The sequence below is a fragment of the Zingiber officinale genome, chromosome 8B (genome assembly GCF_018446385.1).
Source record: "Zingiber officinale cultivar Zhangliang chromosome 8B, Zo_v1.1, whole genome shotgun sequence".
NCBI classification, from domain to species: domain Eukaryota; kingdom Viridiplantae; phylum Streptophyta; class Magnoliopsida; order Zingiberales; family Zingiberaceae; genus Zingiber; species Zingiber officinale.
The window spans coordinates 20,019,633-20,091,721 of NC_056001.1; the positions used below are offsets into that span (position 1 = coordinate 20,019,633).

Sequence of the window (72,089 nt, forward strand, 5' to 3'; positions counted from 1 at the left end):
TCCTGCATAATAAAATAACGAATACATTTCTCAAACTATCGGGCTTTCAAACAATTGCACACTTAAAGAAATAATAATAGAATTAAGAGAAGTACGAGATAAACAATTTACTTGGTTGGCAATTAGAGGATTGCTACTCCAAAGAAAATAAAGTCACTATAAAGATCTCCTTTTCGAACAAAACGTCGGAGGAGAGGAAGCCTCATATATGGAAATAAAGCTTGGAAGTGAAAAATAGAAAGAGATTCAAAGTACAAAGCGTGTTGATCGAAATGGAGAAGACTAAGACTATATTTATAGTCCACTAGTCGAAAATGGCTGTTTGCTGATGTGGCATGGTCCAAGCGCTCGGATCCTCTCCGGGCGCCCACAGCGTGGTAAATCATATCTTCTCACAAATGGTTACACAACGAGCATGGGATAAAATTTTATCCCGCTTCGGGCACCCCGACCAACTCCAAGCGCCCAGACCGTTCTGACATTGATCCGCAGTGTCGAGGAGTCGAGGTGCCCCGGTTGGCACCAAAGTGGTTTGGGTGGTCGGAGCAGCTCCGGCCGCTCGAAATAGCTTCGAGTACCCTGACAAGAGTCAACTCAAAGTTGACTTTTTGTACGGGCTTCCACTCCGGCTCCGCTCGCTTGGATGAATTCGGCCATTTGGAATTGGGCTCACCCGAACCCATCTTTCGGCCTTCTCGAGCAATCTTCCGCTCCGGCTTCTTGTCCCTTGAAAACGTCGCACACTTCTTTCTTGTCAGTAAACGTACTCTTTCGCAGCATCTCGTCCCTCGAACGCACCGAGCTCGTCAACTCCTTCCCATGCCATCCTTCTCATTAGCTGCTTCTTTCACTCGACTTCTTGTACTCCTAAGTTTCTGTACACTTAGACATAAGGGTCAAAATACAACAAGATCTAATTTGACTTAATTGATCATATCAAAACTACCACGGAGTACTTACAGTATCTACCTCTTAAAGTAAGTAAGATTTCAGTTCTTTGTTTAACATGTGTTTCTGGTGTAATTATTGTGCTATTATAGTTGAGCTTAATATCACTTCATATTATTGAATAAAGGTAGCAGTGCATGTGGTATGATTGAGAATTTGAGATGGAAAGATATTAAATGTCGTAGAAATTTGGTGTTTTGAGTAGTTTAGGTGGTTTGAATTTGGAATATCATGTTTTTAGATTTGGTTAATTTTGTTGTGATGAAGTTTGATATTTTGGCAACAAGAATAGTATTTTATGAGATAATTATGTTTTTTATTTATGATTTTTTTTTATTATTTGAGATGGAGATATTTGTATTATGAATTTGTAATGTTCAGTTGGTTTTCTTTTATCTTAGATAGAGATAATTGGTGTTTTGATGTTTAATTTTATGGATAAATTTGGTCAATTTTTTATTTAAAGTTATTATTATTTGATTTACAATATTAAAAAATTATAGCAAAATTGGCTTAGGTTATGACTCTGGCTCGAGCTCGAAAGCTTTATTTTGATTTGAGCCTTCTAAATCGAGCTCGAGCCCTGGATTAAATTATTGAGCCAAGCTTGAGCTCAAATTTACAAGATTGATCAAGCTCAAGCTTGAGCCGAGTTAGCCTAAATCGAGTCGAGCTAAGGGTGGCTCGAGCTCGACTCGACTCGTTTACAGGATGATACAGGTAAACCTGAAACTCTTGAGTGTCATTTGTCCATCAACTTATGATAGTTCTAATCCACTCAATGACTTTTGCTTACCATTCTATATAAGAGCATTGGTCGGGAGATTGTTCGAAACTTTCAAGATGGAGAAAGAGTGGCAAAAGGTGAAATCGCTCGCCTCCAGTGTCCCTATCGCACCCGACCCCGGTCCATCGCGAGGGAGGTAAATCACGACAGTCGAGAGAGCAAGTGGTGGTGGGATGAGGTGCACAAGGTTCAGAGATTTACACTCCGACAGCCTTGCGGTTCGACCCCGCGTCCTCAAGTGGCAAATGATCCACCACTTACTATCTCGGATGACCCGTGAGATTTAAGGTTTGAGGGGAAGGGAGTCAGGCAGAGTTGACATGCAGAGGGGCATTGACCATCAAAATAAATTGATAAGCACAGCGGACGACTCATCAACATAACGATGTTAGATTAATTGTTTATTAAAAAATTATTTATTAATTCATTAAGATTGAACTCATCCGTAAAATCATTTTGACGTTGCACCGTATATTTCTCGGGAGAACTTTGATTAATTGTGATGCGGTGATAAAGAGGGGCCCCATTAAAGATAGGTCAAAGCAAGGAAAACCAATTGATGTAGCAGTCAAAGTCTAGTAGTCAAAGTCGGAGTGGGTCAGTTATGGCCAGCGGCGTAACCAGAATTTACAATCCGGGGGGGGGGGGGGGCGAATTCAAGCTAACCATGGCACGCTGTTGAGATCATGCCTGATCTCGCCACCTCGCTGCAAGGCCGTAGCCCAGGCAAAACCTTACAGCGAGGTCGCGGCCAAAGCGAGATCTCTCCCTGTGACGCCGCTGCCAAGCTATCGCTAAGAGAGGAGAGGGAAGGGGAGAAGATCGAGCATACCGATGGGACGATGCATACTGGTGCTAGAGATCGAAGAGGAGAGGAGAGGAACGTGCTAGAGATTGGAGAGGTGGTCGATCAGAGAGGAAGATTTTAGGGCGCTGGGAAGAAAAATTGAGAATACAAATCTTAATTAGAAAATTAATTAATGATGGAAACTTAATTCAATCACTAAAATAGCAACGGAAACTTAGTTTATTGCTAAATTAGTGACCATAATTTATTTCGATTTCTAATTAGCGACGGAAATTAAATTTCATCGCTAATTGTGAGTTTTCTTATAGTGATTATATGATGAGTTGCAATAAATGATATGATTTAATTGATCAAATTTTTGAAGGCTCGCCAATGAAATTAATCACCTTCATATAACAAATCAAACAATGCTTGACTAGCAAACAAAAATATAAATATATGAAAAATTAACATTATATGTTTTTCCAACACTTAAATTCGTAATCCAAAGAAATAAAGCAAGAAAACTTTACCTTAATCAAAAAGCGTTTGCTGTGGAGTATCGGTGAAGCGACGATGACAACGCTGGCAGCAAACAATATCAGTGCTAGTGATAGCGGCATTTGGCGATAACAACATGGACGACAACGATATCAATGTGCGGCGGAGGATTTTGAGTGTAAAATTAGGATTAGGGAAAGGGAAAGAATAATAAGGGGATTATAAGAGGAAGACGACCACGGGAGTGAAAAAAGGAAAGGGGATTAGAAGGAAGAAGAAAATACGGGAAGGGAGAGGGGAAAAAGTACAGGCAATGGGAGGGAAAAAAATATCGAGAGAAAGAAAAAAAAAGTTTAGGTTCTCTTATTTGTTTTAATTGAACAATTTGTAAAAAAAATCTTGATATTTTTAGAATTTATAATTAAATTATTTTTAAATAATTTATTTTTTCTCTAAATTTCGGGGGGTCGGGGGGGGGGGGGGCACCCCCAGCCCTATGTAGCTACGCCCCTGCTTATGTCCGAGTGGGTTAGCTACGACCGAGCGGGTCAGTTACGACCGGCCATGTCCAAGTGGACGAACAAGGCCAAACAGGTATTTCGAGGTTAAGAGACAAACAGACAGGGCATCCCCTGGTCGTCATCTTCGCCGAGCGGGAGGCTTGTCCGTCCGAATGAGAGGTAGCCCTCTGACAACGAGAAAGCTAAGTAAACGGAGATTGCTCGGTGCAGCATAGCTGAGCGGGCGTGTCCTGGCCGAGCGGCCACTGCTCGGCCTAAAGCGGGACCCATCCGTATATCTCATCTTATTCTTTTGTAGGTTTGTGCCACAGACAACAAAGCATTTTCCGCTAGCAAATTGTACGATAGAAGCTTCCAGATTGTTACATCAGAGATATGCATGCTCGTTTAAGGAAATGTGTCAGCGGTATTTTTTGACTTATCTTTTCATAAGACACTTGTGAAAATGTGCATATACTTTGAGATACGTGCACAAGACTACAATGATAATATAAAAGAGGTTCTCATTTATAGAAAGAGGTATGCGTAACTTCATCATTCTACAAGTTCTTTTGCTACAATACTGCCCTTCTCTATCTCATGGAGATTGACTTGAGCGTTGGAAGATCAACGCCGAGAACCCCTTCTAGCTCGGCATTGATATTTTTGTGTTACAAGAGTACGTGAAGTCTTTGTCGCATCAAACTTCTAGCCATCTCCCAGATTTCCGTCTTCTTCGCTTTTGGACAGGAATATTAGCGAGGTGTGCGTTGGGAAAATCAGTTATTGCTGCCTTAGATTCAACAATTCAATTAATATATTCCCTAATCCGATGTTAGAGTTGGAGTTCACCTACCCATTGAGAGATGATCAGTATTCGCCAATTGCGTCTTTGAAATTTAGCTAATCAAAGCAAAAAAGGAAAACAAAGTTATAATAATGTAGTCCAAAAAAGTCATGGGATATATTTGTGATTATAAGTTTATCAAAAGTCCAAAAAAGATTACACATTTTCTTGAGGCCCTCTCAGAGGGCTGTGATACAGTTTCCTTCAAATACTCGCATTAATATAGTCTTGAATGAGCAATGAATTCAAATAATCAAATCTTCCTTAGTGTCAATCTATTTATCAAATCCTCCAATTAGATAAATGTTGTACCAATTCCACTGCTCATTTGTTTTTCCCACATGATAACTTTCCCTCCACCATTCACGCTTCAACATACAATAAAGTATAGACACATGCAAACATCTTTTGTATAATTAAAAAATATATAAACCACTTGCTACTCACTGAAATATATATTAGGCAATGGGCACAAATACCTTACAATATTTTCCATTACCAAGCAAGAAGGAAAAATACACAAGGAAAGTATAATTTTATTGATTTTATAACTATAACTGCTTTCTCTAAATAATTCCTCAAAATAATATTATAAAAAGTAAAATAATTTTTTGTTTTATCCTTTGTGTAATAACGGGGGATGAATATGAGATTATTCACGACTCCCATCGTGGTATTAAATTTTCAATTTAATTGATTAAAAATAATTTCTATTACTATAGCAAAATCTCCACGAATAGTGTTTACTTAGGCTGCGTATTTAAACAGAACACCCAAACACAACACGTCGGGATCTCCTTTGGCCCTTTCGGACGAGGAAAACGCAAGACCAACCGAAGACGGCACATTATTGATTAAACAGTCACTAATGACGCCATTATTGAATCCATCTTTAAAACCAACCAACAGGCCAGCCGTCATAATAAAATAATAACTTGGAAGGAGGGAGGGAACTGGGAAGGGACGGATTCCCTTCCTCTATTTTATTTATTGTTTTCTTTTCCATCCAAGGAATCAAACCTCAGAGCTCCATCCGTCGCCGTAGAATACAATTCCCAATCCACAGCTATTTTTTATTTTTTTTTTTAATTTTTATTTACCGTCTCTCTTCTTTTGGCTTATTTGTATTTATTCACAAATATTTCTCTCTCTTTCTCTCCAAATAAACGAATTGCGTGTTTTTCTCTGGTCTCTTTCCGCTCTTCCTCGGTTTTGATAAATTTTCTCCGCTGCTGTATTATAGTTCTCGACCACTGGTTGAGGCGGCGGCGGCGGCGCCGGAGGGGGAGATATGGTGGTGAATAGTCCCACATCGTTGCTTGTGGCGGTGGTGGGCGGAGTATTCTTTGTGCGGCTCGTGCTCTCCTTCAAGTCGCTGGTGTTCTGGCTGGGCCGGTGGTGGCGCTGGGCGGAGGAGCGCACGCAAGCCTACCAGAGCTTCGAGATCCCGCAGCGCACCGAAGTCGGCGAAGACAACCCGCTCTACCGCTGCGCCGTTACCTACGTCGCCGCCCTCCCCTCTCTTGAACACGCCGACTCCGCCATGCTGTTCTCCTCCGGCCGTAAGCCGAACGACTTCTTCCTCCTCCTCGGCCCCGGCCACTCCGCCGTTGACTTCTTCCTCGGCGCCCGCGTCACCTGGAGTAACGTCTCTGGCCGCTTGGTCCTGCGGCTTCGCCGCCAGGACCGCACCCGCTTCCTTCGCCCCTACCTCCAGCACGTCGAATCGGTCGCCGACGACCTCGAGCTCCGGCGGAGGGACGTCAGGTTGTACACCTTGTCCGGCGGAGGCCCGCGGTGGCGGTCGGTTTCTTTCACCCATCCGGCGAGCATGGAGACGGTTGCCATGGACGCGGACCTCAAGTCGCGGGTCCGCGCCGACCTGGAGTTCTTCCTCAAGGGCCGCGCGTACTACCATCGCCTCGGTAGGGTTTGGCGGCGGAGCTACCTTCTCTACGGCCCACCCGGGACCGGCAAGTCCACCTTCGTCGCCGCTATGGCCAAGCTCCTCTGCTACGACATCTACGACGTCGACCTCTCCCGCGTCTCCGCCGACGGCACCGATCTGAAGGCGCTCCTCCTCGGCACGACCCCCCGGTCGGTGATCCTGGTGGAGGACCTCGACCGGCACCTCAAGGGGAAGGGCGTTGGCGAGGTGGGGATTCTAAACTTCATGGATGGCGTCTTCTCCTGCTGCGGCGAGGAGCGGGTGATGGTGTTCACCATGAACTCAGACGGCGGAGGGATGGAGGCGGTCGAGCCGGCGGTGCTGCGGCCTGGGCGCCTCGACGTTCACATCCACTTCCCCCTTTGCGATTTCACCGCCTTCAAGACGCTGGCGAACAACTACCTGGGCCTCAAGGACCACAAGCTGTACCCGCAGGTGGAGGAGGTGTTCCAGAGCGGCGCCAGGATCAGCCCGGCCGAGGTCGGCGAGATCATGATCGCGAACCGCGGCTCGCCCAGCCGGGCTCTCAAGTCGGTCATCAGCGCGCTCCAGCAGCACGCGCCGTCCGCCTCACGTATCAACAGCGCCGCCTGTCGGAGGTTGAGCGACGGAGGCGCCTGGAGCAGGTTGGAGAACTCGGTCGGCGACTCCAGCAACGGCGCCATGGGGTTCGGGAAGGAGTTCAAGAAGCTGTACGGGCTGATTAGGATGAGGAGCGGCAGCAAGAAGGAAGGCGCGGTGCCCGTGGAGTTGGATAAGGACCGTTCCACGTTGAAGAACTAACTTTACTCGATTTTTTCATGCAAAATTCGATCTTTTTACTCCCTCTTTTCTATTTTTTATTATCTTAGATTTGTTTTCTTAGCATGGGATGATCAAAGAATTGGTACGGAAGCCTTCATTTTTTTTGTTTTGGAGACGGAAGAAGCAGCCATTGTAGCTGTAGAAAGATAGGCAAACTCAATCGATCGTCGTTTGTGAATACTGTAAATGACACAGTTTGCTCAGATTACATTTCAGTTATCAACTCTTCATCTTTTCTTCTGTTTTTCATCGAATGAACAACTATTTCCTCTGCCAGAAAAAAAAATTGTTCTTCATTCGAGCTTCTGCGATCAAAACTGATGGCCTGAAACTGTGGACGATAATGTTCCATCGCTGGAAAAGTTTGTGCTTGAAAGACGAATTAGAATCGTGCCACATTACCATTAAGCAAATGGTACGACACGGCATCAGATTTGTTCAACACGAACAGGCCCTGAGTCAACGCTGACACTCAGCTTTGACAAGTATCTAACGTGAGAACTCCCCTTCTAGTCTACAAGTTTGTCTTTTGCTGATTTTAATTCAGGTCAGACGTCTAGTCGTTTCATCAACATTTTGTCAAATCCTCACGGCTAAAATTTCAGAATATTCAAATTGCACGCTATGACCAAGTGAGATGCTCAAACTGACCGAGTTAGAGTCGGTTTTATATTTGAAGTCAATATTGCTTGATTCCAAACACCAAACCTCTCGGCCAAAACAGCTTGATAGGCAAAAACACTCCAAATTAACCATATGGAGGGGCTGCTTAAGGTATTCTAGTCTCATTGTAGTCTCAAATAACCACTTTGAAAAGTTTTAGACCAACAAGCTATTTTGTCTAAAGCAGTTTGATAGGCAAAACCCTCCAAATTAGTAAATGAGACTATGGATGAATTGTAAATTGTGTTTTTAACTCTCTAGAGGTCTTAGATGATTAATCAAAAAAGAGTCGGACCACATTAGATTGCAATTCGAGAACTCATGACCTCAATTTCATATAATAATAATTTTACCATTACACCAAGACTCCCTTTTAATATTTTTAGTTTATTATATGTCCAAAATAGCTTGAGATCATAGTGGGATTGCTCAAGGTATTATGGACTTCTAGTAGACTAGATGATAGTTTTAAAAAGTTTTAGATCAATAAGTGTTCTAGATTAAAGACGCGAGGGGAAAAAGAGATTAGGGTTTTATAAATAGGGGAAAAAAATGATGCACCCAATTTAGATATTATAAAACTTTAGAAGCACAGTTTGGTAACGTACTGTTTTAATTATTTATTTGTAAGGTAGAGAGTAGAGTATTTGGAAGGCGAATAAGTTTCACTCAGTGGAGGATGTGGCGAGCATTGAAAAACAAAGAAATATCAACACGGGGCACAGTGCTGTGGTAAGATACAAAGATTATTCCATTCAAGGGTTCAAATCTCACATTGAGCATTTGCTGTGGAATTTGAATTACTAGTGATATTATGTCAGAATTCATCTACGTCAAATCTCATGTTGGACATTTAATGAGAAGTTTGAACCATTTGTGAGGCATGGGTGCCATGTCTGAACCACTTGGGCTTTCCCGATTTATACAATAGTCGGTACGTGAAGTGGAATCGTGCACCTCTAGGATTAGTTGGACGAGAGTTATATAGCTGGATTAAAAAAATAATAATAAAGAAATAAGAACCGTAGGAATCTGTTCAGATAAACCAAGTCTTCTCAAGTTGCTGGTGCTCACGGCACTCTGTTGCACCTCTGATTTCTTCTCTTATCTCATTATCTGTATCTGCACTTCGTGCCCCTGTTCACTTCTTGATAAGACTCAACAAATTCAGCATTTGGAACTCATTGCAATAACTGTATTATCGAGCTTTATTGATTCTGACACGCATCAGAGAACACCTTTCACTCCCAAGGAGCTGTGGCGAAGAGATTCTGTCATCTTGCTCCGGGCAGTGGTTTGCATCGTTTTAGGAAAGAAGAAAAGGCATTAAAGAGCATCATCAATGGCTAAGGGCGAGTGCTCCAGGGACATTAACTTCACAACAACCAAAAGTTAAGAGAAAGGAGTCGACATGGAACAGAGCAGAGCTAGATTGATGTCTGCTCAGCCACTCGAGTGTTCAAATCCACTTTGGTTGCAATCAATTTGGAGAAATTATGATGATGTTTATTTTGGATTTTTCTTGATTGATTCAAAATGGAAGAAGAAGAAGAAGAAAAAAAAAATTGAAATCTTTTAGTAGGAGAAATAGAGAAGATACTCTTCTGTAGGTGATGTAATGCAGCAGTCGAAAGGTTCAGGCTTTAGACTGCAATAAAGGTTCACATGAAGAAAGCTGAGAACAAAAAAAGATTCTTCTCTCTGTATAATAAACTGAATGCTCAACTATTTAAAAGCAACTAACCCTTATGCACTCGTAATCTCTATATAAAATTGTCATGAATAATCTTAATCCACCATTATATACGTCAAGGATTTTGGTATGATACTGACACCTCTGGATAAATAACATGTAACAAATCTCTATCTGATGGCATGAATACATCCAAGTTTAGTCACATTCACAAGTGACGACCACAATTAAATAATCAGTTATGATGTTGTTTGGACATCCAAAAAAAAGTGGACAGCATCTAAACTAAGGTGTTTGGACATTCAAAAGAAGTTGACAGCATCTAGATTTTTAGGTACCCAGCAACAAGACTGATAAGGCTGAATTATGTAACGCCCACATATTGCATGTAGGGATGTAAACGAGTCGAACCGAGTCGAACAGTATTAGGCTCGAGCTCGGCTCGTTTAAGTTATATTCGGGCTCGAGCTCGAATCGAGCTTTTTCACAAGGCTCGAGCTCGGCTCGTTTTAGAATTATCAAGTTCGCGAACAGTTCAAGCTCGGCTCGTTATTAGCTCGATTATCAAAGTTAACGAGTCTAACTCGTTAAGCGAGCTCGGGCTCATTTTCGAGCTCGTTTAGAGCTCATTTTTGGCTCGTTTTAGAACTCGTTTTTTGGCTCATTTTAAAGCTCATTTTAGATCTCGTTTTTTTGGCTTGTTTTAGAGCTCGTTTTTTGGCTTGATTTAAGGCTCGTTTTTTTGGCTCGCGAGCCTATAAACGAACATGTTTGCGAGCTCACAAGCCGATATCATTAAGCTCGAGCTCGACTCGATAAAACTGTCGAGTTCGAAATCGAGCTCGAGCTCGAGCTCGGCTCGATAAGATAAACGAACGAACTCGAACGAGCTTTTTACCGAATCGAGCTCCAAATAGCTCGCGAACTGTTTGGTTCATTTACATTCCTAATTGCATGAAGTCGACAATTGTGCTAACTTGTTAGTCAAAGTCAAACTGGCTCTCAAAGCATCAAACTGGACCTAGGTGAGATCTGAGTCTCATCAAATCGGCTCATTCCCCATAGACTCACGTTTGATACAGGGGTAGGTCTCAACAACCCTTTTTTTTCTGGTGCCCCCCCTTGCCATTCCAGGACATGTGTCCTCTAGGCATCTTGGGTCTCAGCGACTTCTCGACATCTTAGTATCAACCGGAGGGGCAAAGAAGACGTGGCAGAGTAGTGCTTATAGCACAAGAGAACGTTAACGAAATGGTGTCCAAGGTCTTATAGGGTTTCCTACAATAATACCAATTTCTACTCGGCTGTAAACAAATCGAGCCGAGCCGAGCCGAGCTTTGGAGTGTTCAAGCTTGTTTGATAAGGTAACCAAGCCGAGTCGAGCCGAGCTTAAAATGAACCAAGTTTTTGAAATGAGTGTTCAATCTTGGCTTGGTTTATTTTTTATGAGTTTGAGCTTGTTTGAAGCTTGACTTGAGCTTGGTTCATTTAGATGTTATCAAACTCTCAATTCAAGCTTGGCTTGAGCTTGGTTTGAGTTTGACTTGAGCTTGGTTCGAGCTTGATTCATTTAGATGTTATCAAGCTCTCAATTCAAGCTTGTTTGATTGTTTGAAACTTTTAGTTGTTTAATTAATTATTGAGCTTGATAATTTAAATTAATTTAATTATTTATTTAACATATTGAAAGAAGTTTTATTAATGAATACGGTTCGTGAACATTGTTCATGAACGTTGTTCACGAACGTTATTCACGAAAGTTAACGAGCTGAACACATATGTGTTCAAGCTTGTTTGTTTAGCTTAACGAGCTGTTCAAGCTTGTTTATTTAAGATTATGTATATCGAACGAACATAAACAAGCTCTTACCAAGCTGAACACCAAGTTTATTCACGAATACTTGGTTCATTTACAACCCTAATTCCCGCAACCCCCATTGGTCGGAGAACTCCCCCCTTTAGCAAGTGTGTCCCCTCCTGCTGGTAAGGTGCCTTCACCCTTAATAGGGTCCCACTTGCAATGGTCTCAATCAATCATGGTGTTGCACTCTCTGTTAAGGATTCACATAAATCACAAGTAAGGGAAACACTATCCTATGATCGCAACTGTCTCCAATGAGGGGAATGATCCAAAAACGCCTTTCTCTAAAACAATGCTTGAACAAGAACTGCCTCGAAGATTTCAACAACCAGAGTTGGGTGAATACACGAAGTCATCAAATCAAGAAGATTATCTGTGCCATTTTGAAAATACTTCTTTGCTACATCATTACACGAACGATGTTAAATGCCGAGTTTTCCTGACTATTCTATTAGGATTAGCTCAACGATGGTTTAGTATATTGCCTAACTATTCTATCCATTCTTTTGTTGAATTTAAAGTTGCATTCTTGAATCAATTCGACAACAATAAGAGGTATCAAAAGACGTCTCTCAACTTGTTCACCATAAAGCAAGGACCCTAAGAGTATCTCCAACGATTCAACCGAGTCATTTAAGACGTTCCATCAACTCATTTAGAGATTTTGACGAGTGCCTTCTCTCAAGGTCGATAGACAGATTTTTTTTTATATCCTTGGTGAAAAAGCCTCCTGTGAACTATAAAAAACTATTAGAAAAGGCTGAAAATACATATATTTGAAGAAAGCTCAATTGATGAACAAAGGGGATGTTGTCGCCTCCCCTCATTCAGACAAAAAGCCCCACCAGCCACCCATCAAGAACCAACTTCCTCACCAACCTCTCAACTACATCCCAACTCATGGAGAGAGAAGTGCAAACTGTAAATCTAGTTCCTACACTTGCCACAGGGTTGAGCCAAATGCCTTCAGAAGGAACATGCCATTTTTGCACTTGTCGTCAATCACATTCACACGACACATAAGAATACCAACATCTCGCCCAAGAAGTCAGTCAAAGTAAAATTGCAACTTCTTGCTCGTCTATTTCCTCTTGCAAGGCAACTTTACTTCCTTTTAATCTCAATGCTAGATTCTTTGCAGTCTTGGTCATAGACTCCTATTTAGTCTCAACGCCAACGCCAGACTTTCTTGCAGTCTCGGCCACAGACTTCCTTTTAGTCTTAGCACCAAACTTTCTCGTAGTTGCGACCATAGACTCTCTCTTAAGTCTCAATAGCATACTCTCTCACAGTCTCGACCACAGATTCCCTCTTAAGTCTCAACGCCAGACTCTCTTACAGTCTCAACCACAAACTTCCTTTTAGTCTCAACACTAGACTCTCTCTCAGTCTCGGCCACAAAGTTCCTTTTAGTCTCAACGTCAGACTCTCTCACAGTCTAGGCCACAGACTCCCTCGTAGTCTGGAAGTCAGACTCTCTCGCAGTCTCAGCAACAGACTCTTATTTAGTCTCAATGTCAAACTTCCTTCAGTCTCGACTATAGACTCCCTCTCAGTCGTCTCAGCTACCGTCTCAACTGCCCATACTCTCAATACCTTGATCTCAAACTCAGTTTCTTATCTCAATCTTAGGGCATTCATAGTATTTAGAGCTCACTAAGAGCTCCTTCGTTGTCATATTCGTGCCACGTCAAAAGTAAAAAAAAAACATCACACTCTACTATCAAAAAAAGTTCTCAACAACTCCTTCATGGGTCCCACACTTTTTATTATATATAATTCTCTTCTCTCCTTCATATTTTACATTATATATCATTAAATTTTTATAAAATTTAAATTCATAAATTGCTAACATGAAATAATATTAATAATTAAAAAATATATAAATATTACAGTACATCAAATAAAAAATATAAATTATAATAATATATAAAATAAATTTAAACACATCTACACCAGGTCATGTCTCTGTTTAATTTTTTCAACCATTTTTTCATGTAAATAAAATTGTCCTGGCGTCTTCTCACTAGTATCCTTCATAAGAATTTCATAATCCTTATGAAAGATATCGGCTTTCTACAAAGTCATTTTTTTATTTGATATTCTTTAATATCTTGTCATTCTTTGTCGATGCTATGTTCCATTATGTCTCCCTTTCTAGCTTTGGATTTACGCTTTCTCTTCGCTGCCTTTTGCCCTATCGGACAAATGCGAACTTCAGAGTCATCCAAATTAACACTAGTATCTAGATTTAATGTTGAAGTGTTTCCTCCTTATTCGGATGTCCTTACCTTCTTGTTAAACTAATAAGCAACTGACTGTGGAGTATACTTCTCATATTCTTTGATAACCCTCCACACATGCATATACTTAAAAGCCTTGTTATTATTGTTGACTTTCCACATATTCAGTGCATTCTCATACATATTCTCGTCACTCCAACTGCTTTGATGATGAGTATAAAAAATATTATAGGTTGCAGAAAAATCATTTACCATATGTGCAAACCTATAATAATGTGATTTCAGCCATTGATAGCTTCTCATCATAGATCTAGTGGGGTGATGTTTGTTGCAGTAATCAGCTATATATTTTCAATAAGCTTGATCCTTCTGGTCATTACCAATGATTGCATCGGTGTTGATAGTTGCCCATGACTTCACAAGGACCACCTTCATCGAGAGATCAAAATCTTCGTTTCGATTCATTTTTTTCCGATTCAACTTCACACTCTTCTTGTGATGAGTGTGGTAGTTACTGAGTTGTTGGAACAGATGATGGTGTTAGATATTCTTTGTCATTGATAGATGGATCAATAGTAGTCCTTCTTGATTCATTCAAAAGTATGACTTGTGGTTGAGTAGAAGAAAATATGTAAGGATAAGGCATCCCCGAGTTGTCTATGTTAGTACCCCAAGGTAGTTTTGATTTGATCAACCAAGTCAAGTTAGATCCTATTGGTATTTAATTCATATGTCTAAATGTGCAGGAACTTACGAGCACAGGAAGTCGAGCGAAAGACGCAGCTAGCGAGAAGGACGGTACGGGAGAGAGCCGATGGGCTCGATGCGTCCGAGGTACGAGGTACTGCTGAAGAGTACGCGGGCGAATGAGAAGGAGGCGCACGGTATTTTCGAGGAATGAAAAGCCAGAGCGAAAGTTTACTCGAGAAGGCCGGAAGTTTAGTTCGGGTGAGCCCTATTCTGGATGGCCGAAATCACCCAAGTGAGTGGAACCGGAGCGAAAGATCCAGACCAATGCGAGCAGAACTGGAGCAGAAGACAGGGACCGAATAGTCAACACCAAGTTGACTTTTTGGTCTAGGCGTCCAGACCTAAGTTCGAGCACCCGGACCTGGTCCAGGCGCCCGGACCCCCCGGGATAGCTCAGGGGCGCCTTGTTTCAACGGCTTCGTAGAGCAGGTTTAACCCGGTCCGGGCGCCCGAAACTAGTCCAGGCGCCTGCACCGAAAAAGTTATTGACCCGTCAAGTGTCGCAAGCCATTACGACGTGGATAAAAGTTTATCCCCCTCTAGGCACCTGGAACCCTTCCAGGCAGCCCAACCAGGGTTATAAATACATCCCTGGTCTCAAAAGGTTAGAACAACACTTGCAATTGATTATTCTTTAGTCTTGTTCTATAATTGAGTGCTTCAACTATTATAAGTGGCTTCTCCGCCTGAAAGAAATTGTTTAGTGAGTTTTTCATCTTCCTTGGATTAACAACCTCCCCGGTTGTAACCAAAATAAAATCTCTGAGCCTCTTCTTTCTTTGATTAGTTTTCTTTTAGACAAGTGTTTATGTTAATATAGCTATGAAGTCGAGAAGGGTTTTTTTTATTGTGCAAGTTATTCACCCCCTCTAGTCGGTCGTCAAGGGATCAACAAGTGGTATCAGAGCGAGGTCGTTTCAGAAGGACTAACCGCCGACTAAAGCATAAGAAATGGCCGGTGCAAGCATCTACCCACAGTGTTCAAGGGGGAGTTCACATTTTGGAGACATCGAATGGAGGTATATTTTAAAACTGATTTCAATAGTTTACTAACGATAAAGTATGACTTTGATATGCCCAAAAGCAAAGAAAGAATAGACCTTGAGGAGCATCGATGGATTGAAAAGCAGCGCAACGATTGCATGGCAAATGGTAAGGCTGAGTTCCACCTTCTGAGTATTCTGCCTACCAAGGATCTTGACAAAATTGGTAAATACAAGAGTGCAAAAGAACTTTGGGAAATGTTTTTGAAGCTCTACGAAGAACCAGAAGAAGCCGAATCCAACTCCTCAATAGACACCGAGTCGTCATCAGAAGAATTTGAGACCGAGAAAATTATCGGAACAACTCTCATAGCCGAATATATACCTGAAGACAAAGAAAGCTCATCCGAGATAAGCATCGATAAAGGGGAGAGACTTCGGAAGAAAGCAGCAACGAAGGGGGAGCATCGGACAACGAAATAACAGTAAGTAAGGCACCTTCATCGGACAACGAAATAACAGTAAGTAAGGCACCTTCCCAATCCCTTAAAGAACTATTTAAGTTTATCAAAATGCATTCTAAAAGGATGGCTAATTTAGAAAAAGAAAACACAAAGCTAAAATTGACTTTAGTAAATGTATGCAGACTAGAAGATTTTGATAAGTTGAAAATTGAAAATAAAAAATTAATAGCACAAATAGTCAAATTGAAAAATGACTATGCATGTTCGAATATTTCACAAAATTTTAAAGATCATCGAAGACTTAACTGATATTTTAGATATCATAAGGGTCAAATTGTAAAAGTAGATAGATAATTAATTCTTAAGAAATATTTAATAAACTCAATTGGAAGCAACAATTAGGTTCCAAAATCATGTTTAAATTAATTCTTTTTGCATATTGAACTTTAAATTGATTTATTTTTGTTACTTGCTTAGAATTATCAAATATATTGTTTTACATAATATCTATAGAAATTAATTGGAATTTGATTTTTTACGAGAAAGAGAATTTCATCACTTATCTGTAAGAAAAATTTTAAATTTTTCTGACAGTTAAATTATTTTTTATAAATTTTTTTTTACAAAAATTATAGTTAACAATTTAAAATAATTTTCAAAGTAATTTTTTTTGCAAACTTTCTTTTTTTTGTGAACACTTATTATGTTATCAACCAAATGGAAGAGTTTTGAATTTTTTTTCAATGTATTATTTTTTATGATTTTTACAAAATCATATTTTAAAAATAAAAAAATTTATTTTTGTTTTATTTTTGAAAAAAATCTGTAAAAATACTTGCTCTATTACATCTTCAGAAAAATTCCCACAGTTTTTTTTAGACTGGAAAGTATTTTTAAATATATTTTTTGAAATTTTTTTTAGAAAATAACTTATTACTGATTAGATCAACTTCATAATTTCGTAAAAAACTTTTTACAGCATTGGATATTTCTGCTCACTGTTGAAAAAAACTTTTCAAAATTTTTTTTGAACAATTAATATAATTCTAAAATTATTTTTTCTAAAAATTAGTGTATATATTGCACAAATCCAGATTTTTCAAAAATAGCAGAATTTTCTGAATAATAGTCATAATAATGTTTTCCCTTAAACTTTTTATTTTAGACTTTCCAAATAGTATTTTTAAGTACCCTATTTTTAATGTGATCAAAGGGAGAGTAGTGAAGATTAAGTCTAGGGGGAGGGTAGTACAATTTTTTATAATTTTTGTACTTGCGAATATTTACAAACTGTTATTTGTTTGTAATTTACCCTAACTTAACTTGGAATTGCTCACATAAAAAAAAAAAGATTGTAAGTACCGCAAGGTAGTTTTGATGTGATCAGCCAAGTCAAGTTAAATCCTATTGGTATTTAACTCATGTGTCTAAGTGTGTAGGAACTTAGGAGCAGGAAGTCGAGCGAAAGACATAACTAGCGAGAAGAACGACACAGGAGAGAGTCGACGGGCTCGGTACATCCAAGGTACGAGGTGCTATGGAAGAGTACACGGGCAGACGAGAAGGAGGTGCGCGGCTGATCCTGTCCGAATATTGAATCAACGGACGCTGGGCACGGGGCGCTTTCCGACTGCTGACGTGGATCTTCGACTGGTGGCACGAAGCTCCGGCGAACCTGCACAGAAGTCGGGCCGGGAAGGAGTTCCCGGCGGCGACCCTCCGACGCTCAAGTCAGGCGAAGCTCAAGAGAGAAAAAGTGGCTCCAAAACTCATCGAAAGCGTACCTCCGGCGAAGAATGAGGGCCTTTATATAGGGCAGTGAAGAAGTGAGTGTACACCTACCGAGGTGTACACGTGTCCATGGCCCATACCCCAGTAAGGGCTTGTCAGTGAGCTTCCCTAACCCATACTGCTACAGTCTCAGCATGTCCTCGATGGGACAGCGGAATCCCCTGTCACAAGATTTGGAGCATGACCTACACGTGAAACATACCTGCTGTCAGAAAAAGACGTCCCTTGTACTTTTCCCCTTTGCTCCAGATCTGGCGTCCGGGCGGACAGCTCCCCCAACATCCAGCCGGACATATGCGGTGGTTTACTTGGGGAGATTCTCCTTCACGTGCTTTGTGGAGACTATTAGCAGTATGTTACCTTATGGCTTTGGCCGAGCGTGCAGTCCGCTCGGCCCTGCGACCTTTTCCACTGAGCGTCGGAACCCTGATTTCGACAAGGCGCCTTTAACCATCAGCCGAACATCGTCCGGTCGGCCAGCTGATCGGACCCATCCCTCTCCGGACGTTCGATTCCACCGGCTGGCCGTCCGGTCGTCCGGTCGGACCCGGCCCTTTCCGGATGGATAACTGCCACTTTGACTTCCACATGGCGTTGACTCCACAAGGCGGGGTCCCCTGTTCTCACTACCGGATCAGCGGCGTTTCCGAAGGATGAGAAGTTGGAGCGGAAGTTTGCTCAACAAGGCCAGAAGTTGGGTTCGAGTGAGTCATATTCCGGATGGTCGAAATCACCCAAAGGAGTGGAACCAAAGTGGAAGATCTAGACCAATATGAGCGGAACCAGAACAGAAGCCTGAGATTGAAAAGTCAACATCAGCTTGACTTTTTGGTCCATGCACCTGGACCGCCTCGGGACAGCCCGGGCCGCCTTGTTTCAGCGGCTTCGTAGAGTATGTTTAACCCAGTCCGGTGCCCGGAACTGGTCTAGGCGCTCAGATCAAAAAAGTTATTGACACACCAGGTGTCACAAGCCTTTACTGTTGGTTTCTACTCGAAATACCGTCCTAGTTCTCCTATACAAAAATTTGTACAAGCATAGAACTATCCTAGCTACCAATGTGTTCTACTAAAGTTAAATTTAGATTGCAAACGATGCTTAACATTATTAATCCAAATTTTCCCTTTAGAAGTTAAACTTGAATTGGGAACAAAACTTAACATTCTTACTTCAAGTTCAACCGATGTGATCTTCCTAAATTAAATCATATTACAGAAGTTGATCAAATATCTATTTCAAGGATCAGCTTCCAGGTCAAACGTGGCGAGGCACTAGGCCTTCTTGGGTATGGGATCATCCACCACTACCTAGATAAAGCCTTTCAAAGAAATCGGATATTTAAACTTCTCACAGTAAACAAGGTTTAACGATAGAGACCTCAATAGAAACACATTATCGAAACGAAAATCGATAACAAAAATGATAATTAAAATCGATAACCTCTTGTGTTTGGTTTTTCAAGATCTATACAAAAGATGGACTAGTTATGATACGGAAACTAATAACTAGCTATACCTCTTGATCTTCTATTGTATTCCTCTTCTTATCTCGGACGTCGTGTGGGCGACGATCTACCAAGATGAGAATCCACCCAAGCCTTCTTCTTCCTTTCAAGTTTCGGCCTCCAACTTTCTCCAAGAGATGATGAAGTTCTGCCACCAACTTTCCTCCAAGGGATGCTAGACAAGAGAACCTCCTTCTCTTCTTCTTCTCCTTCAAGCAACTGGTTATTAATGGATCTCCACACCAATATGCCGCCGGCCACCAAGAGGGAAAACAAAGGAGAAGAGAGAAAGAGTAAGGGCTGGCCACCACCAAGGAAGACGGGAGAGGAATAGAAGATGTATTGTTGTGAGGTGAAGCACCTCTACCCTCTCTTTTATATTCCTTGGTCTTGGCAAATAAGGAAAGTTTTAAACATAATTAAAACTTCATTATATTCCTTGCCAATGACTAAAAAGGAAAGTTTTAAAACAAAAAATTAAAACTTCCTTTTCTTCTTGTCATGGCCGGCCACATGCTTGTTCTCTAAGCAAGGAAAGATTTTAAACAAAAATTAAAATCTCTCTTTTAAAAATCCCTTTTGTGGATAGTTCTAAAAGAAATATTTTATAAATTAAAATCTCTCTCTTTTAAATCCTTTTATGGATATCTATAAAAGATAAGATTTAAAATAAAACATGATTTCAAGAAAGGAAAGTTTTATCAAAAAATTAAAATATTTATTTCACATTATAGATAACTACAAATAAGGAAAGATTTCAAATCTCTCTTTTATTTCTTTGTAGAAAGCTATAAAATGAAAGATTTTAAAATTTAAAACTCTCTTTTAAAACCATCATAAAAGGAAAGTTTTCAACAAAATAAAAACTTCCTTTTATTTCCTTTTATGACCGATCTAAAAAAGGAAAGTTTTATATTAAAATTATCCTTTTAAATCCTTTTAATGAATCTCTATAAAAGGAAAGGTTTTACAAAATAAAACTTCCTTTTGAATTCAATGTGGCCGACCACCCTTGCTTGGGCTCCAAGTTAGGGCCGGCCACAACTTGAACTCATCTAACCTTGGTTTGGCCGGCCCTAGCTTGGGCTCCAAGCTTGGCTTGGCCGACCACCTTAAGGTGGGTAAGAAGTTGGGTTTGGGTGGATATAAGACTTTATAAATAAGAGGTTACAATAGGGACCGAGAGGAGGAATTGGTTTTGGTCTCCCGATGAGCTTGAGCTTCCCGTGTTCGCCCCGAACACCCAACTCAAGTTCATTAATAATATCTCATTCCACTAAAGAGTTATTATTGCACTACCGCGCCAATCTCATATTACTATATGGGCTCCTTCTTATCATGAGTGTGTTAGTCTCCCTGTGTTTAAGATATTGAATGTCCACTAATTAAATGAGTTACTGACAACTCACTTAATTAATATCTAGCTCCAAGAGTAGTACCACTCAACCTTATCGTCATGTCGAACTAAGTCCACCTGCAGGGTTTACATGACAATCCTTATGAGCTCCTCAAGGGGACATCATCAACCTAGATTACTAGGACACAGTTTCATTCTATAATCAACAACACATCATATAAATAATATCATTTCCTAACTTATCGGGCCTATTGATTTAACGAGCTAAATTGCACCCTTTGATAAATCAAAGAAATAAATACTAAGTATATGTGTTTGTTATTATATCATGATTAAGAATACACACTTCCATAATAACAGAGGTATTGTTCTTTTATATAGTTAGTATAAAAAGATAATATCTCAATTGGTCCTACTCAATACACTCATAGTGTACTAATGTAATTTATTAGTCAAGATAAACTAATACTTAATTACACTACAACCACTCCAATGATTTGTCCCATTCTATCTTGGTTGTGAGCAATTGTTTATAATTTATAAGGATCTAATAACATGATCTTCTGTGTGTCTCCTCACACCATGTTATCTACAATATAAATTAAATGGACAACTACACTTAGCATAAATGTATGCATTTGACCAATGTGATTCTTATATGTTCATACAAAAAATTAGACTTTTAGTATACACTCTAACATTTACGACGGGGATAAAAGTTTATCCCCCTCCAGGTGCCTGAAACCCTTCCAGGCACCCCGACTAGGGCTATAAATATAGCTCTGGTCATAGAAGGTCAGAACAACACTTGTAATTATTTATTCTTTAGTCTTATTTTGTAATTGAGTGTTTCAACTGCTTTAAAAGGCTTCTCCGCCTAAAGGAGATTGTTTAGTGAGCTTTTCATCTTCCTTGGATTAAAAACCTCCCCAGTTGTAACCAAGTAAAATCTCTGAGTCTCTTCTTTCTTTGATTAGTTTTCTTTTGTACAAGTGTTTATGTTAATATAGCTATAAAGTTGAGAAGAGTTTGTTTTTATTGTGTAGGTCATTTACTCTCCTCTAGTCAGTCGTTAAGGGACAATAGGCTACCCATGACTAACCAATCTTGGGGTAGATACATACCAAATGGAGTTGGGACGACGTTACTTGGATTAGTCAAAAAAATTTTAAGAACTTTGGGAATTTGAGAAATTTGAAGGATATTGCGGAACATATGAAATATTTTAAAATTTTGGAGGGTATTGTGTGAGAGAGAAAATATGAGGATATTGAATATTTTGAGTAATGTGAGTATTTTAAGAAGATGTATTTTCTTCCGTATTTGAAGAATTTAAAAGATTTGTAAATGAGGTATTGAGATTTTCATCCATCTCGAATACAAATATGGAATGAAAGGAAGAAATAAGTAGAGAGCAAAGATAACAATGGGATGAATGGAAAAATAAAATCAACCCTATATTTATAGATTTTTTTTAAATTAAAAAATTAAATTTTAACCATTGAACAACAGATAAAAATTAACCGTTTTTCAATAGTAGACAACGGCTATTGTCTGTTCTCTATTTTTTTTACAATTATTAAAAATATATCTTAATATAAAAAAAAAAGTTGAAGAAGCGGCTCCGTGGTTACAGAGCCGCTTTAATTAAACTGAAAAATCTCCCTTTAGTACTATGGGAGGGAGATTTTTAAAGAGATTCCAACTCACAGTGGGAGCTCTTAGCACTAACATTCTCAATGTGTTGACTAATCTCCCGACGTTCTCCTTATCTCTAGCTCTGCGCTAGTAGTTGAGTCTTACAAAGAGTTCTCTATCAGGCATCTCAATTAAGTGACAACATGAGATTATCAACTCAAGTTATACCGACAAATAAGTTCGTCATCAATTTTATATAATTTCAATTTAACACACTTTCTTGTAGTTACCTTCCTATCTCACCTGAGCAAGTCACAATAATATACAATCCACATTCATCAAAAAGAGATAAGTTTCAAACAGAGACATCCCTAAATACAAAGGCAAGAAACACACAAGATAATCAAAAATAGTTGCTAATAAATGATGAAATAAAATTAAAAAGAGTTGTAAGGGCATCTCCAATAATTAGAGTTTTACAAAAGTTTTTTTTATGATCTCAATATGTCACATCATGCCACATCAACATTCTAAAAACATATTGAAACATCTCCAATAGTTAGAGCTTTAAATGATTTTTGTGTGCTCCATTTTATAATATGTAATTACATGACTACATGCATATTATATCAATTTCAACATAAAAAAAATAATTTTAAAATTTCACTACTGTTCTTTAATAATAAACTTCAAACCTTACCTCCACAATGATTAGAACTTTTTTATTTAACTTTTTTATTTTACAAATCTCTTTAAAAATCTTACATTGAAGATACTCTAAGAGTTGGGAGGTTCTTTTAATCTGCCTTCTTGGAGTCAAGAAGCTCATCCCAGACTTATTGCAGGCTTAAATAGGAAATATTCGCTCCTCTGGGTATTAGCATTTTTTAACACATTGGCTGAGGGCACTCATGAACCCATGCATTAACATGTCATTGGTTCTATTAGACAAGCTAAGGGCTCATAAAATTTGGTTGAGATCAGAAAGATTTTCTTTTGTTCTGTTAACTGACTCTCCTCATCTTCTTTATAGTCACTTATCTCTTCCTGAGCGGCTTCCAATTATGTGTTCATGGCCCTCTCTTTCTCTAGCAATTCCTAACTCCAACGCCATCTAAATCTTCATTTCAGGCCTTTTGGCTTCGGCTAGTTCTAGCGCCCATTTCTCCTTGGCTAGTGTCTCAGCATGAAGATCACTTTGGAGATGTAGTATTTGAGCTTCTACACTAGTGGACCTAGCCATTGAAAGACAAGAGGGAGAAGTTACTAGACAACCATCAATTTTCGAGACAATGCATGCGTTACCATTGGATACAGAAATTGAAAAAAGAGCATCGACGCACCCATCATCAAATCTAGGATTGCATCAGTAGCATCCTAATCACACACCGCCGCAATAATTGTGGTAAGGCGCGCCTGCAGCCCGAGGCAAATATCACACATCATTCATTATACGATGGTACGATGGTCCGATTAGCAGTAAGATATGCAACTTAACGTATCATGTTCATTTAATGTCCTCTCTCCTAAGAGAAACCAAGCAATTATATCAAGAGATTGTCTCCTCGGATGAATCTAATGACTAATACATAAAATATTATCATCAATGAAGTCTGGGGTTTAAATCTCGGTAAAATCGAGGTAAATACTTTTCTTATGTGTTAATCATTATTCCAAAGACTAGTAGCCGTCCGTGATTTACCTCCTCTATGTTGACCCTGAGACGGATTGACGGAGGCGCTGGGGGCGAACGTATTCACCTTTTGCCACCAACATACCAAGGGATTACTAACACCTCAACACAACATACGGGGTAGAAAATAAAAAATAACATAACACAATCTAATCAACCAGACTACACCTCTTTCAATTAGATTTAAAGGAAATGTCTGTGATACAGTATTATGTGATACAGTATTATGTAATACCCACGTATCTCATAGGATCTAGAATCATACTAAGCTATCAATCAAAGTCAAGCTGACTCTCAAAAGCATCAAATTGGGCCTAGATGAGATCCAAGTCTCATCACACTCGCTTGTTTCCCATAGATTCATGTTTGATGCAAAGGTAGATCTCAATGACCCCTTTTTTCAAGTGGCCTCCAATAATTATAGGTCTTGGCAACCCTTTCCATTCTAAGACGCATGCCCCTCTCAGTGATCTCTCGTAATCTTGGATTTCAGCAACCTCTCGACATCTTAGTCTCAACGACCTCTTAACATCTTGGGTCTCAGCAACCTCTCAGCGTCTTGGGTCATACCGACCTCTCAACATCTAGGGTCTCGATGACCTCTCTTAGATATGGGTCTCAGAACTTAATATTATTTATTCTAAGGTAACTCCACATCCACTTCATCTTTGTTCACCCTAGGACGTCCTACACAGGCCTAGTTGATAGTGACTACAAATATTTTGGGACAAGTTGTAATCCGAGAACAGAGGAGCGGTTAAGAGGTTGTCAAATCTGATCTCCTAGATGCTTCCCTATTGACACGTTGCGATGGATAATTGGGGAGGTGCCAACGATTGTTGGATCTAGTCTCTGTTTTAGCTCTCACAATGATAGTTTTCTAGTTGACGTGGAGATACTTTCTGGACGATCATATAATCACCCACCAAGGTAACGACAAAGGAGGATTTTTTTTTTTCTTCTCAATTTTTGGTTAACTCCACCTGGTTCTATCTCCTCTTTCATTTTTCCACACATCATCTTTAGTAAATCCTAACTTGATTTGTCCCACGGCAATCTAACTCTCCATCTGAGTGTATTTCAAGTCCTCTCATTTCCTTCCTTTCGATCCCCAAAGAGTATGTGCATGCGTCAGCATGTTTATTGATTGATAACTTGACCGTCTACAATAGTTAATCGGAACAAAGACTTTTACTAAAACCAGTCAAGTGGAGCATCTAGATGTCTGTTTTGACAACTTGTTATTGTCTGAACAATATTTGAAGAAATAAAAAAGTTTGTGGATCAACTAGTTTAATTTGGCTAAACTGTCCAGAGTTCGATCCAAGTGTGTCGAGAATGAACTAATTGATGGCGGGCTAGGCCATTTTGGTGTTAGTAAACACTTTCAATCCAAGCAAAATGCAAAATTCTTCAATGTTTCAAATAATTTCTAGTTCACTTCTTCCCTTCGGTTCTACATTCAAATGTTTAAACATCTCCCTTCTTAATTAAGTAGCTTTTTATGAACCTCTAGTTCCTTTTAGGATCTCAACACTTCAGTGAGATGACTCAAATACTATAATAATAATAATAATAATAAACATCCAGCAAAGTTTAGTGGCGATGCTGATGCTTGATTATCAATATACAGCCATCGAATCTGATTCTAGATATTAAAAAATTTCTTGCAGGGCCAAAAATGTAGATCCACATGGACTGCACATATATGCACAGCAGGCTCAATTGTTCTTGTTCATCATACAGCGTGGTGCTTTGGATTGACTCGTTATCAATGCTCAAGGATGGGTTCCCATCGACATGATACTTCAGCTTGTCATCTTGTACTTGGTATATGATAAAAGTCCTCACTTTCGATGGGATTTTGATTGATTTTTTGTTTCTGAGTGATATATATTTGTATGGCTTTCAGTCTCTGATAGGTAGGTGATCAATTAATTGAAAAGTAGCATCACAAATACTTGTGTGGACGCCTGTAGTGATGTGTACATGAGGCCTTGTCTTCCAGCAACAGCCAGCAGTGGTGTAGGTGCTAAGTTAGTGATTGGCATTGGAGAGACGATGTCATTGAGTTGAAGAGAAAGTTGAGAGATGACCAGAGTAACACAGTTCTTTGCAAATTCGACAAGGCAAACGAATATGAATATGATTATTATGATAGCATTAAGTTTGAATACAATAAATAGGAGTTGCGAGAGCAGCTTCATCTGCTTGTTGTTTTTCAAACTCCTTCGGAAAACAATGCACATACAGCCAAAGCATCAAAGAACCTGAACCAAGAAAAAGGAGCCTTGCGGCACGGTGCAAATACAAGTAGACGCCAAGCATGCCAGCAACAGAGGTGGTAACTACAAAATCTAACAGCTTACATTGTACATCATGATCATGATCATGATCCGTTTGTAGCGTTGAACAGAAGAAATGTCTGGATTGCGTTAGTGACAATATGATCTCCCAACTATCCAAGCAATATGCCATTGTGAGAACTGAGAAATTGATATCTCAGTTAGCTCCTTTCCATTAGATCTTCTTAGAGGGGTAACAAGAAAGTACGTGGAAGATCTCAGACAGGAATATCTATATATCTGGCATGACAATGATCTAGAATCTCTAGAAAGTAGGAACTAGATCAAGATTCTGCTATTTCTTCATTCCTCTTGTTTTCTTCTCGGCTATACAATCCATTTAACTCTTGTTGTAACTGAAATATGAAGAAAATAGATTGGTTAAGCTAAGCAATATATAAATATATATAAGCATCCCATCACAGGCTCTGCTTTCCTCTTGTCATATTATGCTACAATTCTTAAAATTCATTCATTAAAAGTAGCTATATGCACAGCCAGAATAGGCAATCATAAAACTGACTTATAAACCAAATCTGGATCACTAATAATGGTAAGTTTAAGTGGTACAAACAGAAACTGCCCTTTGTCTAGAAATGCAACTCTCAACATTTTCCTGAAATCTAGAATTGTAATTTCTTCTGCAATGTACTAAGAATCGGAGAAGAAACACGCTGACATTACATTATTGGAGATATGGCATCCCTGTTTAGTTCTATGACCTGTTAAACTGGCTTGCTTGGTGCTAGATCTCAAGATATATATTAGTTGTTCCTACAATTTCGCTTTCTAGAAGGTAGAAAGAGTATTGAGAAAGAAAAATTACTTCTATAACCTTGTTTCTAAGCATCCACTTCTCTTCTTGATGGAATCAAACCAATAAAATAATATAAAACCAGTAAACATAACTACAATCTATTTTCAGGTACTTTTTCATAAGTGACAGCAATAACTATACTATTTAGCATTATAGCCAACATGGATTGGTAAAAATTGCAAGAACAGGACTTTAGGTAAAATAAAAATGATTAGATATCTGTATTAGCATTATCAACTCGTTCCTAACATCTTATTGTAGTATCAAACAGTTTCGCTTGCCTGAATATGTTGCAGCTTTGCTGCAGTAAGCTCATCAGTTAGAGTAATCATCCTGCAACAGGAAGAGATAAATTAACTGGTTACAAGGCACCTCAGAAGTTCAACACTACTATCGAACAGTAGATAATTTTTTTAATGCATATATCAGCATAGCATTCAAAACATATATAAATTTATGAATGTGAAACCGACTTTTCCAGTAGCATGTGCCTCTTTAAATAAGGTCTTAATTGAAAACCTAAATGATAGGCATAGTGGTTAGGTTTGGTAGACAATTCAATAACGCAGTATATAGCAAGTCCACGTTATCTGAAGGGACATGCATCATAAATTATCTTTCCACTATGTCCCATGTGTTTGTTAATGGATAATTTGATCATTTAATCAATTAAAATGATAACAATGATCAGTATTTACTGGCCATTTCCACTTGAGCTAAAGCATAAATATTTGTTAACAATGCAAAGTCTACAACTATTAACAATGCAAGTGAGAAATACATTTGTTATGCTTCTTGATAAACATCATTAAGTTACAATGCAAAAGTAAATATTTGTTAACAATGCATGTCTACAACTACTGAAATTTGGAAAATATGTACAGTACATAACCTACCTGAGATGGTTAATGAAACATATTTAGCCAAGGAAGATATTGATAGAAATTAATAAAAAAGAATCTCAGATTCTGTTACCGATTCAAGCAGAAATATCTCCACACAAGCACAATGTGTGACAAATTAGGTGCCTAAATAGTCAGAGTATTTAACAAAAGGTGTCTCTGATAATCTGAAAATTAGAGAAGTCGGTAGGGAGTACCTCTTTGTTTTTCTAATTCAATAAAAGAACGCTTTTAATTTAGCTACACAAACAGCGGCACAAACATTGATTATCCATAAGGTCCATAATAAAATATTGGGTTCAGTTGCATATGATTTTTGAAAATCACGATTTTTTTTTAATTTCGGTTTAAAAATGAAATCATAATTCATCATTGATATTGGAGCATTTGACTATGTTTTTGTAAGTCCAGCGCTGGTTTGTGATAAATGTCTTCGATTTATAATAACCTACACTGGAGAGAAATATTACCTGGCTTGCAGCTCTGAGATTTTAATCAGTAGTATACGTTCTCTTTCACTGTTCACAGCATCCAGCTATTAAAAAAAATCTCACTCAGTAGTAGACCATACTTTACATTATTTCCACTCAATTGAAAGTGAGAAAGGGATGATCAAGTCCTAAATTAACAGCAAAAGAATAGTATGATTCATGAGTATGCCTCCAGTATAACCAGAATGAATCGTCATTTATCTGTATATAGTGATAGATTATTTATTATATCTCTCGATCTCTATTTTAAGAGATTTATTCCCCAACATAATGAAGAAAAATGAGTATATGCTGCCAGTAGAGGAATAAAATTTAGACTAGCAAAATAAGTCACCATAGAATTTCTCTTTTCTTTCCTCTCTTTCAATCTTTCTTGTGATTCCCACACTAAATGTGGTAGGGAAGTAAGTTGGCCATAAATAGACAAGATTTCTTGGCTTTACATTTTGTTCAAAGTAACTGCAATTCTGTAATAGCAACTGCATTTGCAATGAATTATCAAATGTAAAATTTTAGTAAACTAGTAATTTTGTTATTTACCCAAAAACCATGTTCTCCGGCAAGATTAACATAGTTGGATCAGGAGATAACCCAAATGTTTCTCCTGGAATCTGATAAACACACAACTATTTGACATAATAATACTAAAGTTGATATAACCCAAATGTTTCTCTTGAAATCCAATAAACACAACTATTCAACATAATAATACCAGAGTTGACACTCAAAGGTCAATATAGGCCAGCAGCATATAATCATGCAGATAGAAGAGTATGAAGTATTGCATACTACTTACCAAGTTCTCATTCCTCACATTTTGAGTTAGGTAAGGCACTGTAGGAAAAGAAAAGGAAAAGAAAAGCTCAATATAATTTTTCTACTTGACATTGATCTTCCCAAATACACAACCGGAATGGTTTTAAACTCACAATCAATTGTCTCCCTTTGCTGCAAACTATTCAACAGATTCATAATGAGATCCTGACAATTAAAACCACTAGCAGTGTTATAAACAACTTTAAACATTGTTGTTAGATTTCACTCAAGGACGCATGAATCTGTGAAGGAATGGAGGTAATTGAGGAGGATCACGAAACCTGTTGAAAAGATGTTTGCTGAAAAAGATTTTCAAGATGTGGCTTGAGAATGTGTGCAGGCACTGTACTGTTGTTAACTTCCTTCATATTGTTATTGCCATCTCCATTTGGAGGTTTGACTTCCTTCATATTGTTATTGCCATCTCCATTTGGAGGTTTGACTTCCTTCAGATTGTTGTTGCCATCTCCATTTGGAGGTTGGCCCAGTGACTGAAAGTAGAGAAATACAAGTACCTAAGACCTATACCAACTAATAGAGAGATGGAATAGGCAAAATTACAGGAAAATATGGATGCATCTATTGTTAGTTTCAACAAGGAATGGCCAACAATGATTGCATCATGAGACCTCTGCATCTAATGTGATTGTTTCAGACAGATATAAATATCTAATTTGAGTAACAGAAAGCATTAAAACTTGATTTTCATACACAAAAACAACACTAGAAGAGGCAGGTTTGAAAAGAATTGTCATATGCATACTTCTAATACTCCTAAATCCTAATTAAAAGATGGTGCACCATATGAAGGAAATCAACTATTTAAAGTGATAGATGAAAAGCTGACTGAAAAATATAAAAGAATAGAAGAAATATTGCATATAGTTGTATGCATGCATAAGATTTAGAATTAAAATAGTGAAAATAATGCACGTACATTATTAGCAAAGAAGTCAGCTTGTTCAACGATCACGTGGTGCAAACTTCATAGTAGAAAAGGCTTGCATTGTTAGTAATTTCATTCCCTTCATTGAAGTTCCTTTTATTTAAATTAGTTGCCTTAGTTAATATAAGTGTATTTGTCTTTTTCTCACACATCTATTATTGCTTTTAAAAAAGCATAACAACAGCCTTTATATATATATATATATAATCACCCTTATTTGTTTAATGATACTTTTATAATTTTCATTACTTGATAAACCTCCATATTGACTGACAAGAGCTCACATTGTCATACAAGGTAGGTGAGAGATAACAGAACACAAGCTTAGGACCCTTTGAAATAGAGAGAAAGAGCAGTCTGATGCACAAAGCTTCCGCTAATGCGGGTCCCGGAGAAAGGTTTATTATACGCAGCCTTACCCTACTTTGCAAGAGATCCGAACCCTTTGAAATAGAGAGGATGACCTAAAATCTTTAAAGACTATGCTACAAATATAATCAACAAATTGGAAAAGGTTGTCAGATGCAACCTAACTCAGCTCACTCCTTAAATCAAGCACATTATAGATAGTGAGAAGGTGCTAGTCCTTCACAGCAACAGTTAGAGGCACCTAGTTCATTGAAGAGGACTTTCAAACACCAATAATACTTGGTTACTGAGGACGAGCTTCAGCACCTTGCTCCCAAGTTACTTGAAGAAATGGAACACAATCAACCAACCCATCTACAAAGGCGTCCCCCACTTGGCACCTACATGAGATACCACAAACCTTAATCTCGCCATTTGATAGAGTCAAGCACTTCATTATGAAGGAGAATGGCATAGTCTAAGGTTTTATTTTAATTTTGTTATTTGTAAATAACAAAAGGTTGTTCATAATTATTAGGGAGTTGTTAGAATTTTTAAAATATATTTTTACATCGAAAAGGTCTTGTTTTATTTCAAGTCTACAAAATGGGTTAAGATCTCATGTATTAGGGTATCTTCAGCTTAATAATATTTTCCCCTTGAAGTTGAGTTCAAAATTTTGTGAGTGGCGTGATTAGTTCATTCCACGTCATCAAGTCTAAGTAGCTATATTCATTATTGTATTCGAATCTCGACAAAGCCGAGGGAAAAAAAAAAGCACTTCCCGCACTGGCCAACTACAGCTTCCCAATTTACCTCCTCACGGATGGTTGTGGGGCCGACCGTGTGGGGCTGCTAGGATGGCGGATTCCACCTTTTGCTACCATATATTCATTATTGTATCCAACTAGCTGTGATGTTGTGATTACATTCCCACTGAATGCTCATTAAGGGGTTCTTTGTGAACCAAATCTATTACAGTTGAGATCACCAACCCAGATAAAAATTTGTAAATAGTTATAGTTGTTTATTTTATATATATATATATATATATATATATATAGATCATTTTTCATTTACTTAAAAGGAGTGGTGTCCGACTTTATTCATGATTAATTATGTAATTCTGTTTTGTTTGCAAATACTTTATTGTTGATTTAGTTTTCTAAGTGGCAATTCTTCCACCAAGAGAGCCGATAGAATTTTTATTATTGATAAAATTATCTCAAACAATAGATTAGGCTTCTCATATAAGTTTTTATTATAGACAAGCAGACTAAGTTCATTAAAATAAAGTGCAATAAGATAATATTATTTTTATTTGGACCAAGATCATTTTATGTAAGCCACATTAATTTATTTTTAGCACCATCTCCATGACAAGTAGACAAAGATCAACAAAAAAAAGGTGCAACAAGATAACGTTAACCTATGGTACTCGACCTCTTTATTTACGCCTTTCGTATTTGTGTCAGATACCAACACTCAGACATCAATCCTTCAAATGGACACTTAATATTTTTATTGTTCACATGTAAAAATTTTTAGAAATAATCATGTCACACATTTCAATCCACACCCGTGCCCAATATTCATAGTTGAGTCAGTAAAATAATTATTATCTGAAGGCTTGTTTATTTTATTTGACCCTAGACCATTACATGTCAGCCACATTATTTTTAGCATCATTTCTATCATACCGTAAGAGATAACTATATCATGAAAGGATATCTGCTTCTTAAGCATTCTACAGTAGATTTCCAGAAATTCCAGCTTGTTTGGATGCTCTCTTTGATATATGCATCATGTTGAAAGAAATGTCTTAATATAAAATCACTTGATGCTAATGTTTTAAGGGTGTGAAGTACTACTACTAAGAACAGTGGAATCTTTTCTTGCTGCCACATAAATTGCAGCTTTGCTTAATAAGAAAAACGTCATGATATGCCATGAGTAAACAACATCTCCATGGAATATGTATCTACCATAAACTGAAAGATGCTATGAAATAAAAAAACAGAATAGAACAGTGAAGGCATACCACTGGCTTTGGATTAATTACCCAGTCACCCACACTGGCAGATTTTCGTAAGGGGGATTCCTGAAGAAAGGAAGAAGAAACAACAAAATGACCTGTCAAGGTTAAATGCAGATGACTACAAAATTGCATTATTTCATAGAATATGATTTACAAATTTTTACCTGGGTTGACCTTCTTGAAATGTTACATAATGGCAAGTCCTAAATGTACAGAGACTTCAATGTTAAGTCAAACCATGCAAATTAGAATAAATAGTTTTCAGGAGCCTCTACCTTCACAAGATCCACATTTTCTGATGTAACTGAGAATCGGCCTTTTATTTGAACCACATTAGGCTTGATCTTATCCTCCAATGAGTCTCCACATCCTGTAAGTGTGCAAAAACAAATAGGAAGAGTACAGTCATACATTTGGGGAAATTTCATAAAAGGACTTAAAAGATAAGCTTGTGGATAAATGTATACCCAACTAATACAAACCTGTTGATGAACGCATAGGAGCAGATAAGCTGTTAGCTGAAGCACGGTTTGGAAGCATTAGTGGACCACTGAGATTTGCAACTTTACGTGTATCACGTATGTATCTCTCAGCTCCTTGCTGATTGTCATTATCAACCCTAGAAGATAGAGGAAGGACTATTCACATTTTTGCATGAGCATATGATTTTTTAACCAACACAGTTATTTCAATCAGGAAACCAAAAAGAAAATCAGTAGTAGTAAATCTTCACAAAACAACAACAATCAACTAGGGAGGATTATAGCTCCATTTATCAGCAGTAAAAAAAAATGAGAAACTTCTGTCAAAGCATCCACCTTGATCATTGAATATTATTGGTAATCAACTCAATAGAGCAAGCTAAAGATGAACCTTTCCGCGGAATGCACTCTTTCTGACACTGAGGTGGTAGGCATGCCTGACAGTGCAAGTGGGCCACTATAAGTTTGACATCTTTTTCCAACTTCAACTTTCCTATGATTCGTAAGTGCATCAGGCTTTGATGTTGATGGTGCTAAATCACCTTTCAGTCTGCGGCTGTCATACTGATCTAACCTTTCCTGATTACTAGCATCTGAAGACTCTGCTTGCAATATTTCATCCCTTGTATTTGAGCATTTTGTCTCCAAGGATTCTGCACACGGTATACTTCCTCTGCAGAAGAAAAAAAAGAAAAGAACCTAAGAAAAAGAAGATTTCAATTAACATAACATGGTTTTTATTAGAATGATAAGCTTTGTGATACATTTGATGTTCAAAGTGCTAGAGGATTCTCTCTAACTGCCTTAGCAAGAGGGGAAAAAAGAGCCTTTGCCTCAAAAGAAAATTTTGACTAAACAAATGTTGTTTTATTAGAATGACTAGCTCTGTATCAATTTGATTTTTGTGAACGTTAAGGATTCATTCCAACTTCCATAAGGCAAGCAAGGTGAGTAGCAGCAACACCGTAAGACACAACTTAGGTTTGATAAGCAAGAAGGGTCAAACAGATGATAATATGGATCAATAATCCATACATCAATAGAACAAATATACATTCAGTGTAAGAATTTAGAAAAATTATAATTCCATGAAACATAACAACCACCTGTGCATGTTCAAATGTAAAACATATTAAGTTGTGTTAGGCATTAATAGCATAAAATATGTAAATAAATTGCACTCGATGACAATAATGCAGTAGTCACTACACAGAAAGTTCTGCACTAATTCTCAAGTATATTAATTAATGCAATCTTTCACTACTCGCCTCAGTTATCTCAACCTTGCTCCTTGAGGATTGAAAGGAAAGAAATAAATGGAAAAGCTTCACCTATGTCATAGAGTTAATGTGAAAAGTGTAAGGATATCTGTGCAAGTCAAATTCCATAATGTCTCATGCAAGAGATGGGCTACATTGAGAGTAAAACATGATATAGTTGCACATGCTTGGCAGAAGTCATGGCTCACTTGCTGTGCCAATCACCTATTAGAGGCAGGGAGAATGGATTGGTGCAAGCAGCAAAATCTCTGCATTGAGAGTACTCTTAATATATGAGCACATTTCTGCTATTTGTATAAAATACCAATAATAATCTCTGGAAAAAAAATCTGTTCTTAGAAAGGGACAAGATTTCACATGGGCGTAAAACATAAAACAAAGATAATGCCCCCTGAGGATTCGTTAATGTTGATGAAGGTAAGCAGGTGAAGAGTATATACGGCAGCGATATGCTGGGCGCCCCGCGTGCGTGCCCATGCTTGGCACCCCGCATGCGCGCCCACACTGGGCGCCTGAGTGCATGCGGGGCGCCCCACTGCACTTAGGTGCCCAGCGTGGGCACCCACAGGAATGATGAATTGAGTGAGCAAACTACAAATCATGTCAGTCCTAATTTAGCATAGATGATATCCCACATTCATTGACCTCTTTGTGAAACTGCACTAAGTAATATTTAGGTGGCGTTTGGTTTAGAGGTTTGGGAATGAGGGAATGGATTCATTCCCAAACCTTGTGTTTGGTTAATGGGAATGGAATCAAAATTTTGGAATGAAATCCAAAAATTTGGATACGGATGAAACTCACCCCCTCCCTTGGGTTTTGATGGAATGGGAATAAGAATTAAGTTTTGGATGAAAATACCCTTGTATATTTGTTCAATTTTTCTTTCATTTCACTCTCTCTCCTTGTTCTCTCACATCATACTTTCTCTCTCCTCATTCTATCATCACATTTTCTCTCTCAACATACTTTCTCTCTCCTTATTTTCTCTCATCACATATTCTCTACCATTTTCTCTCTGTATTCTCTCTCATCACACACTCTCTCTCATTATTTTCTCTCTCTTCATTCTCTCCTCATTCTTCATCATACTTTCTCTCTCATCAGTCTTTCTCTCTCCTCAATCTCTCTTACCATACTCTCTCTATATTTTATCTCATTACACTTTCTCTCTCTTCATTCACTTCCATCACACTCTCTCCTCATTCTATGTCATCACACATTCTCTATCATTTTCTCTTTGTATTCTCTCTCATCACACTCTTTCTCTCATTATTTTCTCTCTCTTCATTCTCTCTTCATTTGTTCATCATACTTTCTCTCTCCTCAATCTCTCTTGCCATACTCTCTCTCCATATTTTCTCTCATCACACTTTCTCTCTCTTTATTCTCTTCTATCACACTCTCTCTCCTCATTTTCTCTCATCACACTTTCCCTCTCTTCATTTTTTCTCATCACACTTTCTCTCTCATCACATTTTCTCATCATTCTTTCTCTCCTCAATCTCTCATTTTCTCTCATCACACTTTCTCTCTCTTTATTTTTTCCCATCACTCTTTCTCTCTCAACACACTTTCCTCTCATATTACTTTTTCTCTTCTCAATCTCTCCTATCACGCTCTCTCTCCTCATTTTCTCTCATCACACTTTCCCTCTCTTCATTTTTTCCCATCATACTTTCTCTCTCATCATATGTTTCTCTCACATTCAACTTTATCTTCCATCTAATTTTTTCTCTTATTTTACTCTAAAGGTAAAAAAGGAAATTTAAGTTCATTCCGATTGAAAATATTCAACTAACCAAACATTATTTTTAGAAATGATACTCAAGCTCATACTCATTCCCATTCCACAATACTATGATACTCATTCCCATTCTCATTCCTAGGAGAGAACCAAACGCCACCTTAGATCTTTAGAAAACAAAGTATAGGAAACCACCCAAATGTGAAATATGTTAAATATAAGCTTCATATCACTCCTCTGGCCCCATGGCGTAGCACAGACGGTAGGCACATGACATCTCTGGCGTAATGGTCAGGGGTCGATTCTCAGGAACTAACGACCTGGGATTTACCCCACCATGTGCCTAGCGCCTGTGTATCTGCATATACCTCCCTCCATATCCGTGGGGTCGGCACTAGGAGAGTCGTTAATGTAGCGGATCTACAATTTTTCATATCACTCCTCTAAATCCAGCTGATTACTAACTTGACAAGTGGATTAAAGTGCAAAGAAATGTTAAAGCATTAGCCAAGCTTTGTGAACCACTTAAGTACTTTTTTGCATCATAAAATATTAAATTATGAAGTTTATTTAGGGTTTAGAAGGATTAATTAAGGGTAAATTGTTGAAATTATAAGTTCTACAACTGAGCCGAGATGTTTAGACGTTGATTTAGTGGTTTTTGGACCAATCTGGTTTCAATGTGATGTTCAATAACTATTTAACGGCTGGACTAGATCATATTTGATTAAAATTTGTTATGAGTTTAAACCGGGGTCAAACTCTTGGATGAGCTATAGCTGAGCCAGTGTCAAACCTAGTTTGACCTGGTTGGGCTCAAATTGAGCCACCAAGATAGGTTAATTGCCTCAGATAAACTCATTCTGCTCATTTCCCTCTTATTAAAACTCACAAGCTTTCCCCCTTCTCTCCCACATGAAACCCTCTCCCTCTTCTTTCTCTTGCGACCACACACTGGAGGCCCTGTGCTCGTTATCATCTGGAGCCCCTGTGCTCGTTTGTCACCTCCCACATAAAACCTTAATACAATCAAGACTAAATCAAATGCAATTATTTACTCCTCTTCACTGGTTACTGGAGCCAGAGTTAATCACTGGCAAGGTCAAGAATTACAAATAGAAAGTTGGAAAAAAAAAATGAAAAGAAACATTTGCCTTCATAAGATAATAAAACTCACCTTGAGTTGGTTTTATCATTAATTGGTGACTTTTCGCAACTGGATCTCGGTGTCGAAGGATCCTGAAATACAAAAAGCTTGGAATAATTTATTTTACGGAAGAAGTGGAGCAGTATATATATCAATTTTGACAATCGATTAAAAGAAATGAAAGTAATTACTAGCTCAAAAAAAAAGGAGTTAGATCAACCTTGCTGGAAACAAAATTTTTTATAGTTTCTTCATCTTCCTTCATTTCAGAAAGGTCATCATCATCTTGAATCTGTGAACAAAAAATAGCAGTTTAGAGGTGTATAAGATGAACTCTAAAGCAGCTTTATGGGGGAAGTGAACATGATGATATGACAGCAATTAAAAGGGGAAGAAACTTTCTTATCACAACAGAGCAGGCAATATTAGAAATACCAGTGATGCTTGAGCCTTGAGATCCTCAATGTCAAAGTTCCATGCACTGACACCTCTCTGATATTCACTCTGTAAACATAGAATATAGCTGAAGATGATCAAAGCTTGATAATAACTAAATGCCATACTTGAGACTTAATGAATAATTCTTATGTATTTCAAAAGGAAGACATCCATCTTTGAGTTTTCTATGGTATATCCTACATAATGATTCTTGCTACAAAAGAAATATTACTTTGATTGTATATATGTATTACGATTCAAAGTAGACAAAAGTAAAATCAAGATATAATAATACTTAAGAATGCAGATTGCAGTGAATGCCCCTTGTACAATACATTGACCAGCATTATTGACCCTTTTGACGACCAAACAGTTTTAACTTTGGGTTTTGAACCACATGGGAGAATGTGCTAACTCTTCCTTGACATATGTAAAGGGAAACTTTGCTCCTATAATTTTTTTCATGTCCAAATACTAGTTGGTGTAGACAATCACAAGAATTTTAAATTTTAATTGATTTGGTAATGTTTTATTTAGGATTTGCTATCTTTTTTGGTACTAGTTTTTAATTAGTATAAGCATTGATTAGAATTTTATATTTTATATTTTATATTTTAATTGATTTTGGTAATATTCTATTTTCAGATTAGGTAATCAATGTCTTTTGATTTAATTCAGTATGTATGCAGATTATTATATTTTCTAATTAGTGGTATTTTTTTCTATTTTGGTTTGTATTTAGTATATTACAATATCTTATCACTATGTATTTTTCATCTTTTAAGTAATAAAATTCCTTTTCAATTATCTATTCTAAGCTCTATGAAATGTTCTTTTTCTCAGTATGAGATACTTATCTCCATCAATTTTGTCTTTAATTTTTTATGTGATTTGAGAATTTGATTTTTGTGGCATAAATTTGATATCAGAGCATTTTTTGTACTTCATCAATTTGGTACTGAAGTCGATTCCTAATTTGGTATTTGATACTTCACCATCCACCACCTTAAGTTCTTTCCGATGCATCCACCCATTCACCACCTCCAAATCAATGCCACTTTATTCACCCCATAATTCTCTTTGTTGCTTCATTTTCCATCTTCGCACCATGCCACTATAGTAGCACCTTGTCAATCAAACAACAACATTGTCTCATTGCACTACTAACCACTTCCCTCTGCAAAACATCCCCCAATGAATCCCACTGTTCATCATCCTCGCCAAAAAAAGAATGGAGCTCCCTTGAATGCTAAGACCCAACCCATTTTATCATCGTCCGCCCTTTTAATCATTCGTCAATCACTCATCCAGCATCACCATTCCTCTATTAGAATCTTGGGGCCATAATTGTAATTATAAATGTCTAATGTCATCAATTAAATAAGTCATAAATTAATGTAGTCAAATTTAGAATTAGAGATTGATCTAAGAGCTTCATTGTGATAAATATAATAGTGTGGATATCACATGTGTAATTTCTGATTTGTCGAGGGACCAAATTAGAAATAAGCAATCTTAGGTCATTATAAATATAGGTTATGGTCCCAATTTGCAATACGACAACCATGTTTTGTATCCGCAAAACTCTCTGGCTATTAAGAAAATCTGCAAATTAAAGATCATGGCCCAAAATCGAGTGCAAACTATAGATTCTGGCACGTTTCCACAATACTGATTAGTATATTTGTGATTTCTTAAAAATTGAATAGAGATTAGGGTTTTGTGTTTAAATTTCTCAACCCATTTATTTATCAATTGGTATCAGAGCAATCTATTTTCAATACTTACGAAGTTATTCTATTTTGGTTGTCATATGCCTATTATTTTGTTTTTCTCGTTCATCGTCGGAATCGGAAAAATTCGATTTTTTGGGATAGGGTTGCCTGCCAAAATATGGAAATCAGTCGATTTTTGGCAGCATACAGTGACCCACGTCAAGGTGACCATGAGGAGACGAGTGGCTGCAGGAAACTGCCGTAGAATGGCCAAAACTAGTGGCTACCAGAAACCGCTACAAAAGGGCTAAAAAAAAAAAATCAGCCTCTTTCGGCGGATTGGAGGCTGGCGACGTCACAACGTTGGTCGTTTCCTTGTGGATTGCCGTCAGTTGGCGGTGGTTTGGCCAGAAGGAGCGGCGGTGACAGCGGATCGAAAGGCTATCATTGGTTGGTAGTGGCTTCTTCCCCTTACACGTTGCGTCGTTTTATGAAGGAGATGAACAGTTACGTCGAAACAATTTCAAAAGTTAGGTGGTTTTGGAAATTTTGATAATTCAAACAAAAAAAACTGACGCAATGTTTAGGGGAAAGCATAGAACAAAAAGCCATGTTTGGTTATCAATTTCATTTTTTTGAATTTTGGCATTTTTCAAAAAATGACATAATTGCCCTTATAAAGTCCCCATTAATAACAATCCATTAATTTTAATTATTTGGGTAAAATAATTTAATTAAATTATTTTCTAATATTAATTTTAATTTTAATTTTTATTGAATTGTATGGGTTATATTAATATCTATTATTTTAAATTAAATTAAATTTGAATTATATGTCACCAAATTGACATCTATTATTTGAATTTAATTTTATTTGAAATATTGAGATATTATTGAGGTATTAATTAAGGTGTAAATGGGTATGTTTATGAGTATTAGTTGGCTCAAAGGAAGATTTATACTTAACAAAATTATGCATTTATTTGTGATAATAAATATGCAACAATTATAAGATTTTATTTGTTATTTTTCATGGATATAATAAATCGATCCAAAGATAGGTTTATTATTTATCATGCATTATTGTTAGTGTTTGATTATTAAAATAAGAGTACCACTTGCAAATAATATTTTTATCCAAAGACTTGATATTGTTGTTGCACTAGGTATCTTTAGATAAGATTTACCATTTATTTTAATTTATTCGAAATGAGCATGTTATTAATGTTATTATTCTTGTGTTCTCTTTTCTGTAAATATTGCTACTATTTCTGCTAACTTAAGTTCAGTGTCAATCCGTTATGGTACTAATTTTAAGGATTGGAAGGAGAACATTCTTATTGTTCTTGGCTGCATGGATCTAGATCTTATGATTAGGACTGAGCAACCTACTCCTACAGATTCTAGCTCCTCTGAACAGATGAATAAATATGAAAAGTGGGATCGCTCTAACTATATGAGTCTTATAATCATCAAGAACGGCATACTTGAGGCTTTTAGGGGTGCGGTGTCTGATAGTGTAACCAAAGCTAAGGAATATCTCGATGTGATTAAGAAGCACTTTCCCAAAGGCAATAAGGCGGAAACAAGAACAATTCTGAAGAGCTTGATTTCTATAAAGTATAAAGGCACGGGAAATGTTCAGGAATATATCATGGAAATGCCCCATCTTGCATCAAAATTGAAGGCACTTAACCTTGAATTATCGGATAGCATGCTTGTGCATTTAGTGGTTCTTTCTCTTCTAAACCACTTCAGTCAATTCCAGATCAATTATAATTGTCAAAGGGAGAAATGGACTCTTAATGAACTCATTTCATTTCATACTGTGTTCAAGAGGAAAAGAGGTTGAAGCAAAACAAGGCTGAAAGTGCCTATTTAGCAAAGACACCTAAAGATAGGGCAAGAAAAGAACGAATGAGGCTACTAAAGGTCCTTATGTGAAGAAACAAAAGGTACATTTTTCAATTTGGTTTGTTCTGAAGTAAATTTAGATTCAGTACCTAGAAACACTTGGTGATTGAACTCCAGTACTACCCGAAAGCCAAGTGATGCTGAAAGATGCATTAATGTAGGTGATGGCAAGTGGGTCGAAGTGAAAGCCATAGGGCATTTTAAATTGTTGTTAAGCACTAGTTATTATTTAGACTTAATAGATACTTTTGTTGTACCGTCCTTTAGATGGAATTTGGTTTCTGTTTCTAATTTGGACAAATTAAGTAATTGTTGTTCGTTTAGAAAAGATCAGTTCAGTTTTTGGAACTGGTTCACTTATAATGTATGACAATCTATATATGCTTGATCTAAATGTTTCTTATATTAAAACTCTAAATGTGGAATCACGTGGTACTAAGCGTAAATTTAATACTAAAAACTCAAGTGCATTATAGTACAAACGTCTAGGACACATGTCTAAAAATAGAGTTGAACGACTTGTATCAGATGGAATTTTACACTCTATTGATTTTACAAACCTAAATATTTCATTAAGGGGGCCAAAAGAAAGAAAGATGGTGCATATAGAGCTACAAAAGTATTGAAATTGATACATACAGATTTTGTGGACCATTTCCAACACCTTTTTGGAATCGTCAACAATATTGTGTATCATTCATTTATGATTATTCTAAATATGCATGTCTGTTTCTTATATACGAAAAGGCTCAAACATGGGATGTTTTCAAATCATTTAAGGTTGAAGTCGAGAATCAACTCGATAAAAGAATTAATTGTCTATGTAATTGTCATGAATACAATAGTGTGGATACCACATGTGCAATTTTTGACTTGTTGAGGGGCCAATATAGGTTATGGTCCCAGTTTGCAGTACGACGATTATGTTTTGTATCCACAAAACTCTCTAGCTATTAAGAAAATCTGTAAATTGAAGATCATGGCCCAAAATCAACTACAAACTATGGATTTTGGTACGCTTCCGCAATACTGATTATTATATTGGTGATTTCTTAAGAATTAAATAGAGTTTAGGGTTTTGCGTTGGGAATTCTCAACCCATTTATTCATCATCCTCCGCTACCACCCATCAATTGCATCTCCACCACCAAACTCCACCCAATCGGTCATTCCAAGTGTTGCAACCTCGCCTTCTTCTAACTGTCACCTTCTGCACGAGAAGCGCATAAGCACTCTACAAATCCTCCAATTCTACTGCCACCAATATGCCTCATCTTGGAATCATCTTCTCCAACATGAGAGTCATTACCTCTCACTCCATGTCGACTCAATAACACTTGGCCAATTTCTCACTTTTCATCACCTTCTCGAACAATTAAAAAAAAAAAAAAGTAGCCAGATTGAGTTGCACCACCTCATCTCTACACCGCCCTACACCATAACCTCTCTCTGTCCTTGGCCTTCTGCACTAACGCAACAACACCAATTGTTGAGGCTAGGGAGGAATTGTGCATCTCCTCAACCAACTTTCTTATACTCTAAAGAAGGCATCGTCACATCTTGCCTTTGTCACTGGCCACCTCTATTGTCATTACCATTGAGTTGAAACCCTCCGATGGAGAGATCAAAATTGCAATCAAGAGGACCACGACAAGAAGAGATGAAATCCTTATTGTCAACAAAAGAAGAAAAAAAAAGTAAGAGGAATTTAAGAGATGAATCAAAGCTTTGGGAGTTGTACAAGGCTAAATGTTGTCTACCTGTAAGGTAAAATAGCAGTGTTATGGGCCTATATATAATTGTGTAAACTATCTGGATGTATCTATAATATTTCATAGCCATTAATGTCATATACAGATAAATAGATAGATAGTGGGGAGCTATCTAGGGCATCTTGTGTGTGTGTGCACGCGCGTAATATTGGCTCTTTTCCTCTTCGCACAAGGTTCTTCATCACCATATTGTTTGTGCCATGTTCACCTAACATGATGTGAACCTCCCGTAGTTGCACATCCCTTAAACTGAATGTCTCGCCTCTTGCCGATTGCAATGAGGTCATTCATTTGGCATTCTCTCAATTGTGCAACACCCCTGCACCTTTTCATCCCGACGAAGACAAAGCTAGCACAAAGATCCATTAAGTGCTCCCATACACATTTGCATTTATAGAAAGGCATCATTGTTATACTCCCCTAAGTTAAATTGAGCTTTTGTTTCAGCTATAGAAACATATATTAGTCCACCTTTTATCCATTTGGTCTACTACCATGTGTGCTTCAGTTGGGCTACTTCGTATACCTAATTTATTGTCTACACCATCTACCACACCAAAACAATTGACACCAAAAGCTCAAGCATAATGTGTAGGACCGATGAGGCCGGCTAGAGAGGGGGGGTGTGAATAGTCTGCAATAGAATTTTAGCACTTCTCTTGCTACTTACTTAGCAAGGACACGACACAGGTTAATTAAAAACAATAAAAAGCATGAATTAAAGAAGATGTAGAGATTTACTTGGTTTGCAACCAGGGAGGTTGCTAATCCAAGACAATGAAAGCTCCAATAAAAGATGTCCTTAGAAGCAGGCGGAGTAATCTCTTAGAGACGTTGAAAGCACAGACTTAAAAAAGAATAACAAAATGAAAAGAGCAAGTGTTGTACAGAACTTCGAGGACCAAGGTTCTATTTATAGTCTACTGGCCGAAATTAGTCGTTGGCTGACGTGGCAACTCCGGGCACCTGGACCTGCTCCGGGCGCCTGGACTTGGTCGCTTCAATCCACTCTGCAATGGCTTCTTTCTAATAGATCTTTGCTTCCCAGGCGCCTGGACCTGGTCCAAGCACCTAGAGTCGACTGGTGTGGACTCCAGTGTTGGTCCTCGCTGCAACGGCTCGCTGGACCTGCTCCGGGCGCCTGGACTTGGTCGCTTCAATCCACTCTGCAACGGCTTCTTTCCAATAGATCTTTGCTTCCCAGACGCCTGGACCTGGTCCAAGCACCTAGAGTCGACTGGTGTGGACTCCAGTGTTGGTCCTCGCTGCAACGGCTCGCTGATCTGGCCAAGACATCCTGAGCGCCTGGACCTGGTCCATCCGGGCGCATGGACCTAATCCGTCCGGGTGCCTGGACCTGGTCCGTCCGGGCGCCTAGACCTGGCCCAGGCGCCTGGACAAAGTCAACTCGGCAATTGATTTGTCTGGTCACTTAGGTGATTCTCCGGCCTTCTAGAGTTGAGTTCATCCGAACCCAACTCCGGCCTTCTTCTCGAGCAATCTTCCTCCCGGCTTCTCGTCCCTTAGAAGTGTCGCGCGTGTCCTCGTCTGCCGGTGTACTCTTCCGTAGCTCCTCGTCTCTCGGATGCACCGAGCTCATCGACTCGCTTCCCATGTCATCATTCTCGCTAACTACATCTTCCACTCGACTTCTTGTATTCCTAAGTCCCTGCACACTTAGACACAAGAGATCAAACCGCATAGCCTAATTTAACTCGGTTAATCATGTCAAAACTCATCCAGGGTACTTACATAATGGGCCTAAAGCAAGCAACTATCATCTGAACCTATTACAGTTCATCCTCAAAAACTCTTTTGCCTCACCACAATGCTCCAAGTCTACCAACTAAAACCCTATTTCCCATTACTAATCTTATTCATCCTTATCAACAATGTAATTTTCCATTCATGCTTTGATTTCAGTTCCAAACTATTGTAAGTAAAATGAAAGCGGTGCACTCCAAAGCATATAGAACTAGTCACTCTTTCTTCATGTAAGCTTCCTATTTAATACAAGTTTCATAGGGTCAAAGTTCAATTGATGGCAAAAAGGCACAGAGGGATATATGGTGTTGATTTTATGAATACAAGCCTCTTAATGTGCTGCCCCGAGCACCAAAAGTAATAATGGAAATACTGGGATTTGAGCTTCGGACAAGCATCATGGAGGAGAAAAGGCATTTATATGAGAGTTTATAGGAAAAATATGACAATAACTTCAACAAAGAAACGAAAATGAAGCACGCAATCTCCTGCTCCATAAAAAGATCGCATTGCTGAAATGACCATGGTCTTGGAAATGGAAGCTTGTGAGGAGGCATTTGATACAGCAATACCATAAGGATGTGCTTTTGTGAGACTTCAACAATGTCTCTCTTGAGCTGGGTTACTGACCTTACAAAAAGAGATTCATCGATTCAGGAAAAAGCAATGGTTGAAATGGCAATCAAGTCAAACAACTCAAACCTCAAAATTAGGATGTTGGATAATCCATAATTGTGACATTGAATCTGCCATATTGTTTTTAAGCAAAATACGTAAACAGAAGAATGGCAAAGGTTAATGTACCATCCTTAGAGTTGCAATCTGGAGATGAATTTAGATGGTTTTTATTCCTTTAATACTATTTCCATTTACTTCTAAAAATAAAATTATAGCAATTGAATTTTTATTGCATTAGACCTACCGTTATTTGGCATACTTCAACATGTGTTAGAGCATGCCGAAATAAATTTAGATGTGTTTCTAATTTAATTTACTTTTACTTAGATTTTTTATTTTCTTTTACTTTTAATTTATCAATTAGATAGTCGCATTGAAAATGAGTTTCCTCTTTTTTTACTTCAATACGTGTCGATATGAATAGATATAAATTTAAATATTACTGTTCCAAGACTTAGCTTGTTTAGTTTTGAAAAATAGTAATATAATAATTAAATAATCAATTGAATTAAGTATAAAATTATAGCAATTAGATAATGAATTGAATTAGAGTTTTGAAAAATCAAGATATAAAAAATAACAAACATTGACATGAGTCACCGGGTGTTGAGTCTCAACAGAGTATGATTCTAAGAACATAGGATAAGATTACCCATGTCAATGAGTAGTGGATTTTGATAATTTACTAGACTGGTAGATTCCGATCATGTCAATTGCCACAACATGAGTTTTCAAACCATGAAATTGGTAACCTATTAATCAGATTTATGAATTGAATTTGTATGTTGTATTGTCCAGACAAATTAAGTTGGATATGCATTCAATCCAGTTTTACACATTCCTATTAAATTTTAAACATGATGAAAATTGCTCAAAACTAGAAAGGATTCAAAGATGTAAACTAATAACAAAATTTACTAAAAGAAGCAGAAACCTGTGATAGTGCCTCCTGTTCAGATGATGGCATTTTCTTGAGAACTAGCTGCGCAGCATCCTTTAACTGAACAAGCGAATGAGTTTATGTTCATATCATGCCATCCAGGGGAGCAAAAGGAGTAGTCACGATATAAAAGAGCATTAACAGTTACCTGGAGTGCCTTCACACAATCCCAAAGAGGAGGAAGGTCACTTAAAATGCTCTTCAACAATATCTCAGGAGGCTTCGCATGCTTAAAAAGAGAGTGCTTCAACAATTTTTCTGCAGTTGGTCTCTTTGTTTGATCTTTCACCAAACACATTGCTATCATCTCTTTAAAGGACTGAGTACAACTGATTATTGTTTGTTAGAAGATTTGCCAAAATACAATGTAAAACTATTCCATCAAAAATTCACAGGTATCCATTATCAAAAGGGACCTTTAATACCTTTGAGAACTTTTTATCCCGATCATAATCAAGTCCTGGAGGTGCGTTTTGGAGAGTCATCAAGAGAACCTACAGCATGCAGGTATGTATAGATCAGAAATGTATGTAATAAATTAATACTATAATTCCAGCTTAAACAAGTAATTTAGAGGCACTTGAACATATTAACTATCACAAAAGACTTCCAGATTGTACTGAGTTGTCCATAATTCTGAGTATATTTAAACAGTAATGTACAAGAAACATAGAAATCCATATAAATACTAAATAAACCACTACTATCTCACAAACACGTTAATCCATTATGCTGTACAATAAAAACCACATAGAATGTTCAAAGTTATGATGGATTCATCATGACATTGAAGTTCATGCAAAGAGTTGAGATTTATCCTCATGGTAAAAGATGTTTGAAGGGGTGGAGACTAATTTAGTTTAACATTGATAGCTAATTAGAAGGGGAAACCCTGTCACATTAGCGCCCTAACAATGATAACATACCTACAAAATGCAGAGGTGTAAATTGGCTTCACTACCATATACTGGAGCTCAATTCAACCCAAAATAACCAACCAAATCGGTGAGAGAAACTCCCTCATATAACCACTCAAAGGATCACCTGCTTTGGTGCTCATGATGGAAGCAAAGTTTACTTTGTCCTCCAATCCAACCCAAAATCACTAGCACCAATGGGAGGGGCACTCCAATATATGACCGCCCAAAGGATCATCTGACTCAGTGTTCACCACAGACAAGCAAAATTTAGTTTGCTATAACATTTTATGGCCTGCCAACCCATGTTTTAATGTCATGTACCAATGAGATTCTAAACTAGAATAATTGAGATTTTCTCCCGGTCATATTTTTCACATTTGTGGTTAGTTAAGTTGTCCATAAGACAACTAAGTATCATATCAAGTTGTCCAAGGTTATACAAACTCCCATTGTTCCCTAAATGTTATATTCTCAATTAGCTTCATAGCTATCATTATCAATCAAAATTATAGATTAGCAAGTCACAACCAGAATAATATGACAACCAAGATTAAAAATCTTGAGCCATGCTGAACTTTCAATCTCTGACCAAAATGACAATTTTAATAACATATAATGTCGTGCTGATTGAAGGGGAGTCTTGGCGCAACGGTAAAGTTGTTGCTTTGTGACCAAAAAAGTCACGGGTTCGAATCCTGGAAACAGCCTCTTGCAAAAAGCAGGGTAAGGCTGCGTACAATCGATCATTCCCCGGGCCCCCGCATAGCGGGAGCTTCGTGCACCAGGCAGCCCTTTTTTTTTATAATGTCGTGCTGATACGGTTTCAACCATTTTTAATTGAATTATTAATGATAGCGTCATTAATTTTACTTAGAATAATATTAAATTGTGACTTTAGTTACCTATTTATTTGTAATTAATTAGATTGTTAATGCATGTTTATTCTTTTATTTATGGTTGCTTATTAATTTGGTAGCATTAGTACTCAACCTTAAAATGTTTGTACTCGATTAAGTTTTAATATTTAGCTTTAATGACTTGTGAACTATATACATACTTCTTTCATTCTATATGATTATACAACTTTTGCACATAGAATGTTGGAATGAGCAATGAAAAAAATGAGACATTCTGTACTCTATAAATAGGGGCATGTTTTACTTTCAGATTCTACAACATTAGAGTAATTCCAGATTTGAAGGCCCAAAAGACCTTCATTATTGAGGATGTTAATTAACAATGTTTTTAATTTTTTCTAAGTAATTTTCTAACATTTCAGTAAAAACTTAAGTTCATAGTCACTACAAATTGTAAAATGAAGGTACATTTTTATGGGTTCATGTGATTGTGTTTGAAATTTATTTATAAGCATTTGATAACAATTTTGATAGTTAAACATTACTTTGTTTGCTAAAACCTAAACAAACTTTTGGAATTTATTTAGTCAGTTAAGGACTCAACCAAATATTTATATAAGATAATTAAGTTTCGTGGTATTTAATTTAGTGCTAATTTTTGGAAAGTCATTTATATTTCCCCTTTCTCTCTATGTACTCTCATTAAACCTCCCCCCCCCCCCCCCCCCCCGGCACTTCTCTTCCTCTACCTAGCGCGCCACCATTTGCATGATGCCTAAGTGTCATTCACTAGCAACCACCAATCCCCTTCTCCTCTCTACATAGCCCTTCTCTCTCCCAACTTGTCTCTATATTTCCACCACACATCGTCGTCATTCAAGATGAGTTGCAAAGTGAGGTCATGAAGCTCCATGTCGGTATCAAAGATGTCTCACATGTCGATCGACAGATGAAATGTTATTCATGACAACTAGCATGGCTTGGCACTTTAGTCTATGGTGTCAACATAGTTAACCACAAATGGATCGAGTAATAAATTGAAACTGACCTTAATCAAAATTCACATATTAGCTGAAACTATGGTTAATATAGTTGACCATGGACTGATTGACAATGCACCTTTCCCAAATGAACAGTTCATATGGCATATATAGTGATCAAGCAAAAGTAAAAAATACATATAATTCCACTTATTCAGTGAGCATGTAATAATAAGCAACAGCAACAAATAGGAATAAGCATACAACAAGGTATCATCAGGGACTAATTAGACCTTCATCGGAGGGTATTTTGAAAATGGAGCATGGCCATGTGCCAATTCTAGTGCAGTTATTCCAAATGACCAAATGTCAGCTCTGCAGAAAGAAAAGGTACCAGTCATATAGCAGAAACCAAATCAAAACAGTTACAAGAAAAATCCAGTTTTGTATTTTACCTATATCCACTACTTCTAGTTTGATTCAAGAATCATCTTTCCATCTTTCATGGGAAATCATAAAATCTTATGTTTAGTTATCTTCATTCATTGAATTACGTGGCTTGAAATTCTAGGTAAAAGATTAAAAAAACACCAAGACGTGAGTTGTAACTTTTCAGACTGAGTATTGAATATTATTAGTATATCCCATAGAACAATCATTCACTATTATTATATTAGGCCTTGTTGTCGCATCAAGATGGTGCTTCTTCTAAGTGAATTGTATATCAATACTTGCTTATGCTATTATTGCCCCCGGGCATAGCGCAGTGGCGCATGACATCTCGGACGTAATGATCAGGGGTCGATTCTCAAGAACTTACGACCTAGGGTTTACTCCACCATGCGCCTAATACCTGTGTACCTGCATTTATCTCCCTCCATATCTGTGGGGTTGACACTAGAGGGTCATTAAGATAGCGGATATACCTTTTTTTGTTTATGTTGTTATTGGTCTTAGTGATTTGTTTGAAGAATTCTAATAAAAATTTAAGTTTATAATTAATTTTTTGATAATTTTGTATGGAGAGAGCCCTTGAAATCTTGTGTAATCATTGTGTGTCCTATATACTTATTGTATAAGGTTGTGTGAGCGTTGAGCTATGAGCAAGCAGCAACTAAAAAAAGTTAATATAGCAATATAAAAATACTTAAATGTATGTGTGGGGTTAAAGGAAAGCATAATATTATATATATATATATATATATCCAAAAGCAGGTATAGCTCTATTTGATGATAAAATGAAAAAAAAAAAAAAAAAGATTAATATAGCTAGGACATAATCATAAATTTTATAGTTAAAAGTCTTGAATCAATTAGAATGGAAGATATAAAGGGTAGAGAGATTAAAAAAAAAACATTAGTCGTATAACAAAAAAAATAATTGAATATTACTTTGGTCGAAAATCAAAAATAAGTCAAAGCTATTTGCCCTTACCTCGATAGAAAATGTCTAAGGATGAATATCTTACATGGCCTAACTTTGAGGGAATTTTTTAAGAAATTTAAGATTAGGATTGTCATGGTTAGGGTTGATTTTGTGATTATGGATGATTACCTATTCAAGGATCCATGCTTGTGCATTCTAAAGATATCACGTAGAACTTTCTCGTTTGGGGATTACACAAGTGCTCTTGTTGGGCACTTTAGGAAAGATAACAATATTGTCTCTGCACCCAATTTTACAATTCTGTGTGAGACCGTTTACTTTGTGTTCTACAGTTCTACCTCAAATAGTTTGGTCTAGTTCAAGCATGTCTGCAATTGTTATTGTTAAATGCTCAAGTTGTCCTCAACCAATAAATTATACCTTCAATAGTACAACTTAAGAAGCATAATTCTTGTCATTTAATTTCTCTGTAGGGATAGTCATAGGGCCTAAGAGGCTCAAGGAAGAAGCGGATGCAAAAGACGTTGAAATGTTTAGGATCCTATTTTTTAGGAAGGCAGCTTTGAGGAGTAGAAATTAAACCCTATGATAACCATATGACAAAGGCATAGGATTCAATTGGAATATGCTATCAATTGGGGCTGCTGAAGAAGATCCATAAAATTGGCTCACTACAGGAAGCCAAAACATTGTAGGAAGAAGAATTGGAAGACTGAAGTTTGTTGATAGCACATAGACATTATTAATCCCCAAAATGAGCATCGGCGAGTCAAGAACCATGCAGCAGAACATAATAACAATTAACCTGGAATTCCAGTAGCACAGTAGAATATCAAGATTGGATTTATTAGAAGTTGAAGAGGCATGAAAGGAGTAGATGAAAGAAAGGGTACCATGGACAAGCAGGTATGCTGCTCAATGGAAGCTATGAAAATGAAAAATCTTTGGCATCAAAGACAACAGCAAAGGGTGAAGTGCATACCATGCAAGAAAAAAAAAGGAGAAGCTTAGACCAATGAAAAGCTCCAACATGTAGGTGGAATAAAGGCCAGTGATGATGAAGAAACTCATCTAGATCAAAAGAATCCCTTAATGTGCAGAGAATTGAAGATTCACAGACAAGCCAAACAAACACCACCTCATTCTCACGCAACTCAATAAAGTCAGAGTAGAAGCACTAAGTTCAAAGATTACTTGAGGAAAGCTCAATGACTCAATAAGTCATGCGGATGCAATTGAGCATGAGATTCAAAATCGAGTAGGAGGAGAGTAGATACTCTATACTATGTTATTTTTTAATTTTTTTAAGTGTTAGGGTGAACTTTCCTGTAGATCTTATGTCACCCCATTGTAACTTTGCACATACATCTCTGTGTTTTTCCCTACATATAAGTAAGCCCCTAACTATTACAAATAGGTACAAAACGTGCAGTCTGTAAATGTTTGGTTACCGGATATATTACTTACTTAAAATCATACCCACTTCCAGGCTGTAACACCTCTGGAGCCATCCTACACAAAAGAATCTCATCAAAAATTTTGCCAGCATCTAACCATTAATCAAAAAACAATTACTAACATTAAATATATGTAATAAATTTAAATTTGATTTCTCACCAGCATGGTGTTCCAACAAAAGTATTTCTTGAACGTTGTCTGTCACATTTATCAAACATGCAGGCTGAAACACCAAAGTCTCCCAGTTTCACCACGCCAGAACTATCAAGGAGGATATTCCCAGCCTGTAGCCAAATCCACTTTTTCAGAAAGGAAAAGGTCTCATGTATAATTTCTAAAAAGAATCCAGCATAAAGGCAACCTTGACATCACGATGTATATGCCCATGTCGATGAAGGTACTCTAAAGCCTTTAGTGTTTCTTTAAGTATTGAGCATATGACAGGTTCTTCAAATCCATCTGGATATGCAATCTTCATCAGATGCAAGCACGAGCCTCCAGCCATAAATGGCATAACAACCCAAAGGTATTGCTCAACAACAAATGAACAATATGCTCTTATTACATTTGGATGGTCTATTAAGCTCATTGTTTGGGCTTCCCTTCGTATGTCATCCTAGATAAAGTAGCTTATCAGAATTTCCATTACAACAACACAAAGAAGCATAACAGAATTTTCATGAACATTTCCTAATATAATACAATAATCCTCCTCAAATTCAGTATGACAAAGTAAAAAAACATTTTGGAGAAAAAAAAATAGATAGTTCAGAATCTGTACCATAGAAATCTACAATGATGGTAGCATATGATGTATTAAATGGAGTGGCTTGTTATAAAGAAAGTAACCATCTTCTATACCCAGAAGAACAGTGCCCTTTTCATCTCTTTCTCTAACACCATATATATGGTAACTAAAAATCACCATGGCGGATGGAATAATGTGAATGCTAGTTGATTGTGCCAACTGTAGAATCTACTTCAAACTTAGGAATAAATAAAGGATCATGCTAGTAGTTTGCTTAGAAAAAAAATTTGAATTGTGTACATAACATTCAGTAGCATATATTCTGTTTGTCCTAAGGGAAAGAGATTAATCAAATGTAAAAAAAAAAAAAAAACAGAACTAAGATAAATGTATTAGAGGGGATAAAAAAGGTATGCATTAGAACTGTTATTTAGAAATAAATATATAAACCAAATATATAGTAGCATCTTCTCATACAGAAAAAAGTGTGATTCATAGAACACGCAGTTGTTCACTATGAAATAATGCAACAGCACCTTAGGATAGCCAAAAATCTATTTAAACATGATTTGCCTAGCACTTATGCTCTTACAGCTTATAGACTTGTTGGGTAAAGATACACTAGAGATAGTGACATAATTCAGGTTTCACTGGACCCATATTTAAAATTTATGATATGGAGATGGTGATTATCTGAATTCACAAATGAGCAATTCAATGCATGATAGTCCTCATAAGATCTTCATTGGAGGAGAACACACCCGCCGCCGCCGCCCGCCCCCACTCCACCCCCAACCCCCACCTTCTTTCTCTCACTCACTCTCTCAATTTGGGAATTCTAAATTGCAACTTCAAATATTCTCCCTCAAATTTTTATGAGGCGTGCTAATATCAACATTGCCCACGCCAACTAAGATGCATGCTTCAAGAATACCATCATATTATTAATTGTAGCAATTAACAACTGAGCAAAAGAATTGATTTCCCCAATTCTTACAATTTAGGGAAAGTTTATGACCTAATTTTGCTATTTAAGATTTGGTTAGTCAAATAATGATCAAAGAAGCTAAATCCAAGGACCACACAGCAGAGGATTGAATAAAGAGAATATTACAATAAATAGAGGGTAGGTTAAATATAGCTTGATGGTAGAAAAAAATGGACAGCAATGTAGGTATCGATAACCAAACAGAATTAACCTAGAAGCATTATCAATGCCTATTACTCCATTATGTCCTCCTAGTTTAGTATAGATGCCTCTGGCACCATCCTACTTAGCACCTAGTATTTGCTACAAGTAAATTGTTTAAATTCGGAGAGTTATTCATCCAAGAAGAATAAAGTACTTATGACATGGTAGGCAAGGAGAAGAGGAAACCATAATTATAGTGATTCAAATCATGTAATATGCATCCTAAACACCACCTGGTTGCTGGAAACAAAATAATTACAGATGTTAAGGATATTTGCTCTAGAACATAAGATAGTTGCAAATGATAAATAGTAGAGGTCCATCCAGCAAAATTAACTTCCAAACAGAAACAAACATAAAAATTTTAAATTTACAATCGCAAGTTGACTAGATTCAACCGAATTCAGTGCAGCAGGCCCTAAACATGTTTCCTACAGTATATGGTCCGTAGCAAACTAAGAAAGCAAAAGCATCGTCAAAACAAGTCATGAACATGGGAATTCGTTACTACTTCACTAATTATCTTCAAATATCCAAATACCAGCTCTCTATTCAACCCTTAAATTCCATAGGAACAGTCTAAGAAGCGAAAGTTGCACTGTTTAGAAAGTGTACAGCCCTCGTACAATACCATCTAGGAAATCAAGAATGAACGTTGGCGAGCAAAAAAGTTACAAAATTTCAATAACATCTCAGATTTCCAAAAGCGACCTTCCCGATTGCCTCGATCCAATCTTCTCATGAGGGCCAATTGCTGGTCCGAAACCTCGGCGAGAAACAAAAGTTGAACCTGGTAAAGAAAGAGAGGTGCTAACTCACGAGGTTACTGTTGCATCGATCGAGATCCAGGCGCTTGACAGCGACGAACTCGTTGGAGGGGAGGTAAATCGCCCGGTAGACAGTCGCACTGGCCCCGTACCCGACTTCCTCAAGCAGTTTGTAGTCGTTTGGCGATGCCGAGTAGCTCCGCTTCACGCTTCCGTTCCTCCCCATCCTCCCCCGATCGCCCACCGACGCCCGCTTCGCACCCCGTTGACTGCCGTTTTCAAAAGAAGAAGCCGCACCAACACCGAAGGACGCGGACAAGAAGACGAAGCAGGGAAGCCGTCCGATCGAGAACTGAGGAGGCAATGGTCGGCGGGTTGTCGTCCGTACGAGCCGCAGGACGGCGGAAAGCAATCCCAAAAGAGGGCAGTCACGCAATAGCAGCTGGAAGGTTTGCGGGTCGGGTTTCGTCGGCTCATAACATACTCCGCTCTTCGTGCTCTCTAAGCGTTCACCCCGCGAAATCTACCAGGTTCAGCTTGGGAGGATCTCCACGATCCGAAGCGGGTAAGATATGAGTGTGATCGTGTGGGGGAAATGGACCCAGGCCATTTGACCTGCCGCCTGCCATTATTGATGTTGGACCCGCTTGGCAGTCTCGGGTCTAGGAATACTAACGCTATGCGGGTACGACTTACGAGTAGGGTACAAGAGTGCGGATGACTGTTGCCGATGAAGGTTCTATCAAATTTTATTTATCTTGACGGTTCTCGCCAATTGCTGAGCTATTGACAAGTAATCTTAATAGATGAGAATTCTTGTGACAAAAGGTGAAATCGCTTGCTCCCAGCGCCTCTGTCGTATCCGACTCAAGGCCATCACGAGGGAGGTAAATCATAGCATCCTGAGTGAGCATGTGACAGGTGGGGTGAGAAAAGAATTCTTGACTCTTATGTACCGAGCTATTTGTAGGTTAATTATTAAGGTCTCATATTCAATTTTGTTGTTGGTGGTTTGATAGTTTAATTGTACGGAGAGCTACATTCTATCCTCCCGCAGGGATATCAATAAGATTCTGATCCCATTGTATTGTCGAGTGGGTGAACCGTCCATGTATATCCTCCATGTCATCTTCGGCTCGGTATTCTGGACCTCCGTGACGAAATTGGCTAAGGTTTGAACTTTTATCACCATTCGGGGCTGGTATTATATGTCGAATTCACTTAGCTCGGACTCGGTGGTCCACTTGATCAACCGATCATACCTTTAAAGCATGAGTCATAAGATTGATAAACAGATTTGAAGACAAAAATAATACTAAAATCCGAGAAAAAAATTGAACCAAAGCATATTCAGTCAAAGATTACTAATCTTACAACTACATAAGCATATAGAAAGAAATTTGATAGAAAAAATAAATTCTAACCATACATTGTTAAATTTCTGCACTAGGGGAGAGAAAAATTGAAAAGGGGTGTCGATGGAGAATATGACATAACGCTGGAAGAGATGTCGACGGAGAAGATGACAAGTGCTGGAAGAGATGTCGGCGTAAAAGATGAGAAGCGCTGGAAGAGAAATCGACGAAGAAGATGACAAGTGCTAGAAGAGAAGTCGGCGGAGAAGATGAGAAACGCTGGAAGAGAAGTCGACGATGACAAGCGCTAGGTTTATAAAATTAATGGAGGATAAGATAGAGATTTATGAAATAATATAAGGATATTTTAGAAAAGAAAATTATTAAAATAAGATCTATTTTTAAAAAAGTAGGGTCTCCCATACTTTTTTAAAAATAGCTTATAAGCTCCAAAACAGCTTATTTTGACAACTTATAAGCTGTTTGAAAAAAATTTTACCAAACAAATTTGAAGAACTTATAAGTTGTTTTAGAAAGCTTATAAGCTCAGCTAAACACCCTCTTACGAGTAGGGTACAAGAGTGCGGATGGATGTTGTCGGTGAAGGTTCTGCCAAGTTCTATTTATCTTGACAGTTCTCGCTAATTGCTGAGCTGTCAACTAGTAATCTTAATATATGAGAATTCTTGTGGCTCTCACGTACCGAGCTACTTGCAGGTTAATTATTAAGGTCTCATATTCAGTCTCGTTGTTTGAGGTCCGATAGTCTAGTTGCACGGAGAGCTAAATTCTATCCTCCCGCGGGGATATCAACAAGATTCTGATCCCATTGTCTTGCCGAGTGGGTGAACCGTCCATGTATATCCTCCATGTCACCTTCGGCTCGGTATTCTGGACCTCCGTGACGAAATTGGCTAAGGCCTGAGCTTTTATCACCGTTTGGGGCTGGTATTATATGTCGAATTCACTTAGCTCGTGGTCCACTTAATCAACCGACCAGACACTTCAAGGTTGAACAAGACTTTCCCGAGTGTACTAGCCAATACCACGATCGGATGCGCGAGGAAGTAGGACCACAACCTCTGAGCGGTTAGGACTAGCATGTATGCTAACTTTTCGAGATAAGTATATCGACACTCGACATCTTTTAATAGATGATTTAAGAAGTACACCGGTTGTTGTTCGGAGCTGTTTTGCCATACCAACGCCGAGCCAACTGCTCACTCTATATATGATAAGTAAATCCAGAGTGGCTCACCTGCGATGGGTTTTGCTAATATAAGAAGAGAAGAAAGGTACTCCTTCAACTCTTCCAGCGCTTTGTCACATTCGGTATTCCATTGAAACTTGGTAGCTCAGTGCAGTATCTTAAAGAAGTGATGACTCCGATCGGACGACTTTGAAATAAACCCCGACAGCGTTGTGATTCATTCGGTCAGCCACTGAGCTCCCTTAAGGTTGCGAGGTGGGGGCATGTTTTGAAGGGTCTTTACCTTGCTCGGGTTTGCTTTTATCCCCCGCTCGGTGACAATGTAGCCCAAGAAGCTTTCGCTCCTCACCCCGAATAGGCACTTGTCCGGGTTCAACTTTATCTCATACCTCCTTAAGGTTCGACAAGTTTCCTCTACATTTGAGCAGAGGTCAGTACCTCGGACAACCTTTATTAATATGTGCCCCCAGAATACTTTGTTCATCAACCTTTGATAAGTCACGTTGGCATTCTTTAGCCTGAACAACGTGACGTTGTAACAGTACATCCCGTCAATCGTGATGAAGCTAACCTTCTCCTAGTCTTCCTTGACGATCAGGACTTGGTGATAGTCTCAATACGCATCGAGCATGGAAATGAGCTCGCAACCAGCTGTCGAGTCCACCATTTACTCGATTCGCGGCAAAGGATAGAAGTCTTTTGAGTAGGCCTTATTCAGGTCACAAAAATTGATGCACACCCACCATTTGTTGCATGGCTTGGAAACCAGTACTACATTGACAAGCTAGCTCGGGAACTATACTTCATGAATGTGGTCGACTTCAAGTAATTTCTCGACGTCCGCCCGAATTATCTGGTTCTGCTCCGAGCCGAAGTCGCACTTCCTTTACTTGACCGAGTGGGCGTTTGGTTGGACATGCAGCTCGTGCTGAGCCACACTCGGCGATATTCCTGGAAGCTCGTGGGTCGACCATGTAAATGTTGGTACAATCGACTTCTAGGGTTTCGATGTTTGACAATATACCTAAGTTTGGTCAGTTTGATCAAGGGTTGATCTAAACAAGACTTGATGTTTGAAAGAAAGAAGTCTAGTCAAAACTAGATGACTAGCAAATGTAAGTGCTAACCAAAGGATAGGCATGTGAGAAGTCTACTGAGTGACTAGTTCTAACTGGAGGTTAGGCAAGGTGGAAGCTCTGATGAGTGAAGCCAGACCCTAGTGAGTGAAGCTAGATGGTGGAAGTCATGATGAGTGAAGTCAAGCCCTAGTGAGAGAAGCTAGTGGAAGTCCTGGTGAGTGAAGTCAGGTCCTAGCGAGTGAAGCTAGGTGGTGGAAGTCCTGGTGAGTAAAGTCAGACCCTAGTGAGTAAAGCTAGGTTGTAGAAGTCCTGGTGAGTGAAGTCGGACCCTAGTGAGTGAAGCTAGGTGGAGAAAGTCCTAGTGAGTGAAGCTAGGCAATGGAAGTCCTAGTGAGTAAAGCTAGACAACCCTAGGGGGAGAATCCTATGTTATACTTGAATTCTGTTAACACTATTTTGCCTTATCTATTGTGCTAACTCAGTGTTGTAGGGAAGTTTAACTAGGTCGATGGGCTCACCAGGTAGCTGGCATGAAGACCAAATAGGTCAACGGGCTGATCGGATGTCTGGTAGGTAAGTTACTAAAGGGGAGTGACTTGGTGATGACGCGTTCCCCGTTCGAGGGAACAGTAGGCGTCTATCCAACTTATATCCATTTTGGAAGTTTAAGTTGAGATCTTGAATAGATTCTGGTCTCGGAGAGACAAAATCTAATTACTACTCCGTTTGAATATAATTGTGCTAACACTTTATTTTACGGGGTAGTATAAATTGTATTTTTACCTTGGACTAATATTTTTTTACAGAAAAATGATTTTCTAGAAAATGGTGGTCCGGGCGCCTGAAGTTTATCCAAGTGCCTGAAACTGGTCCGAGCTCCTAGAAGGCAAAACTCATCCTCGTCGCAACGTGGAGTGTGCTGATTGGCTGGGCCAATGTCACGATATAGGGGCCCGGAAGAGATCCGGGCACTCAGAGCACTCTTATAAAAGGAGTCTTCCTCTAGAGCTACGAACAACAACTTCTGCTACAATTTCTCTACTACGCACTACTCCTGCGACGCTACGAAGCTCTTCCGGTAACCTGCGGCTAAAGTTCTTATTGTTGTTGTCGGTATTTCTTTTTATATAATTCTTGTACTCAATCGTATAATATTTTACGAATTATTAGTGATTACTCAACGAAAACACTCAACGAGTGCGGGTTTTGGAGTAGGAGTCAACGAAGGCTCCGAACCAAGTAAAATTGGTTTGTGTTAGCGTTGTGCCTTTCGTATTTCCGCTGCGTACTCGATTCGAATTTTTCGATCGCTATTCATCCCCCCCTCTCTAGTGACTTTCACGATCTAACAGTGAAGACGTCGTGGTTTTGCCTAAGGCACTCAATCAAGTCGACCTTTTTCTCCCGAGGCAGATTGGCAGCCACGAAGGTTGTTGCATCCGGTCGATTGGGGTGGATCCGGACCTCCTCCTTCTCGTCGTAAACCAGCGTGGGAGGTTCTTCGAGGATTGCATTCACTTCCAGCCGCTATGCTTTCTATGCGACTTTAATCTCTGACTTGACCATCTCGACATAACATTATCGAGCGACCAGCTGGTCTCCTTTGACCTCTCCGAGAGCATTGTTCACCGAGAATTTGATCTTTTAGCAAAAGGTGGAGATGATTGCCCGGAATTCATTCAGGGCCAATTGGCCCAGTATGACGTTGTACAACGATGGCACATTTACGACAATGAAGTTCGTGGTCCTCGTCCTCTTCAGCGGCTCTTCTCCAAGTGATATGGTCAATCGTGCCTGACCGATCAGCAACACTTCATTGCCGATGAACCCCTATAGAGGGGTGGTCATGGGCAGCAACTCGTTGCAGTCGATTTGCATCTTGTCGAACGCCTTTTTGAAGATAATGTCCACCGAGTTGTCTGTATCTACAAAAGTTCAGTGAACATTGTAATTAGCTATTAATGCTTGAATGATCAGGGCGTCGTCTAGTCTCGGGGACCAAAGTGTTAGGACCTTGACGCCTGCTAGATGGGGGGAGGGGGAGGGAAATAACATCTCACCCAAAACCCTACAATGGTTAGTGCGCACAGCGGAATACAAAAACAAATACTAACAATAGAAAGCAAACCTAACACGTTGATTTAACGTGGTTCGGAGATAAAGCTCCTACTCCACGGTTGTCCGTAAGGTGGACGATCCTGATCCGTCAGTGGATGATTCCTCAGAGAACTTTCGGCTAGCTCGCGTAGCTCCTTGTGGGTGGAGAAACCTCACCACAACCTCATACAAGCACACTAGATCACTTGGGCACTTGGAGACTCTAATTAGGATTAACCACCACTAATTTCGTCAATCATGGCCAAGCACCCCGAGCTCTATTAAATAGAGCTTGGGAGGAAAACACTACTATTTTCGCCGCCACCAGTCTACTGGTACAACCACCAGTTGATTGGTCCTAAGTGAAATTCGACCGTTACAAGCCAACGGTCGGCTACCAGTCGACTGATGAAAATATCAGTCGACTTCTACAGTAGCGCTACATTACTGCTGCAGTGACGCTACAGTAACCCCCTAATCCTAAGATTTAACCCTCGAGTACATTCACTCAGCACTCGTCCTCGTCCGACTAACCTAGACCTAGCCTTCTAGCCTCCTTCATCAGCCTTGCGTCTCTCGGATGTTACCCCATCCTTCACGTCTTGCCTTCTGGAGCTTCCATCGGTTTTGTCATTGTTGTCGGGTTTTCCTTTGCCAAGAGGTTGTACCTCCATGACTTTATTGATTGTCAAGTCACACTTGGACTTACGTTGTCAAAACTACATACTTTTACACCGCCAAGACTCATTCTTAGACTTTCCTCCTTTGCCAAGATCACACTTGGACTTTTCTTGTTGTACCTGTATGTTGCACACTCACAATACATATCAAATACAACAATAAACTTAACTTAAACCTTTGCTCAAACATTAAAACCTAGGGCACCTAGATTGCTCCAATAATCTCCCCCTTTTTTATGTTTGGCAACCCGTTTAAGTTAGGGAAGCAATATAACAATACATATGCAAATAAACATACAATCTACACCTGCATAAGTTATGAAACCTAACCCTAGGCTCCCCTTTCACCTAAGCTCCCTTTGAGCTAGGATTTCCTGCAAAGGTAAACTTCTCTCCCTCTGCCAATAAATGAGAAATCGCTCCCCCTTTACCTAAGCTCCCCATTGAGTTAGGATTTCTTACAAAGGTGTGTAGGTTTCCCACTTAAACCTAAACTTCTTGTCCTTTGCCATACATCAAAAAGAGCTCTAACAATTTTCCAATTATTGGACTCTTTGACCTCTAATAATCATAAGTGATCCGGCGGTAAGAACAGGGGACCCCCGTTCCGGGAAGTCAACGCCACGTGGAAGTCAAAAGGTCAAACGGCCGACCGGAGAAGGGGAGACCGGTCGGCCGAACGGGGTCTCAGCGGAATCAGAAATAACCCGACGGGAAGTTGGGTCTCCGACGCTCATAAGGAACAGGGTCACTGGGCTGATCGGGAAGCCCGCTCGGCCAAAAACATAAAGTAGCAACACTGCGAACAATCCATAGAGCACACGACCGGGAATCTCCCGAGTGGACCAGCGCATACGACCGATCGGACGTGAGGGAACCGCCGATCGGTCGGACGCTCGGTATGGGGTAAAAGGAGAAAAGGACAAGGGAACATCTTCTGACAGCGGGTATGTTCGACGATTAGGCCATACGCAGGATCTTATGACAGAGGGTTCCGCTGTCCCATCAGAGATGTGCTCGGACTGTAGCAGTATGGTGTCAGGTAAGCTTTTCTGACAAGCCCATGCTGAGGACACGTATTCGCCTCGGTATGTGTGCTTGAGCCCCTTCACAGCCCTATATAAGGAGCCTCACACTTCGCCAGAGGTATGCATTCTCTAATATTGAGAGCCACTTCTTTGTTGTCCACTTGTCTGACTTGAGCATCGAAGGGTCGTCGCCGGGAACCCCCTCCCGGCTCGACTTCCTCGTAGGTTCGCCGGAGGTCCACGCGACCGGTCGAAGATCTACGTCAGCAATTAGGAGAGCGCCACGTGCCCAGCGTCCGTTGGTTCATCGTTCGGACAGGATCAATTTGGCGTCGTCTGTGGGAACGCTCCTGCATCTGATCGGAAGCAATGAACGAAGCTGGACGACCGCACTCGGTGATGCTCTCCACAGAGGAGCTCGACGCTCTGATTGAGACAAGAGCAGCTAAGCTTGTGGAACAAAAACAGAAGGCACAAGCTGAGCGGATAGAGCAACAAGCGACGTCCGCATCGGGAGGCCGAGCGGAAGCACCCGCTGCCACGGTTCCGTTTCATCGGGCCCTATTCCGCACGCCTCCGGAAGCTGCAGCAGTCAATCGTGATCGAGGATCTTCATCAGACGAAGTGCCCATACGAGACAACAGAAAAGGCAAGGCCCCCCGAGCGGACACCTCCCCCGAGCGGATCAACCGTCAATTCTCGGAGGTCATCTTGCGGGACCCTCTACCAAAGCACTATGTGCCCCCGACGATCGGTGAATACAGTGGAACCACCGACCCGGACGATCACCTGGGTAAGTTCGACAACACAGCCACCCTTCATCAATACACAGATGGAGTAAAGTGCTGAGTGTTCCTTACCACCCTCTCAGGATCGGCGCAACGGTGGTTTCGAAGGCTGCCGGACGGATCCATCACAAGTTTCAAGGACTTCCGCACGACCTTCCTCCACCATTTTGCAAGCAGTCGGCGTTATCAGAAGACTAGCGTGAGCCTATTTGCCATCAAGCAAAAACCCAGAGAGCCGCTCAGAGCTTATATCCAACCGTTCAACCGGGTGGCCATGGATATTCCAACGGCCACCTCAGAAACGATGATGAATGCGTTCATGCAGGCCTCGTGGACGGTGACTTCTTCCGTTCGCTCATTCGGAAGTCACCCCGAGACTACGATCATATGTTGCACCGGGTCAACGAATACATCAATGTGGAGGAAGCCCAGGCGGCCCGACGAAAAGAAGTTTCAACTGAGCGATCAACCCCTGCCGAGCGGAAGCCTCACACTGCTCATCAGCCGCCCAGAGGACCGCGAGCTGAAGCAGCCCGCCCACAACAACAGGCAAGATCCCACTTTATTCAAGAGGTATCTGCCGAGCGGCCTAAACCAAAAAATAAGGTATGGACTCCAATGTTTTGCTCATTCCACCGGACGGACACACATAATACAAGAGATTGCCGGAGCCTTCCCCTGATCGCCCACCCCGTGCCCCGGGGTGGCCACCGTCGATCACCATCATCCGATAGGAGACAACGACATCATGAGGCCGATCGGAGGATACCCGACAGGCGACAGCATCAGTCTCCTGAACGGCATTACCCTCAAAGGCACGAGACAATCCCCGGGTGTCTAGGGAGCGGCCTAGGTAGTCCGCTCGGGAAAAAGAAAATAGAAGTAACACATCCCGAGGCGAAATCAACATCATTGCTGGAGGGCCGACCGGAGGCGACTCCAACAGATCAAGGAAGGCGAGCGTCAGACAGCTTCAGATCTATGCGGTCGGCTGCAGCCAAGAACGGGCGAGCGGTCCCGAAATCAGTTTCGGATCCAGGGACTTGGAAGGAGTCGAAGTGCCACACGACGATGCTCTCCTCATCAAAGCGGTAATAGCTAACTATACTATTCATCACGTTTTCATTGATACAGGAAGCTCGGTCAATATTATATTCAAAAAGGCCTTCGACCAACTGTAAATAGATCGAGCCGGGCTGCTGCCCATGACAAGCCCCCTCTATGGGTTTATGGGCAATGAAGTTCTGCCGGTCGGACAGGTCCGACTGGCTATTTCGCTGGGGGAAGAGCCACTCAGAAGGACGCGGACATGTTATTTTGGGGCGACCGGCGCTCAGCGAGTTCCGAATGGCCGTCTCTACCTTCCACCAGAAAATCAAGTTCCCCGTGGAAGATAAAGTGGGAGAAGTGCGAGGAGACCAGTTGGCAGCTCGGCGATGTTACGTCGAGATGGTCCGAGCCGAAGCCAATTCCGCTCGGAAGACGTCACGGATCGAGGTGAACGTTATAACCGAAAAACCACCCTCTTTGGTTTATGAAGAAAAAGAGGAAGTGCAGATTCACCCGACCCGAGCGGAGGCCACCACATTCATTGCAGTCGATCTGGAAGCAAGCCAAAAAGAGGAAGTGATCAAATGTCTCCAGAGAAACTGTGATGTCTTCGTTTGGTCGACGCATGAGCTGCCAGGAATTTCGCCAAGTATAGCGCAGCATGAACTCCACGTCCGACCGGACGCTCGGCTGGTGAAGCAAAGGAAGAGGGACTTCAGCGCCGAACAAAATGCCATCATCCGAGCGGAGGTCGAGAAGCTCCTGGAGGCCGGCCACATACGCGAGGTCCAGTTCCCGAGCTGGCTGGCGAACGTGGTGCTAGTCTCCAAGCCGGGGAACAAGTGGAGAGTTTGCATTAATTTCCGGGATCTCAATAAAGCATGCCCAAAGGATTTTTATCCTCTACCCCGGATCGATCAACTGGTGGACTCCACAGCCGGCTGCGAGTTGATATGCATGCTCGACGCCTATCAGGGCTACCATCAAGTGCCGCTCGCCCGAGAAGATCAAGAAAAGGTCAGCTTCGTTACAGCCGACGACACTTACTGCTGCAATGTGATGCCGTTCGGACTGAAGAACGCTAGAGTAACTTACCAACGCCTGATGAACAGAGTGTTCAAGAAGCAGATCGGACGAAATTTGGAGGTATACGTGGATGATGTTCTCATCAAGTCCGTCCGGGCGGCTGACCTCTTTAAAGACATGGAGGAGACTTTCCGAACGCTGAGGAAGTATGGAGTTAAGCTGAATCCTCAGAAGTGTCTGTTCGGAGCAAAAGGCGGGCATTTTTTGGGTTATATAGTGACCGAGCGGGGCATAGAGGCAAATCCCAGCAAGGTCAAAGCACTGCAAGATATGCCGCCTCCAAGAAATCTAAGGGAAGTACAGCGCCTGACCGGTCGGATAACTGCGTTGTCCAGATTCATCTCCAAGACCGCCGATCGGAGCCTCCCGTTTTTCAAAATCTTGCACAAAGCTACCAAGTTTCAGTGGGATGAAGAATGCGATCGGGCGTTTGAAGAACTGAAGACATATCAAAACTCTTTGCCAGTGCTAGCCAAGCCAGCTGTGGGTGAGCCACTCTGTATTTACCTGTCTTCAACTGATCAAGCAGTAGGCTCGGCATTAGTGAGGATGAGCGGAGAAGAACCTGTGTATTTCTTAAGCCATATTTTAAAAGACGATGAATCTCGCTACACTGGGCTCGAGAAGCTGGCTTTTGCTTTGGTCCTCGCCGCTCGGAGACTTCGCCCCTATTTCTTGGCACATACTATCATCATCCGGACAAATAGCCCTTTGGGAAGAGTGCTGTTGAACCCAGAAGCGTTCGGACGGCTCATCAAATGGACCACGGAGTTGAGCGAATTCGACATTCAGTATCAACCCCATTCGGCGATAAAGGCGCAGTCCTTGGCAGATTTTGTCACAGAAGTGCAAAAGCCAGAGCCCGAAACTATGTGGAAAATATTTGTGGATGGATCGTCCACTCGGCTCGGGAGCGGAATTGGCGTGTTATTACTCTCTCCACAAGAAGAACGGATGCATCTATTAGTCCGGCTGGATTACAGAGCCACAAATAATGAGGCGGAGTATGAGGCCCTTATAGCCGATTTACAGGCCGCCTGGCATGTTGGGGCCGGTCGGGTGACGATGCATTCAGATTCTCAGCTGGCCGCTCAGCAGCTCTCTGGCACTTTTGAGATTAACAACGCTCGGCTCAAGCTTTATGCTGAAGCCTTCGAAAAGCTCAAGGCCAACTTCAGAGAAGTCATTATCCAAAAGATACCTCGAGCGGAAAACCAGACAGCAGATGAGTTAGCCAAACTTGCAAGTTCAATATCACCGGTCGTCATCCAGCAGCCAATTGAACAAGTATCTTTGGTGACGCACGTCGACCGGATGGAAGGGCTCGCGTTTCCGAGCGATTGGAGGACAGCCATCATAGAGTTTCTGCGCTCGGGTGCGACACCGTCCGATCGGGAGGCTGCCCAACTATTAAGAAGGAGAGCCGGTCGGTTCACATTTATTAGAGACCAACTCTGCAAGAAGGCTTTCTCCCGCCCGCTTTTGAAATGCGTGAGCTCGGAAGACGCGACGTACATCCTCCAAGAAGTGCATCAAGGATCGTGCGGAGGGCATCCAGGCGGACGATCGCTGGCTAAGAAGATCCTGCTGGCCGGATACTTTTGGCCAACCCTGCATGCAGACGCCGCTCGGACCGTCGCGATGTGCCTTTCCTGCCAGAAGTATCACAACTTCTCCCACCGACCGGCGGAGGAAATGAAAGCTGCTACCGTATCCTGTCCGTTCGACCAATGGGGAATGGATATCGAGGGTCCATTTCCTATGGCGATCGGTCAGCGGAAGTTTCTACTAGTGGCGGTCGACTACTTTTCCAAATGGGTGGAGGCCGAGCCACTAGCCAAGATCACCGAGCAGATGGTCAAAAAAATTATTTGACAACATATAATCTGTCGGTTCGGCATCCCTCGCCGGCTCATATCTGATAACGGACGACAGTTCGTAGGGAAGTAGCTCGAAGAATGGTGCGAAAGTTATGGCATCGAGCAACACTTTACTTCCGTGGCGTATCCCCAGAGTAACGACCAAGAGGAAGTAGCCAATCGGGAGATTCTTCGCATTCTTCGGGCTCGGCTCGACCACATGGGAGGAAGCTAGGTGGACGAGCTGCCGGGCATCTTATGGGCTGTCCGCACGACCCCAAAGGAAGGAACGGGCGTCACGCCATTCCATTTGGTGTATGGCGGCGAAGCGGTGATCCCGGTTGAAGTTGGTGTCGAGTACGTCCGGATCCAGAATTATGATGATGATAACGCCGAGCGGAGGAACATGGAGCTGGATTTGGTCGACGAGGAGCGAGCCAAGGCGTCCGTCCGGTTGATGGCGTATCGGCAAAGAATGAAGCAGAACTACAACCGGCGCGTGATCCCTAGAGCATTCCAAGTTGGCGACCTAGTCTGGAAGAAAGTAAAGCCGGTCGGGGACGTTGGAAAGATGGAGGCTCCTTGGGCGGGCCCCTTCAGAGTCATTGAAAAGCTCCGCTCGGGTGCTTATTACTTGGAGGATGAAGACGGACGGCTGTTGGATAGACCATGGAGCGCAAATCATCTCCAGCCGTACCGATCTGGGTGAGAGGTGCGCTGATGTAATTCACTTTATGTATTTATTGGTCGTCTGTGTTCCTTTAATGCAGGAGGCAAAATGATATACGTATTTAGCAATCTTCTCTGAATGGCAGTGCTGAAATTAGCCTTAAAGGTTGTCGAGCTCCGACGTTAAAAATCGAGAGTCGAGCCGGCGACTATAAACTTTCCGAGCGGAAGACCGTCGAGCTCCGACGTTAAATATCGAGAGTCGAGCTGGTGACTATAAACCCTCCGAGCGGAAGACCGTCGAGCTCCGATATTAAAAATCGAGAGTCGAGCCGGCGACTATAAACTCTCCGAGCGGAAGACCGTCGAGCTCCGACGTTAAATATCGAGAGTCGAGCCAGCGACTATAAACCCTCCGAGCGGAAGACCGTCGAGCTCCGACGTTAAAAATTGAGAGTCGAGCTGGCGACTATAAACTCTCCGAGCGGAAGACCGTCGAGCTCCGTCGTTAAAAATCGAGAGTCGCGCCGGCGACTATAAACCCTCAGCCGGGAAGACCGTCGAGCTCCGACGTTAAAAATCGAGAGTCGCGCCGGCGACTATAAACCCTCCGTCCGGAAGACCGTTGAGCTCCGATGTTAAAAATCGAGAGTCGCGTCGGCGACTATAAACCCTCCGGCCGGAAGACCTTCGAGCTCCGTCGTTAAAAATCGAGAGTCGCACCGGCGACTATAAACCCTCCGGCGGAAAGACCGTCGAGCTCCGACGTTAAAAATCGAGAGTCGCGCCGGCGACTATAAACCCTCGAGGCAAGAGCTCCGATGTTAAAATCGAGAGTCGAGCCGGCGACTATAAACCCTGCGAGGGGAAGACCGGCGGGCTCCGGCGGTAAAATCGAGAGTCGAGCAGACTATAAACTCTCCGCGGAAGACCGTTGAGCTCCGACCCTAAAAATCGAGAGGCCAGCGACTATAAACTCTCCGGCGGAAGACCGTCGAGCTCCGACGTTAAAAATCGAGAGTCGAGCCGGCGACTATAAACCCTCCGAGCGGAAGACCGTCGAGCTCCGACGTTAAAAATCGAGAGTCGAGCCGGCGACTATAAACCCTCCGGCCGGAAGACCGTCGAGCTCCGACGTTAAAATCGAGAGTCGAGCCGGCGACTATAAACCCTCCAAGCGGAAGACCGTCGAGCTCCGACGTTAAATATCGAGAGTCGAGCCGGCGACTATAAACCCTCCAAGTGGAAGACCGTCGAGCTCCGACGTTAAAAATTGAGAGTCGCGCCGGCGATTATAAACCCTCCGAGCGGAAGACCGTCGAGCTCCGACGTTAAAAATCGAGAGTCGAGCCGGCGACTATAAACCCTCCGAGCGGAAGACCGTCGAGCTCCAACGTTAAAAATCGAGAGTCGAGCCGGCGACTATAAACCCTCCGGCCGAACGAAGGCAATAAAGAGGACTTTGTGAGCAAGTACCCAAAAGTACTCGTCGTCAATACCTTTCGACCGTCTATACGCTCCGCTCGGCCAAATACCCAAAGGTACTTCAACATCCAGCGAACAACTTTTGTTGAAGCAAGACATATTCAGCCGAGCGGAATAGCTATGCAAAATACTTCATAAAAATCCCTTTCGAACACAAGAAAGGTGGGAGGAAAGGCAAATAACGAGGAGAATTGAGGGCACGAGCAACGGTAGCTGGTAATCCGAGCGGCCAACACACATACTAATTGATAAATGAGGAAGCAAGCGAAAGGATAGTATTTAAGACATTGAGGCCGAGCGCCTGAATTACAAAAAGGATAGTTTTTGGCCGAGCAGCCGAATTACATATAAACTTCTATTCTAGATAATCGTAGAGGTCCTTCGGGATGTTGTCGAGGAGCGCCACTTGATCTGCGGCCGGGATGAGAGCGGAGTCGGGAAGAAGACCCTTGGACTTCAAATATGTCGTGGTGGCGGTCATAGCAAGGTCGAAGGCAGTGTACATCCGTTCGCAGACTTTCTTTGAAAATTCAGCTGAACGGATGTAGTTTGGCCGCAGGGCTACGACTCGGCCCGGCTCAGCATCTTAATATTCCTTGAATGTCGCTTGGGAGGCTGCGAGGGACTCCTGTAGAGTTTTTAGCTCTTCCTTATGCTTATGTGCATCGGCCGAGCGACCCGCCTTCTCTCCATCAAGCTGCTCCATCAGCTCTTTCACTTTCTTCTCCAGGCCACGAGCCTCTACATTCTTCTTCTCCAGATCGGAGATAGCTGTCTTCTTCCGCTCGGTCGCCAGGCTTATCTTGCGAACCAAGGATTTATTCAGGCGATCAAGTTCGGCCAGATTATGAGCCTGGTCGGCCATCTTCTTCCGTTCGGCCTCCAAAAGATTTTGAGTCTTTTTGAGCTCCTTCTGCAACTCGGCATACGATAGGCCTTGGGAAGGAGCGCCGCCCGAACTCCGCAGCCTTTTGAGCTCCTCGTCCACCATGACGAGCCGATTGGAGACAGCAATCTCCTCCACCCATCTCTGGCACAAACGAAAATTATTAAGGGCCGATCGGAAAGAATGCGTAAAAAGCTTAGGAAGAAAATGTACTTACCCCAGTGGCCTGTTGCATGTGGCTATTGGCCAAGTTGCTGAGTGGAATCATCGCCACACGCGCCCGGGCGTCAACCCACATTTCGGCTAGAGGCCCCTTCAAGGTGATCGTGTGCTCGGGCGCGGTAGGTCGATCGGCTTCGGGCATTAATTCCTCGGTGGGGAGATGCAAGGAGACCCGGACGGTGCGGCGCCGATCGGGGGTCGTCTGGGTGGAAGCCGGAGAAGGATCGGAAGCCGGCGCAGAAAACTGGGACAAAATTGTAGAACGATGAACTTGGCGAGGAGCGGACGGAAGGACGCCGACTGGAACGACCTCAAGAGGGTCCGCAGACGCGTCAAGTTGGGAGGGAGTCCGATCGGACGAAATCGCCTCGATCTCTGGAGCTTTGCCACGAGCGGCTGCGGTGGCCCGTTCGGACGGCTGGACAGCGGATGTGGCCGACCGAAGGGGAGTCTCCACTCGGTGCCTCTTTTGTCGAAGAGGCCGCTCTTCTTCTTGAGCAGAGCCTTCCTCCCGGACAGAAGGCTCTTGGCTAACAGTTGCTCCCGCTGCCTGCCCCGGGAGAGAAACCTGAGCAGCCGACCCTTGTTCAGTGGCACTCTCTCCCTCATGCGAGCCGACCGGCTCAATGCCACGCGCTTCCATCTCCTTAGCAACTACGGCATCGAGCGTCGCCGCTTTTCTCTTCAAAATACCAGCCATCACTGACTCCATGACAATATTAGCTGCGAAAATCAGTTAGCAATCAAGGCAAAGGTATGAGTAAAATTCTTACCGAAGCTGCTCGGGAGGGGGGTTCTGATCGGGCTCAAGCCGAATATGTACATAACCCCTTCCGGAAGGAATTTGTTGATGTCGACCTTCAGACCGGCTAACATATTGGCGGCGTGAAGATAGTCCGGCCGGGTCTTGAACCTTTTGAGTTCTAGGGAAAGAGGATGTCCGACCTACCATTGCGTTCGGAAGGTGGCCCGCTCGGGAAGGCGAATATAAAAGTAGAATTCTTTCCAATGCTTATTGGAAGAATTTAGTTTATTGAAGAAAACTAAACCGGGCCGAGCCTGGAACATGTAAGTGCCCGGCTCAGATTGTTTGGGGTAGTAGAAATAGTAGAAAACCTCCGGCAGAGGGGAATGTTATGGATTTTGAATAGGACAACAACACTGCATAGAAGGCAGAAAGTGTTGGGAACTAGGCTTCCGAGCGGGACGCCGAAAAAATTACAGACGTCAATGATAAAGGGATGAATTGGAAATCGCAGACCGGCTGTGAACTGGTCGCGGAAAACACAAAAAGCTTCGCGCGGCGATTTGTGTGGCCGAGCAGAAGGAGTGGGTAAGATAAGTTCGAGATCGGAAGGAATCTCAAAATTATCTATCAGAATATCGACTTTGCGCCGATCGAAGCGAGACTCCATGGTAGTATACCATGGGCCTAGGGCTTGGTCTTGAAGTTGGGAAGAGCTAGCCATTGTCCGAGCGGACGAAACCAAAAAAGACGAAAGAGGATAAAAGGAAGAAGATGGTAACGAAACAATATCCCGAGGACCAGAACTTGGGAAAGAAATGCAAAGAAAACCACAGGAACCAAAGATAGAGCAGAGGAAGAGCCTTACAGAGAAGAAGGAGGATCGAAGAAAGAACGCCGGAGATCGTTGGAGAACAGAAGAACAGGGTCGCCGGAGCACTGAAACGCTGAAGCTTCGCCGAAATGCGGCGAAGACGGAGAAAGCGAAGGCCTTATAGGGCTGAGCCCGAGCGGCCTCCACCGTTGGATGCAGGTCACAAGAACCAAAGCATGCATCGGGCCGTCAGTTTCAAATCGCCTCGGTTTCGTCGCCTGCGATGCCTCCGCCGTACGCTGACGGCAGCAATGCACGTGGCATTCTGCCACGAGAGAGCATTTAATAAGCGCCTTATCGAGGCGCAGAGCGCGTGCTTGGCCTT

General features: G+C 40.5%; 2 protein-coding genes across 3 annotated transcripts; one reads left to right on the forward strand and one right to left on the reverse strand.

The window, feature by feature from the left end:
- The first annotated feature begins 5,402 nt into the window (after positions 1-5,402).
- LOC122017389 (AAA-ATPase At2g46620-like) lies at positions 5,403-7,345 on the forward strand. Its single transcript, XM_042574990.1, has one exon. The coding sequence runs from the start codon at positions 5,662-5,664 to the stop codon at positions 7,099-7,101; it is 1,440 nt and encodes a 479-aa protein (XP_042430924.1). The 5' UTR covers positions 5,403-5,661; the 3' UTR covers positions 7,102-7,345.
- Positions 7,346-25,889: 18,544 nt separating this feature from the next.
- On the reverse strand, positions 25,890-55,080 carry LOC122014800 (STE20/SPS1-related proline-alanine-rich protein kinase-like). Of its 2 annotated transcripts, XM_042571233.1 has the most exons (23): positions 54,704-55,080; positions 52,306-52,560; positions 52,104-52,228; positions 51,954-51,998; positions 49,393-49,474; positions 46,768-46,836; positions 46,491-46,661; positions 46,337-46,402; positions 37,557-37,625; positions 37,342-37,413; positions 37,152-37,213; positions 33,522-33,620; positions 33,339-33,440; positions 32,948-33,084; positions 32,741-32,835; positions 32,630-32,668; positions 32,469-32,528; positions 29,415-29,624; positions 29,247-29,298; positions 29,114-29,151; positions 28,297-28,361; positions 27,206-27,257; positions 25,890-26,463 (listed from the first exon to the last, which is right to left on the reverse strand). In XM_042571233.1, the coding sequence occupies exons 1-23, from the start codon at positions 54,875-54,877 to the stop codon at positions 26,392-26,394; spliced, it is 2,211 nt and encodes a 736-aa protein (XP_042427167.1). In that variant the 5' UTR covers positions 54,878-55,080; the 3' UTR covers positions 25,890-26,391. The 2 variants fall into 2 exon arrangements, with proteins under 2 accessions (XP_042427167.1, XP_042427166.1); XM_042571232.1 differs by having other exon boundaries at positions 33,339-33,620.
- Between the last annotated feature and the right edge of the window lie 17,009 nt (positions 55,081-72,089).

Bases quoted from the DNA above. Each gene is read 5' to 3' on its own strand.
- LOC122017389 (XM_042574990.1), top strand. From the start codon at position 5,662: ATGGTGGTGAATAGTCCCACATCGTTGCTTGTGGCGGTGGTGGGCGGA.
- LOC122014800 (XM_042571232.1), bottom strand. From the start codon at position 54,877: ATGGGGAGGAACGGAAGCGTGAAGCGGAGCTACTCGGCATCGCCAAAC. The intron at 51,999-52,103 runs GTGAGAAATCAA...TCTTTTGTGTAG, and splicing joins TTTGTTGGAACACCATGCTG to GATGGCTCCAGAGGTGTTAC. The intron at 26,464-27,205 runs GCAAGCGAAACT...TTCATATTTCAG, and splicing joins CAAAGCTGCAACATATTCAG to TTACAACAAGAGTTAAATGG.